General features: G+C 46.7%; 3 protein-coding genes across 4 annotated transcripts in view; 1 reads left to right on the top strand and 2 right to left on the bottom strand.

The window, feature by feature from the left end:
* The window catches only part of nvl (nuclear VCP like), a 30,932-nt gene extending 11,850 nt beyond the window's left edge, over positions 1-19,082 (bottom strand). The window contains 17 exon segments of the mRNA NM_001103039.1: positions 3,240-3,359; positions 4,408-4,470; positions 4,882-4,986; positions 5,078-5,296; positions 5,833-6,088; positions 7,218-7,362; positions 9,456-9,573; positions 10,128-10,229; positions 10,419-10,553; positions 11,157-11,227; positions 12,173-12,305; positions 13,894-14,169; positions 15,208-15,262; positions 15,410-15,494; positions 16,812-16,864; positions 17,193-17,266; positions 18,999-19,082. Coding sequence (NP_001096509.1) covers positions 3,240-3,359; positions 4,408-4,470; positions 4,882-4,986; positions 5,078-5,296; positions 5,833-6,088; positions 7,218-7,362; positions 9,456-9,573; positions 10,128-10,229; positions 10,419-10,553; positions 11,157-11,227; positions 12,173-12,305; positions 13,894-14,169; positions 15,208-15,262; positions 15,410-15,494; positions 16,812-16,864; positions 17,193-17,266; positions 18,999-19,058 — 2,070 coding nt within the window. The 5' untranslated portion in view covers positions 19,059-19,082.
* A 2,807-nt stretch (positions 19,083-21,889) lies between these two features.
* On the top strand, positions 21,890-31,474 carry cnih4 (cornichon family AMPA receptor auxiliary protein 4). Its single transcript, NM_203961.1, has 5 exons — positions 21,890-21,980; positions 24,981-25,049; positions 25,797-25,909; positions 27,938-28,078; positions 29,845-31,474. The coding sequence occupies exons 1-5, from the start codon at positions 21,912-21,914 to the stop codon at positions 29,870-29,872; spliced, it is 420 nt and encodes a 139-aa protein (NP_989292.1). The 5' UTR covers positions 21,890-21,911; the 3' UTR covers positions 29,873-31,474.
* Positions 31,475-35,814: 4,340 nt separating this feature from the next.
* Positions 35,815-70,362, bottom strand: wdr26 (WD repeat domain 26). Of its 2 annotated transcripts, none has more exons than XM_031901755.1 (15): positions 69,022-70,362; positions 66,331-66,430; positions 66,156-66,212; positions 58,755-58,829; positions 52,798-52,934; positions 51,271-51,368; positions 50,638-50,794; positions 50,411-50,549; positions 47,870-48,010; positions 46,579-46,698; positions 46,008-46,153; positions 45,489-45,567; positions 44,190-44,319; positions 43,531-43,716; positions 35,815-40,457 (listed from the first exon to the last, which is right to left on the bottom strand). In XM_031901755.1, the coding sequence occupies exons 1-15, from the start codon at positions 69,279-69,281 to the stop codon at positions 40,432-40,434; spliced, it is 1,851 nt and encodes a 616-aa protein (XP_031757615.1). In that variant the 5' UTR covers positions 69,282-70,362; the 3' UTR covers positions 35,815-40,431.
* Positions 70,363-71,868: the final 1,506 nt, after the last annotated feature.

The raw sequence follows: 71,868 nt of genomic DNA, 5'->3' as shown, positions 1-71,868 counted from the left end.
CCACTCCCCTTTTTGAAACCGCACCTACTTGAAACCACACCCATGTTATCACATGACCATACCCATATTAATGGTTGTAGTACAGCAAAAACCTGCCATACTCTGCCTGCCCTACCCTGCCTGTGTGTGCCATACTCTGCCTGCCCTACCCTGCCTGTGTGTGCCATACTCTGCCTGCCCTACCCTGCCTGTGTGTGCCATACTCTGCCTGCCCTACCCTGCCTGTGTGTGCCATACTCTGCCTGCCCTACCCTGCCTGTGTGTGCCATACTCGCCTTCCCTACCCTGCCTGTGTGTGCCATATTCTGCCTTCCCTACCCTGTCTGTGTGCCATACGTTCACTGTGTGTGCCATTCTTGGCTGGTTTGTGCCATACTTGGCCTGTGTGTGCCATACCCTGCCTGTGTGTGCCATACCCTGCCTGTGTGTGCCATACTCTGCCTTCATTACGCTGCCTGCATGTGCCATACTCTCACTGTGTTTGCCATTCTTGGCTGGTTTGTGCCATACTTGGCCTGTGTGTGCCATACTCTGCCTGACCTACCCTGCCTGTGTGTGCCATACTCTGCCTTTATTACCCTGCCTGCGTGTGCCATACTCTCACTGTGTTTGCCATTCTTGGCTGGTTTGTGCCATACTTGGCCTGTGTGTGCCATACTCTGCCTGTGTGTGCCATACTCTGCCTGTGTGTGCCATACTCTGCCTTCCCTACCCTGCCTGTGTGTGCCATACTCTGCTTGCCCGATGATGCCTGTGTGTATGGCACACACAGGCAGCCTACAGTGACACAATGCTGGCACTGCTCCTACAGTCTGCAAAATAACTATATATTAAAAAACTTTTTAATTGCAGTACCACCTCAGTATATGTTCTTTTTGCAGTATGCAGGGATTATTTGTGGGTTTCTACTGCTCCTGAGGTGTGAACAGGGGAACAATGGGAGTGATTACAGCCTGAGCCTGAGGTGTGAACACTGCAGGGGGTGAACAATACAGAAACTAAAAGGTGTGAACAACACAGGGGATTACATATTTAAACAATACTGCCTGATTACAGCCTGAATCTGAGGTGAGAACCCTGCAGGGGGGGCAGTTAATCTCAGTACTGATACCATTTAAAGCCTACACAAGAGTAAGCCATCAAAGCAGCCAGACAGGTGGGGGGCCACACAGAGGGGGGCCCGCGGGCCGCCAGTTGGACAGCACTGGCCTAGAGCATTCTACCTCTGTATAACTGTATTTATAAATATGGGTAAGAGCTGTCATAATGTTCCTTAGAAATCACAGAAGGTTACAGAGTGCCCAGAATAATCCTTTTCTGTGTATGTTGCTGGTTTTTAGAGTTTTTGGGCTATGCTTCTCCCCAAATCCCCCCCTAACTGGCCTTCAGGCTGGGCCCCCTTAGCCCATAACAAGGTTACAGATATATAGAAACATTGGGGTAACAGTCACCCCGCTATAGTTCCAGGGGTACCCAGGGCACAAATAAGCACTCACCCCAAATCCCCCCTAACTGGCCTTCAGGCTGGGCCCCCTTAGCCCATAACAAGGTTACAGATATATAGAAACATTGGGGTAACAGTCACCCTGCTATAGTTCCAGGGGTACCCAGGGCACAAATAAGCACTCACCCCAAATCCCCCCTAACTGGCCTTCAGGCTGGGCCCCCTTAGCCCATAACAAGGTTACAGATATATAGAAACATTGGGGTAACAGTCACCCCACTATAGTTCCAGGGGTACCCAGGGCACAAATAAGCACTCACCCCAAATCCCCCCCTAACTGGCCTTCAGGCTGGGCCCCCTTAGCCCATAACAAGGTTACAGATATATAGAAACATTGGGGTAACAGTCACCCCACTATAGTTCCAGGGGTACCCAGGGTACAAATAAGCACTCACCCCAAATCCCCCCCTAACTGGCCTTCAGGCTGGGCCCCCTTAGCCCATAACAAGGTTACAGATATATAGAAACATTGGGGTAACAGTCACCCCACTATAGTTCCAGGGGTACCCAGGGTACAAATAAGCACTCACCCCAAATCCCCCCTAACTGGCCTTCAGGCTGGGCCCCCTTAGCCCATAACAAGGTTACAGATATATAGAAACATTGGGGTAACAGTCACCCTGCTATAGTTCCAGGGGTACCCAGGGCACAAATAAGCACTCACCCCAAATCCCCCCCCTAACTGGCCTTCAGGCTGGGCCCCCTTAGCCCATAACAAGGTTACAGATATATAGAAACATTGGGGTAACAGTCACCCTGCTATAGTTCCAGGGGTACCCAGGGCACAAATAAGCACTCACCCCAAATCCCCCCTAACTGGCCTTCAGGCTGGGCCCCCTTAGCCCATAACAAGGTTACAGATATACAGAAACATTGGGGTAACAGTCACCCCGCTATAGTTCCAGGGGTACCCAGGGCACAAATAAGCACTCACCCCAAATCCCCCCCTAACTGGCCTTCAGGCTGGGCCCCCTTAGCCCATAACAAGGTTACAGATATATAGAAACATTGGGGTAACAGTCACCCCGCTATAGTTCCAGGGGTACCCAGGGCACAAATAAGCACTCCAAATCTCTCACCCTAGTTAATTCCCAGCCTATACCATTTGGAAATCACTGCTGTATATTTAGATTTAGGCGTAAGGGTGGGAGCTGCCATACTGTACAATGTAAGGTGCTTATATGACAGTCACAGACACACAGCAGAGACAGAGCTCAGGAGATTACTGGCCACTGTGAGGCTGTGCCTATACCTGTAATCTGAATAAATACCGCATATAACGATGCCAGCATGCAGTGGCAAGGGAGCCAGACTGGGCACACAAGCTGGGTTTACACTGGGATACAATAATAATAATTCCCACATGAAAGGCTTTGTGTGTATCCAGCAGCCTGAAAATAATGCCACACAGGAGGCAAATAAGAAAGGGAACCATTATTGTCATTATTAGGCTTTGTTTATACAGAGCTCACATGTTTGCACAGCGCTTACACAGAGGTAGTTTATTGGCATCGGCCCCTGTCCCATGGGTGTGTGGCAGGAAACCCATACGGAACACAAATACTCCCTGCAGACACAGCAGGGGCCAAACTTGGGACCCTAGAATTGCAAGGCAATGGGGTGCACCCATAAGCCGCTATGCTGCCCTCTACCTGCCAGCTACAGTAACTACATGGTGCCCTATAGTCCTAGTGTGAAACCCCCAACACCCCAAAAGCTGGAAGCTGTTACTTACCTCATAGCCAGATCTACGAGGGCAAAGAGCATCAATCTCATCAAAAAATATCACGCAAGGGGAGGAGTTGGACGCCCTCTGGAAAACCTGCCGGACGGCGCGTTCACTCTCCCCAACGTACTGCCGGGGGGGGGGGAAGGGGGCGGGGAAGAAATTTATATAAAGTCAATAACTGGCAGATACTTTCCAAATCTTTGAATTTAGGCTCCTGGCGCTAATGTTTGCCATTCTGACCAAAATGGAGAACCAATGTTGGGTTCAAATCTTTCTTTCCCTGCCTGGATTTTATTTTATGTAATGACCCCCAGATGGCCGAGGTGCACGTCCCATAGGGAACAACTCAGCACAAAGGCTAATGAATGGAGACAGGCAGCTCATTAGCAGTTACATTCTCAGAAGGGCACTCGGCCCCAGAGACAGAGCGCAGAACATTAGCAAGGAGCAGTCTATCATTAGATTAACACATTATTACATGGGATATCTCCATAAGGAGGTCACTTTAGTCCCAGTGGCTTGTCCTCTGTTTATAAACACTCTGTGTTCTGTACTGTATCCCTTTAATAATAAACAACTACACCTCACCCAATCAGTGTGCCTTGTGCCATACACTGTATCCTTTTAAAGAATAAGCCAACTTTTTTTTTTTTTGACAAACACAGGCAGCATAGGGCAGGCAGAGTATGGGCACAAACAGGCAGCATAGGGCAGGCAGAGTATGGCACACACAGGCAGCATAGGGCAGGCAGAGTATGGCACACACAGGCAGGGTAGAGCAGGCAGAGTATGGCACACACAGGCAGGGTAGGGCAGGCAGAGTACGGCACACACAAGCAGGGTAGGGCAGGCAGAGTATGGCACACACAGGCAGGGTAGGGCAGGCAGAGTATGGCACACAGGCAGGGTAGGGCAGGCAGAGTATGGCACACACAAGCAGGGTAAAGCAGGCAGAGTATGGCACATACAGGCAGCATAGGGCAGGCAGAGTATGGCACACACAGGCAGCATAGGGCAGGCAGAGTATGGCACACACAGGCAGGGTTGGGCAGGCAGAGTATGGCACACACAGGCAGGGTAGGACAGGCAGTACGGCCCACCAGTTGGACAGCACTGGCTTATCCTATCGTTCAGTCACAATACTGAACCGGTACCCCCGGCACAAACCACTCACCATGTTTAGCAGCTCTGGGCCTTTCACCGAAATAAAATTGAGTCCGGATTCGTTGGCAACAGCCTGAAATATACACAGCAGTTTATTATTTCCCACCTGGATAAAAACGAGGACCAGACCCAAGAGGCTCAAGGATAGATCTTAAGGGACAGCATTTGTTTAATAAGAAAATATAAAGTAAAAGTGATCATATTTGTACACATTCCTATTGCTGGAATGTTTATGTTGCCAATAGGGGCAGCACAGGGAGATGTTATGAGGAGAACATCCCCTTTAACATGTTAGTGTCCATTCTCCAGCTGTTGCACCCCTATAGCCTATAGTAACTGTCACCCAACCTATAAAGGAGTACTATTGGCTGTTTGGAGGTTCATCTAGAAAGTAACAAAACAGTTAACCAACCAAACAACTAACCAACCACTGTTAACGTCATGCTAAAGTCATAGAAAGATCCAGACTCAGAGCGCCCCCTACCTTTGCCAGTAATGTTTTGCCACACCCTGGGGGTCCTGCCAGTAAAACACCAGCTGGGGCCATCAGGCCAAGAGCTTTAAACTGTTCTGGATTCTTCACCGGCGCCTGGAAGGAAAGTGAATAAAGACACAACATTACAATTACGGATCACTAGCAGAATTAACATAGGAAGGAAATGGACTGTTCTGGGACTCACCAGAATGGCCATGGTAAGCTCTTCACGGATTTCCTCAAGGGCCCCAATATCAGCCCAGGTAACATCAGGGACGGTGGCAAAGCCTTCTCTCTTAGCAGATGGCTGTACGGAGGGCAAGGCGCCAAGGAAATCGTCCATCTCGATACACAGGCTCTGCAGCTCCTCCTCCGGTAATGGAGTGTGCTCTTGTAGCAAGGCCAGCAAGCGGTGCAGCTCACTCTGGGCACAGACAGATTGGGAAGGCATGAACTACCCGCTCTTGGCTCTAATGCATTCATCGGCCCAGTGGCACTTTGGGCACATAAACCAAAGGGATGAAGAGCACACTGGGGAATATTTTGTTCTGCTGTTGGGCATTGATATGAGTAAATCCATACACTGTCTGACTACGGTTTATATAAACTTCTTGGCATCCTCAGCAGGAAAAGTTTACCCTCTGCCCAGTACCATCTGCCACTAAGCCCTTGGCAGCCGCAGCCATATGCCCAATGGAAGTTGGTAATGGCTAAAGCCATAGCCACGGTCAGACTGGGTCAGCGGGACACCAGAAAAAAATCTGGTGGGCCCCACGAACCAGGGACCCTCCCTCCTGCGATTGTGGCAAAAGCAAGTTTAAGTTGCACAGGCATGGGATAAGAGGCCACACATGGGATGTGGGGGCCCCAGGGGTAGCAGCCTTTGTGGGCCACGCATACACCAGCCTGGCCATGGCATTCACTCTGTGAATTTTTGCAAAGTGGAGGTTGTCTGTTTACCTGGGCAGGTCCAGTTGTCTGTTTCTCTGCTTGCAAAGCTAAGGCTTCTGGCTGGGGGGCTGTCTCTTCCACAGCGGCCTCCGGGGTAGCTTGCTGTTCCTTCAGCTGGATAAGCACTCTGTTCACTGCGCACATTGCGGCTTCCCGGCACAGCGCCATCAGGTCAGCCCCCACGTATCCCGGGGTCAGATGAGCCAGACGGCAGTAGTCAAAGGGTTCTGGGAGTTTCAGCTTGCGGCACAACGTCTGCAGGATCCTGAGCAAGACAGATAACTATACAATGAAATATCAACATGAGAAACATCACATTTTACTAGAAATGGCAAATATTGTGTGCGTGTGTGTGTGTGTGGGGGGGGTGAAGTTCCCCTTTAACCCTGTGCTAACCCTGCAATACCCTTGGGACCTTTATATGAAACAGATTAGAATATACAGATGTAAGGTTCCATGTAGGAAAGTGACCCGGTGAAACAAGCGGCTGGCAGCACCAACCTAATGCTTCATTTTCTTTATCACAAACACTTTCCCAATCGGGCACACCAGCCGGTACCAGTACCAGTGACTTCTAGCTCCACAGAAGGGAAAGAGTCACCTGTATCTCCATAGTGATATCCTTTGGGCCCATTTAACCTTCTAATCAGAGGCCTGACTCCCCCTATCGGGCACACCAGCCGGTACCAGTACCAGTGACTTCTAGCTCTACAGGGAGGAAAGAGTAATCTGTATCTCCATAGTGATATCCTTTGGGCCCATTTAACCTTCTAATTAGAGGCCTGACTCCCCCTATCGGGCACACCAGCCGGTACCAGTACCAGTGACTTCTAGCTCTACAGGGAGGAAAGAATAATCTGTATCTCCATAGTGATATCCTTTGGGCCCATTTAACCTTCTAATTAGAGGCCTGACTCCCACTTCACATTCCAGCTCGGTGCCTGGTTATTACGTCAGCAGGTTATTGGCACAAAATGATGTTGCTCTTGATCAATATCTGGTTAGGGCTTGGCCACATATGCACCGACCGGGCTGGCTGGAAATTCCCATTGGGAGAGGAGAGGCCTCAGAAGTGCAGAGTGAGCCCTAGGTTGTTCCAGTTGTTGGGGGGACAGAGAGGGGGAAGGGTGGCTTTGGTTAGTATAAGGCTGCTATACATTGCATTATGAACAGCAGCCTTGATTTATATATTAATTATCTGCTTATGATCTTAAAAAAATCATTTCTGAATGGAGAGAGCTTTGGTCATTAGTCGAGCTGTCTATCCAAACCTTCTGGGGAAAATGTTAATAGCCATAATCTACTGTGCATTCCCTAACAGTCTCATTGCCAGTATCAATAGAGCAGTAGGGGTGCCCTTGAAGGAGGCGAAGGCCATGATATTCACATTGTACCTCTTTCTGGCTCCTTCATCAGGAATCCCCAGGCAGATTTCCCGGTCGAACCTCCCAGCGCGTCTCAGCGCGGGGTCTAGTGAATCGGGCCGGTTGGTGGCTCCAATGACGAGGACCTGAGCAGTTACAGCGAGGCTGTTCAAATCTAAGGGAAAAGTCACACAGGGCGATTAGTCGCAGCCACTATTTAAATGAAGACCAATTGCAAATGGTCTTAGAATATCACTGTCTAGATCAGGGGGTCCCCAACCTTTTATAACAATCAAATGGAAAAAGTACTGGTGAGCAACACAAGCATGAAAAAAAGTTCCAGGGGGTGCCAAAAAGCGAGCTATGATTGGCTATATGGTAGCCCCTATGTGGACTGGAAGCCTATAGGAGGTTCTGTTTGGCAGTACCCTGGGTTTTTATGCAACAAAAGCCAGGATTTCAAATATAAGCACCTACTCTGAGGCCACTGGGAGCAACATCCAAGGGTTTGGGGAGCAACGTGTTACTCTCACTGTAACAAACCCTTTCCGAATATTTAGATGGAACCCCCTTTCTTCGAATGGGAATGGGTGCCCTTGTGAACATGGATTTTTCAAGATTAAAACAAAAGGGGAAAAAGTATGCTTTTCTTTATTTGAGCTAAGCAGGGTAAACAGGGAAACTAAAGCTACTCCATGTTTGGACCTTCCCAGATAGGTAAATACCAACATGGCAAGGACCAAACATGGAGTAGCTTTATTTCCATTCATCATGGAAAATGGTGGATGAGGAGATTTGTCGCAATTTACACCACTTGCAGGCAACAAATCTCCTGTAAAGATGGAGGCGAAATTCCTGTAATGGATGATAGGTTGGCAGTGGATCCCGCAAGCCCAGCTGGAGGGTGTCCAAGATTTACATCACTGTCATATAGTTAGCAATGGCACGGAACTAGGGCACATCGGGCATTTGCCAAGTGCAACCTAAGCAGTTTGTGTAACACGGGTAAAACAGTTTGGTGCAGTAACCCTGCCCGTGGCAACCAGTTTCTTTCCATTACTCCGACTGCATTATGCTGGCCATACACTGAAAGATCTGGGGTGGTTGCCGAACGAGCTGATCTTTCCCCAATATTTGATTAATCTGATCGTTTGGCCCAACCAATGGGATACAGGATGTCAGGGTGAGGAGCCGATGCACACCTCACCGCGATGGCATTTTTATACCTGCCCAATCAACATCTGGCTGATTTTTGGCTACTTATCAGTCCAGTAAGGACTACTTGCTGATTATCCGCTAGCCCCAAAGCCATATTGTGCACCAGAGATATAATTATATTAACATGTGCTGGGTTAAAAGCTGAATATCCCCAAATTTTATGGTTTGTTTTCCCAGCCCCCAGCCTTCCTTCCCCATCCATACCTGCAGCTCTACATAAACAGTGCTTTTTTAGCAGATAGAAGCAATATCTCAGTAACTTATGCTGATTTTGTATTTCAGTAAGTCCTTCGTTTGACTAAGAGCACTTGAGCTCCACCAACTGGCCAGAGAGCAACTGATAGTTACACAAATTTCTGTTCTACTGATCATGCAAACAAGCACTGTGAGCAAATGGTACATTTCCTACTAGAGAGAGTTGAGACAACTAAGCAGAACGAGAGGGTATAGCATGGGGGCATCCTGATCACCGTTGTGCCAACTATTCCCATAGTAATACAGGGAAATGCCAAAGCAGCCCCTATGCTACCAGTGTCTGCCATAGGCACAGTGATTCCCCCTTAATAACAGAGACACAAGCCAGTACCGAAAAGAAGGACCCATTTGGGTTTCAGTACACATAGACAAGTACAGCTTCCACCTCTGCTCAGCTAATCAAAGCGTAGATGATCAGGAATTGGCCTGTAAACGTCTACTTTTACGTTTTTTTGGCCGAAGCCGTACTTATCAATAAAGTTTGAGGTGCGTTAAGGAGCAAATCCGCTTCTCTGCCTGGAAAAACAGGGCTGTGTGAGAGCAGGGGAACAAACACTCAGTGTGCCCTCAGTCTATATATATTTCCCTGTTCTAAGCACAATTCTATGGGCACATCTGTGTGTCAAATTGTTCTGTATTGTGGGAGAACAGATAGATTAAGAGTATTCTGGCAGCAGAATTTACAGTAGATAGAGGGAAGGGTTTGCGGATGGTTTCAGTTATTCAGGGACAAAAGAACAAGATTTGGGAGTCATTAAATATAACAGTGAGGGGCAGGTGAAATGATTTACCCACCGTCCATGCAGGTCAGTAACTGGGCCACAATCCTCCTCTCCATATCCTTAGAAGCCACTTCTCTTTTTGGGGTTATGGCGTCAATCTCATCTATGAACAGGATGCAGGGGGCGCTGGACTGGAAAGGAAGACACGTGAGGTGAGAAAATGTGTTGTTTTTCTTTAAGCATGGGGGGGTTACAGTAATTGGAGCTCTGGGCTACTAAATGAAAGTAAGGGGTAAGTAGGTTGTTAGGTAGATTGAGGGACCAGGTTGGTTGTGAGCAGTTTCTGAAGCAGAAAAGAGGGGGGCTGGAATGTTGGCTGTGGGAAATGAAGGGTTCTGGGATATTGCTGAGAAGCTGGATGCTGGCAAGGGCAGATCTAGAGAAGAGGGGCCCCCGGCAAGGTATTTTTATATAAAATGGAAGTCCCTGACCTGCAAATCCTAGAACTCACTGAAAGCCAGCGCTTAGTTATAGTTGGACAACAGCTGGAGGGCACCTGGCTTATTACAGGTATTACAAAAACTACTAACATGTAATTGTACAATTACCAAGTACACATGGGTCCCTTCCTGCCCAGGTTTAAAACCACCTGCTCGTGGGAGAAATTCCTAAATGAAAATATGTAAATACGCAAAGAGCCCGAGTGCAGTTGCTAAGAAACAGGTGGGGCAATGCCAGGACTCACCACCGCTTGCTCGAAGAGCTCCCGAAGCTTCTGTTCCGACTCTCCAGAAACGCCCGAAACCATTTCAGTGGCTGCCACCTTGAGCATTGGCAAGTCCAGCTCCTACAGGAGACACAAGCTGCTCAGTAACTCAACGCTTATTTAGCAATCTCTGATTCTCTAAGGCAGGGCCCCCTTCATTAAATACATTTGCCCCCCAATCTGAGGAGCCAACCGTTCCTAGGCATGCATGTAACCTTAGCAACTAAACAGACAAGATGCCTACAGATAATAGCAGGGGCAGATAATTACCCCAGCAATTGCCTGAGCCAGCAAGGTTTTGCCACATCCTGGCGGTCCGTGCAGAAGGAACCCCCGCGGGGGCACCACACCCAGGTGCTGGTAAACTTCAGGGTGACGCATGTGAATCATCATTTTGCAGACCTCCTGTAGGAACCAGGTTAAAAGCATGAAATTCTATCCCAGCATCCACCATCCTGTAACCCCAGTCCCCAGTAGGGATCATGCAATAACCGCCTGATTATGTATTATACAGAACAAAAGCAAGTGGCCTTTAGATATCCACTCTTAAACCAATGGGGTGCCTAATATAACTTACTTGGGGTAAAAACCATTGCTTTTAGAAGCCCCCTAACAGGGACAGCCAATCATAACAATAAGAATAATACCACAGTACAACTCCCAGAATCCTCCACAGCATTTGGCTGTTGGTGTATAATGGCAGCCCATGATGAGAAGCATTTGCAAATAACTGCCACTTTGGCAACACATTGTTAGGGAACATGTGTGCCATGATCTGGTTTAGACATGACAAATGAACTTGTCCCATGGTATAGCTGAATGAGTAAAGGCAACATATGCCTAGATATGCGGAATAGCTTGTTACTGGGTTCTCACCAATCAGAATGTGTCTTACAGTATAATCACAAAGGTGTATCTATATACGAGGAAGACAGACACACACCCTGTTACACTTGCACCTCATACAGACTATTTATTTCTTTTTCAAGCTTCTCACCAATCCCCCACCTTTAGGGTATCTTCATTTCCACCGATATCCTCGAACCTCACAGAAGAACGCTGCAGCTCTGGGAGTTTACCTTTAGTTGGAAACCAAACACAGGGATCAGGGTGGAAAATGTGGACCAATAAAATATTGAGAACAAAATAAGCTCTAGGTTTCCTTTAACATTTCCAGAAATATTTCCAGCTGACACTTTTATTTGAATTCATCCATATAAACAGTGGATACTTTTCTATAGCATAGCGACAAATCAGATATTTGTTTTCAGTATTCTATCTGCAGCAAACTGCTCTAAGGTAATTGCTGATTGGTTGCTGGACTGATGCAAGTAATGCAGTGTTATCAAATGAGCCTCCTTGGGTAAATCGGTTTGTCTACCTATTGATTGGTCCATACCTATTGCTGTGGGATCAGTAGTTCTTGTGCCAAAACATTTTGGTACATTATTTATGCTATATAGGAATGTAGATGAAAAGGACAGGACACCTTGGCCACAGTTTAAAGTAAAAAATGTTAATGGCACGCCCATGCCTGCAAGCATCAAATATTCGCCAGATTCATGGTAATCGGTACATTGTGCCTTTGAATAAAGGGGCTGCATGGGTGTACGGCCATTAATTGTGTGTAATACAAATGGCACAACACTGAGTGCCTACATGCATAATGCACAACAGGAACCCATGCCCTTAATGCCAAGCCAAGGTAGGTATTTAAGTCTAAGGTTCCTTCAGTGGTGTAACAAGGCCGTACTGGGCCCCTCTGCAAAAAAAATATCTTTGGAGAGGCTCAGTGGGCACCGCTGCATGCAAACTTTTTGGGATTAGAGTGGCTATAGTGGAAGCAGGCCCCGTGCCCCCCTGTCCCCCCCCCCCCACAGAGTCTGCCTCATCTATAGTTACTCCACTGGCTTCCTTTTCCCTGAGCAGAATATTGGAAAATACAAATATGCACAGTAGGTGTGTTTAAATGAAGTCCCATGATGCTGGGCAGCTGCGGAGCCATCGCTTGGCTAACCCCCCACCTTTATTGTTAAGGAGACGGTCCTCAATTTCCCCATCTACATCAGAAGATTTGCTTTTTGACTTTCGCCCATTCCTGGTCTTCGGTGTCTTCCTCTTCTTTTCACTCTCCAAGAGGGAAAGGTCTGGGGGGTTCTGTGCGAGAGAAAAGGATGTTTCAGTGGAGAGCAGAAACTGCAGCTTCACACCCCGGGTTGGATTATATTTAAAGGGGAGCGACCAGAGCAAGTCTGGACTGGGAATTAAAAGACACCCTGGCATAAATAGTTACTGTCTGTGGCACCTTACAGCCCCCCTGGCATTCCCAGTACCCAGAGGCACAAACAGCCCCCCCCCAGCCCAATAAATAGTGACTGTCTGTGGCACCTTACAGCCCCCTGGCATTCCCAGTACCCAGAGGCACAAACAGCCCCCCAGCCCAATAAATAGTGACTGTCTGTGGCACCTTACAGCCCCCCTGGCATTCCCAGTACCCAGAGGCACAAACAGCCCCCCAGCCCAATAAATAGTGACTGTCTGTGGCACCTTACAGCCCCCTGGCATTCCCAGTACCCAGAGGCACAAACAGCCCCCCCAGCGCAATAAATAGTGACTGTCTGTGGCACCTTACAGCCCCTCTGGCATTCCCAGTACCCAGAGGCACAAACAGCCCCCCAGCCCAATAAATAGTGACTGTCTGTGGCACCTTACAGCCCCCCCTGGCATTCCCAGTACCCAGAGGCACAAACAGCCCCCCCCCAGCCCAATAAATAGTGACTGTCTGTGGCACCTTACAGCCCCCCTGGCATTCCCAGTACCCAGAGGCACAAACAGCCCCCCCAGCCCAATAAATAGTGACTGTCTGTGGCACCTTACAGCCCCCCTGGCATTCCCAGTACCCAGAGGCACAAACAGCCCCCCCAGCCCAATAAATAGTGACTGTCTGTGGCACCTTACAGCCCCCCTGGCATTCCCAGTACCCAGAGGCACAAACAGCCCCCCCCCAGCCCAATAAATAGTGACTGTCTGTGGCACCTTACAGCCCCCCTGGCATTCCCAGTACCCAGAGGCACAAACAGCCCCCCCCCAGCCCAATAAATAGTGACTGTCTGTGGCACCTTACAGCCCCCCTGGCATTCCCAGTACCCAGAGGCACAAACAGCCCCCCAGCCCAATAAATAGTGACTGTCTGTGGCACCTTACAGCCCCCCTGGCATTCCCAGTACCCAGAGGCACAAACAGTCCCCCCAGCCCAATAAATAGTGACTGTCTGTGGCACCTTACAGCCCCCCTGGCATTCCCAGTACCCAGAGGCACAAACAGCCCCCCCCAGCCCAATAAATAGTGACTGTCTGTGGCACCTTACAGCCCCCCTGGCATTCCCAGTACCCAGAGGCACAAACAGCCCCCCCCCCCCCAGCCCAATAAACAGTGACTGTCTGTGGCACCTTACAGCCCCCCTGGCATTCCCAGTACCCAGAGGCACAAACAGCCCCCCCAGGCCAATAAATAGTGACTGTCTGTGGCACCTTACAGCCCCCCTGGCATTCCCAGTACCCAGAGGCACAAACAGCCCCCCCCCCCCCCCAGCCCAATAAATAGTGACTGTCTGTGGCACCTTACAGCCCCCCTGGCATTCCCAGTACCCACAGATTGCTAGTCTGGGCTACAACCAGGATGTTTCATAAAATACTTCTCCTCTGATAAGATGAAAAACTGGTAAATTTGGACCTTGCTACTGTACCTCCTTCTGCCCTGAGTGAGACACCTCTGCCGAATCCTCGCACAGATCTATGAGGATGTTTTGCTTCATTGCTCTACTGGGAGTTTTGTCGATAAACCAGCCAGCTTCTGGGGTCCTAGTGCCCTGGGGGACCCCGGTTGCTGCAACACTGGCGTTCTTAGACGGGTGCGCTGGGGTGCTGGTGTCTGGGTCATTTTTGGTAGGAGTCTCCAATAAGGAGTCAGGGTTCCCTTTGCGGTACAAGGACAGCAGAGAATTGTTCATGTGATTGGAGGACTAAATAAAAAAAAAATGAGTCAGTACCTTGGCATGTCTGGCCCTGAGCCTCTTAGCAATTAAGACGATGATGTATTCCCTAAAAGTCTCAAAATGATTGGGTCTGATATGGATTCCTGCCCCTATGAACCCAAGCGTGCTACCCAATAAGCTTGAAATGAGCAGAATTATTTTTAATTTACCTGCATTAGCCCAATACTGCAGGGCACACACAGACATCCCATGATGCACAGCATCCAAGGAGGTCTATTGGACTGTTCCTGTTAAAGGGGTGGGTTCACCTTTCAGCTAACTTTTAGTATGTTACAGAATGACCTATCCTAAGCAACTTTTCAAGTGCTCTTATTAATTTGTTATAGTTTTTTAATTATTTGCCTTCTTACAAGTCTTTGCAGTTTTCAAGTGGGGGGTCACTGACCCCGGCAGACCCTCTCCTATTCATATAACAGTGTCGCATCCAAACCACTCTCTGGTTACTAAGGTAATTTGGACCCTAGCAACCAAATAACTGCTGAAACTCCAAACTGGAGAGCTTCCGAACTGAAAATGAAAACTTAAAATCTACAAATAAAAAATACAGACCAATTGCAAATTGTCCCAGAATATTACTCTCTTCATCATACTAAATGTTATCTCAAAGGTGACCAACCCCTTTAATGCAGCAAGGTAAGGGAGGTCAATTAACAATTTATAGTTTACTGAAAATCAAATGCACAGTGCAGTAACCCATAGCAACCAGTTACCCATTAGCTCTGACCAGGGCAATTCAAGCAGCCCATACATGTATACAATGGCTCACTCGGCTAGGTGTATCTTTGCTTGGCCACACTGGACTGATCCAAACATTCAGGCCAATAATCAGATCATGAAGGGCCCCTTTGCAAAACAGGACTGGATATTGGATCAGGATGTATGGGGGCCTTTAGACAATTAAACATTAACTCCCAATTTGTGGATATGGCCTCCGTGAGCTTTACTAAATTAAGGACCTTCTTAGGGTTTAGTGAATGTGAATACAACGTAATGAATCCAACTTACAGGCTGATCTTCATAGTCGTCACTATCTGTACAGTCCGACAAAATTTCTAGATTCCTATGAAAAAAGGAAAAAAAATAGATTATCATATTTGATGGGATTGTTCACTAACCTAAGGGGGGTCATTCACTCATTAACTGCAGAGCTGCGGTATTTATCCCATGCATGGCAATGAATTTACACTGATACTGTTACAGCACTTACCCATCTTCTCCCCTTTTGGCCCTTTTCGCCAGGTGCGCCTCCTCCTGCGCTTCAATGACATTCTCACTGCTGATAACCTTAAACACTAAAAACACACAGAACAGGTAAGTGCAGAACCCTATCAGGCAATAACCACACATCTAAGAACTAAACCATAAAACAAATATGAGTAGAAATGCTGTACTCTATAAACTTCCCCAGCCATAAGTCTCAGAATTTCTATAACAGTAACGATCCAGGCCTTCGAAGCTGTGCACAGGGGGTCACCATCTTGGATTTGGTTAGGAGTGCCAGTGGCACTGCACATGCTCAGTGGGCTCTGGGCTGCTGCTGAGAAGCTTAGGGGGCGTTGGAAATCATCAAGCAGAAAGTGATGTTCCATCTGTCATAGAAGCTGATGTTAAAGGATGGATTATTCAGGAATTCTAATGCAGACTGCACTGGTTTCTATGCTGCCACATAATGTGACTCTGAATTAATTACTAATCAGCCTTGTATTGTGTGTATGTATATACAAACACACACACACTTGTCTTCAGCTGGATGCCAAATGTATATACCAGACGGGGGTGGTCACTTCTATACCATACACTATGGTACCCGGTGGGTGCTGCTCTGAAGGATAAGGCATGAGTTGCCCACTTTACCCCATCTAACTAAGCTTACTCTGGTGACAGACACTTTGCCACTAGCTCTCATAGGGCTGTGGACAGGCAGTGGGTCGGCGAGGACAAACCCTAGGATAATGAATATCTCACAGTCACTGGCTACAAACTCTGCTTCTGGGGTCTGCAAAGAATGCAATGCTTGTTGGAAAGCCGAGGCTTGTCTATCCCAGCAGCAGCATTTAAAGGAAACTATCCCCCCAAACAATGTCGGTCTCTATACAAATATACTGCATAAACAGCTCATATGTAAAACCCTGCTCCATCTAAATAAACCATTTTCATATAAATATACTTATTTAGCAGTATGTGCCATTGGGTAATCCTAAATAGGAAACTGCCATTTTATGTACTAAGCCCCGCCCCATGGGATCATAGGAGTCACAGTGCACACAAACAAGCCAAGGCACACATACATGCTAGGCCCCATCAGCCAATGAATGGGCAGAGTTCTGCCTTTTGCTCCCACACTACTTCCTGTTACAGTTAGAGCTGCATCACTTCCTGTCAGCTGATCTCTGAGGGAGCACCTAGCCCATCACTAAATGGCGGCTCAAGGGAAAGGATATAAAAGGGCAATATTTACTGATATATATATATTCCAGTTTGGGGAGATTCTTTAATAGGCCACTTATTATAATATAAACTGTCTGTTGGTTACGTATTCATTCTGGGGGTATAGTTTTCCTTTAACTTACCATAATTACTGTAGATGCAATTCTTGCTATAACACTCACCTTTTTCCACCTGTATTCGGAAGGCATTCCGTTTCCGCCTGCCATAGTCTGCGCTGCAATACAAAAGGCAGGGTTATCACACATCAACCAGTCTGCAGGCCTGCAATACAGTGCCACAGAGAGCAGCTTTTATCATTCACACAGTATGTAGGGTTCTCCCCCTTATGTTTCTCTTTTTTATCCCCTTCAAGAACCAGGACTTGTTTATAGTTTAAAAGCACAAATACCCTGAGAAAACGTTAGCCTAGCAGCAGTTTTGCCTAGTCGCTAGACACCACCTAGTGAATCCAGCTGCCATCTTGTTTCCCTGTACTGTGGCTTCTCCGACCTAGAGTACTCAGTATGTTCTTTGCTTTGATTTGCAGGTTCAGTTGCACCTACCTGTATATCCTCTGTAGATCAGCCGCTACTACTCCGATATCCACATAGCCGCCGCATTTGTTACTGCTCAGATACTGCAAGAGACGCACAGAACACAGTGAAACCCAGTGCCAGGCTTTGGACAGACAGCTTATTAAATACTTTATCAAATCTTTTAGACCCCTGATGTAGGCTCCTGGTGAAGAGCTGTGGGCTATCAAATCCTGTGGCCAATGGAGCCCTAGGCCAGCGGTACTCAACCTGTGGGTCAGGACCCCTTTGGGGGTAGAACAACCCTTTAACAGGGGTCGCCTAAGACCATCGGAAAACACACATTTCCGATGGTCTTAGGAATAATTTTATGGTTGGGGGTCACCACAACATGAGGAACTGTATTAAAGGGTCGCGGCATTAGGAAGGTTGAGAACCACTGACCTAGGCCAAGAGCATTTCTGTTACAGTTGAATGATTATTGCGTGCAGCAAAGAAGTACTCACTCCAAGTGAAACTCAGAGCTGATATTTATAATATATATGAAAGCAAAAAAGTGTCTGCACACTCAAAAAGTACAAAAGAAAAAATATTTTATTAAATACAAAACATAAAGAATAAAGCCCAACGCGTTTCAACCCAATAGTGGGTCTTCATCAGCACAAAAAGTTAAAAAGGTTCCCCTGATGAAGACCCACTATTGGGTTGAAACGCATTGGGCTTTATTCTTTATGTTTTGTATTTAATAAAATATTTTTTCTTTTGTACTTTTTGAGTGTGCAGACACTTTGCTTTTGTGATTATTTTTAGAGTTGCTGAATGGGTTTTCTCCAGTGTACCTCGATCATTATTGATGTTTTGGTAAGGGGTGCACTCTGATATTTTGTATTATTATTTATAATATATATATATATGGGAAAGGAGGCAGCAGGAAGTGGAACAGATGGGCGGGACTAGTGGGGTTTTTGAAAAATATTTCAATAAATCAACACTACATTTAAAAGCACATTGCTTCTACAGTTAGATGAATACAGTTTATTGGCACAATATTGTTTTTTTGAATCAATATGTCCCCTTTAAACCTATACCGTGCCTTTATAGTTGCTCTGCCCACCTAGCAGCTGATGGCTAAAGGTGGCCATACACGGGCCGACTATAGCTGCCGATATGGGTCCCTTGGACTGATTCGGCAGCTAATCGGCCCGTGTATGGGGAGAGCAGAGCGGCCTGGCCGACCGATATCTGGCCTGAAATTGGCCAGATCTCGATCGGCCAGGTTAGAAAATCTGGTCGGATCGGGGACCGCATCGTTGATGCGGTCCCCGATCCGACTGCCCCATTGCCGCCCACATAATCCGATCGTTTGGCCCCAGGGCCAAACGATCGGATTATTATTTTTTTTACCTAAATGGTCCCCGATATCGCCCACCCGTAGGTGGGGCTATCGGGGGAAGATCCGCTCGCTTGGCGACATCGCCAAGCGAGCGGATCTGCTCGTGTATGGCCACCTTAAGACAGACTCATTACATATAGGGCACTGCAATATCCAGGAGCAACCAATCAGATTAAACCAGTCTTCAGCAGGCACAACACTGAAAGCAATTATCTGATTGGTTGGCAGTTTGGCCCAGTGCTACATAATGAACCCAAATGACTCCACATGGGTGACTATGAAGTCAGTGGACAGAACAGGAATCTGTTGCTGCTGCTGGACTACAACTCCCAGAACTCTCCATAACTTTCTGGCAGTAGTTGAGATCAATAGAAGTGCAATGGGCTGCAGAGTGATCATGGGGATTCCAGAAGGCAAAACCGTGTCACCTAATAGATTATTACCTCGGTGAGGCGGTGCTTGAGCCTCCTGTCAATCCCGGGAGAGCCCGGCCAGTTCTTCATGCCTCTGTATCTCTCTTCAGCACCGTAAGACCCACATGGGAGCCGGGTCTTCAAACTTAGCCGTCCTGCTCAATGCCTGCTGAAAGAACTGACAGGATATCGTGTGGACGTTTGGGAGTGTTTTACTGATCTACAGCTGCTGCTGTTTATACCGATATACATAGAGATTCACTCTAAAGATTAAGAGGGAATTGCGCTTTGGATTCAGGCATCGAACTAAACAGCTAAATAAAGCAACCATGTTTCATATAACTTTATTGGCAATTATGCCTTGGCAACAACCTGCTGTTGTATATCTCGCCGGCCATCTTGCTACACCCAATGACAGCTGTGCTACAACAGGTTGGATTGAATAAAGTTTTACTGCACAGAGGCGAACAGCACTAACCCCGGTTGTTATATCTCGACGGCCATCTTGCTACACCCAATGACAGCTATGCTACTACAGGTTAGATAGAAAAGTGCTGCGAACAGCGCTAAATCTGAATGTAATTAGGACCACCCTTTACTGACTAATAAATATAGGAAACACAATAAAAATATGTGCTATATCACCAGGTTTATGCAATATATCCAGCACCCTGGTATAAGTTACATACAGTATTGTTACTGTCTATGGGTCAGTTCATTGTAGTAATTGTAAGTAAGCTAAAAGCAAGAAAATAGCTCAGTGGAGTAAACTGAAGTTAGAGAGACAAACTACAAAATTATTTTACCCTCCAAACTTTGGTAACCAGATTTATTAATAAAAACTTTATGAAACTACTTATTAGTCATTGTCCCTCTGTGCCCCTATAGTTAAAGGGACAACCAACACAACAAAGACAATGATGTTCTGAGACAATTTTCGGTCTTTTTTTATTAGTTATGTTTGTTTTTTATTATTTCACTTTTTGTTCAACAACTCTCCAGTTTGGAATTTCAGCAGTTATATGGCTGCTAGGGTTCAAATTACCTTAGCAACCAGGGAATGGTTTAAATAAGACACTGATATATTTATAGGAGAGGGCCTGAATAGAAAAATAAGTAATATAAACTAGCAATAACAGTTAGCCTAAAGGAGCAATATGTTTTGGCTGATGGTGTCAGTGACCCCCATCAGAAAGCTGGAAAGAGGCAGAAAAAGAAGGCAAATGACTACAAAATTATATATATAAAAAACAAAAAGTCCAATTGTATAGCTGCTTAGAACTGGCCATTCTATAACATACTTAAAGTTTAATGTAAAGGTGAACCACCCCTTTAACGCCCCTGTTAGGCTTGCCAGCTTGCCTGTAAAAATGATGCTTGATGCCATTAATAATAGATAAATCTGTTTGTATGTATCTCTTTATTAATAAAGTGCTACTTATGTACGCAGCGCTGTACAGTAGAATAGATTAATACAAACAGGGGGTTATTAAAATAATAATAAATACAAAGTGAAACAATAAATACAAATAAATACAAGGTACAGTTGCAATAAGTTAAAAAGCAAAGACACAAGAGGATGTAGGTCCCTGCCCTGTTGAGCTTACAATCTAAATGGGAGGGTAAATCTGTGATTCCCCACTCCTAGGTCTACCGAAGCTGATCAGAAAACTCTACACTACACTGATGAGCCCCAGGAAGGGCGAAACAAGTCTGTAGTTGGGAATCTGATCAGCTATTATCCTGGCTTCTGCTTTAAAAAACCCAGTCGGTGAGCTTTAGCCTGTAGGATAAACCCACGTAAATGGGATTTTCTCAAAGCTCTTTGGGACTAGTTCCCAGAATTCCTTGTTAATTAATATTAGGAGAATTATTTAAAAATATAGTAAGGCTGGTATTTATTTCCAGAAAATGTGGCAACCCTAGCCACTGCCAACTGGGCTTCTTTTACCTCCTAGACTGGATCCCAAGCACTTGTAGAGTCTGATTCCTTTGTAATGAAGACACTGCTCCCCAGGCTCCCTCTATCTCCTGGTCCTGGGACCCTAAGCAGTCTGTTTCATGTAGTCTGTAAGGGCAGTGACACATGGGGAGATTAGTCGCTGCGCGACAAATCTTCACTGTTGCGGGCGACTTATCTCCCCCATCTCCCCGCAATGCTATCCCGCCGGCTAGAATGTAAATCGCCAGTGGGATGGCATACGTGGCGCCGCAATTAGCCGAAGTTGCCCAAAGTTTCCTCTCAAGGCAACTTTGGCGATTTCTGCAAATCGCGGCTAATCTTCCCGTGTGTCACTGCTCTAAGGGTGAAGACACACAGAGCTACTAGTAGCAGCTACTAAAAAAGACAATGCTGATTATTTACTGATAATTGTCTCTACGTGTGTTTAGCAGAGGCAATTCTCAGTATTGTCTATGGCAGGGGAGTTTAGTAGCCATGAAAAAGTAGCTGCTACTAGTCGCCCAGTGTGTCTTCATCCTTATATCTTTCTTACAACTCATTATCACTGTTCCATTTGGCCCTGATAGCAGGGAATGTTGGAAGTATCAATAACAGACAAAAAGCCAACAATCTCTTTGCCTGCCAGACAGCTACTTCCTACTGACAAAATAAGCCACTGACAATAATTCATCTCCTTTTTGGTTGTACAAAGTAACCTTTATTACCCAATGCTGACAGGACAGGGATATTTATTGCGTTGGTTTGCATATTGTGCCTTATAATGTGCCAAGAGGTAGTTGACGTTTAATAGACAGTTGCCAGTGAGAGCGCCACCGCCCTAGTACTGACAGGAATGCCAACACTTGGATCGGATCACGTGTCCCGAATGAAATACTACATTTCCCAGAAGGCCTTGCGGCATTTTCCCCGTCACGTGATAAGAAAAGGGCGCGGCGGATTGGCGGAAGAGGGAGAGTGAGAGAGTTTGTACTGAATGCAGTATGGAGGCCGCGCTCTTCATCTTCTCGCTCATTGATTGCTGCGCCCTCATTTTCCTCTCCGTCTACTTCGTATCCTTTGTAACTGGGGCACCGGCAGGGTGAGGGGGCCGCGGGGTGGCGGAGGGTAACCGGGCTGGGTGCTGAAGTGTCGGTGAGCAGGCTACTAGGCTGCGGAGTGTTCATGGGCTCTGTTCCCCGTACTATTGCCACAGACCCTGCGACACGATCTGAGAATGGTCTAAAGCCTATTGCTTCACAGGGAATTGTGGGAGTTGTAGTTCGCAGGGGCTTAGTTTGGGGTGTATAATGCGTTCAGGATGCCAATCAGGTCTGTATTCATTATTTATTGTATTAGCACTTTCTGATCTGCGGAGCTTACACTCTAATTCAGCAGAGCTCTGGGCACGTCTGAGATTTGAACCAGCTACAGAGTTGTGCTACTGCTACAGGTTGGGAGACCCTTTCCTTTCTGTTTGTGATGGGATGCTGGGAATTGTAGTACCACTGTGTAAGGTACCCAGGAGGGACAAAAGGCCTAGATGGGGGCAAAGCTTATAGACCCCCATTACTATTTGTACCTCGCAAGGATCTGGCTGTTCCCATAATTCTCTCCTGGGTTTCAGAGCTCCTGGGCAACTTCTGAATGTTATCAATAGCCATTTAGCCTTCCTGTATGCCTTAATGTGGCTCAGACCTTACCTAGGGCCCCAGTGCTGTGGGGTAGTAGCGTTACCTGCCATTTAGCGCAAAGTTACATGGGGCTTTTTAATATATTGCTCCTGTCCCATTGCCCTCGCCGCTGGTAATTTCACATTGGCAATAAAGGGGATGTAAGGGGCAGAGCCTCCTGAACGTGGGGTTTTGTTAAACCCCCATTTGACATACTGAATGGTACTGTCAGTTGTTCTGGGACGTTCATTTAAAGTGCCACGTGCAGTGTCGGACTGGCCCAGGATACCAGGGAAACTCCCGCGGGGCCCAGGTGTCAGTGGGCCCTCCTGCTCCTCACCATTTGGCCTGTTTCATGGTCATTCCCTATTTGTGAATGGGAACAAAGGGGAGAAATAGATGGAGGAATAGATGCTAGCATGTAAATAAAAGAAACTAGGAGAATAAAGAGGTTGGGTGAGGAAAGGGGAAAAAATAGTTTGGAAAGCGAGCCGAGGGTCTAAGGCAGCAGTCCCCAAACTACGGCCCCCCAGAGGAATTAACCCGGCCCCCGCTGCGTCCTCCAACCTGGCAGTGGAGAGAGAGGACTCAGCGGGGAGCGGCACAGGGGAGTTGAGATGGAGGATGGACTGCAGACCGGGGGGGAACTGGCATAGGTAGGACTTAGCGTAAACGTAGCACGGGGGGGGGGAAGGAGTTGGGAGGTAATGTGAACAGTCTGTTTGTAGATTGTAAGCTCTTTTGGGCAGGGCCCTCTTCACCTCTTGTATCGGTTACTGATTGCTTTATATGTTACTCTGTATGTCCAATGTATGTAACCCACATATTGTACAGCGCTGGGGAATATGTTGGCGCTTTATAAATAAATGTTAATGTAATGTCTGGTTTGATGGCGGGATATGAAAGAGAATGTGGACTAATTCACCAGGGGGGCTGCTGGTGATGGCGGTCCGGCCCCCCAAACGTCTGAGGAGCCCTTGATCCGGCCCCTTGGGTCAAAAGTTTGAGGACCTCTGGTCTAAGGTTTTCTGGTGGGCCCTTGGTTCCCAGTTCGACACTGGCCACGTGTCCCCCCTGCCCAGTGCTTGGGCTGTAATGGGTCACCCATAGTGTTTCCCATTGATTGCAGCAGCAAATAAGCCTCAGGCAGCAGCCACGATGATCACATGACATTGCTTTAGATGCTTTGGAATGAAAGTTGTGGCTAAACCCTTTATAATTGCTGTTCTCGCTAAACAAGCCAACTTACAAGCCATCTGAATGTTCTGACTGGCCAAATTCTGTCTGTGTCCAACTGAAGCACAACTTTGCTTAGAGAAGAGCAATACATTGGTGCATGGGGGACGGGAGAGGGGTCTGTATCTTGTGCAGTGACAGAGAAGTTGCAGTTGGGACCATAATGAACCCGGCGAATTCTCTCTCCCTGTCTGCCCCAAACTGGAAATGCTGGTTTTGTCTCTATTGTAAACTTATTGTTTTTTTTTTTACCTGGGGCAAGTCACCTAAATTGTCCTGAAATGCTCACTCTTGCCCTTTTATGGCTATGCAAGAAAACATATTGACATATTTATATCTTTTTGATGGTTACTTAGAAATACAGTATAAGATGAACGCAGTATTAAGGTGGTTCTGACTTTGGAAACAATGTAGCAGAAGCCAGCTGATTCACAGACCTGTGCAAAAGCACAAAGGCATTGGGAGACAATTCTAAGTCAGAAGCAGGAGTTTAGAACAGGTGAGTTCACACACACACAGTACGGGCCGTGCCAGTAGGGTACATTACTGCACTAACATGACTTGACTTTTCACTCATTACCCATCCTCCAATGCTCTGAAGGTGCCAAAACACACACACAGTTTAGGCTTTGCAGCTGCAGGTGTTTAATCATGCGTTTGCTATTGTGCATTACAATGCACAGCAAGGAATAAAGATGAATAACTATTTTTTTTCTTCATAAAGTATTTGTATCGCCTCTTGTTGGCACAGACATACTTTTGTTCTGCTGCGTACTGGTATTACCCATCAGTCCCTTGCTTAACCCTTTGTATCATTGCACACACTCAGTCCAGCTCTCACTGCTTGTATCTGACTTATGGATAAATGGAGCAGGGGAATAGTCACAATAACCAGATGGATGGGGGCTGTTGTATGATGGAATTTACACAGCAGCTCTGTACTGAACCCATGATATATGTATTTCTACACATACCAAAAGTGCACTCTGTACTTGCCACAGCACCCTTATTGCCCCGGGACTGCCTGCTGCTGCAATTGTGAGTCTGCTGTGTCACAATCGATGTGTAATATTCCTTGTAATGAAACAGTGAGACCTTTGCACCATAAACTAACTGATTTGCCTTGTAATTAAAGAGCAATATTGTCCTTATCTTAAGTGCTAGATAATTACTCTGTCGGACTTAGAATGTGACTACATCAACGCTCGTTCCTGCTGCTCCAAACTGAACAAGGTATTTTGCTTCCCTACGTGAGAGTGTTATGTTGCCCATGGTGGTTTTGCTTTGCCTTAACAGCATCATAAAGAATAAGTTGATTCCTATGGCAACCCCTGGAATCCCCCTGCAGCAAAGCACATACGTACAATTAGAGCAGTCCCTCAGGCTTTTTGGCAGAGTTCAGGAAAAAGTGGTTGCAAAAAACAAACAAACAAAAAAACCTAAAAAGCAGACTAATTGGCACCTGTGACACTTTTACTACCCATTTAATTGTATTTTGCATTTATGTATGTATGTATTATATATAATTTCCCACAATCTGCACTCACAGGACTTACAGTACAACAAAAGTGGTTTTCATTGTGGAGCACACTAATGTTTCAGCTAATACAATAGCCTTTATCTGATATTTTTTTTAAACATGAGTGCTAGAATTTCAATTATACAGCCTTTGGATCTTATTGGGTAGACTACATATTTACTTGCTACCTGCCCCACAACCCAACTAGGTACCTATCACTAAACACTGAAGCGGCACAATGTAAGGACTGGCAGGGAAGCAGAAAAAGAGTCAATAAAAATGCTCTAATGCTTCATGTACTTGGCTGCTTCCTGGCAGATACCTGACTTGTTCCATAAGGAACCCGACACACTGCAAGTCTCCACTGTACGGTACCTTCTGCAAATAGGTTTTGGGGAATGAGCGCATAGGAAAACTGATGTTTGCACAAAATAATGTTTCTGTTCTTAAATTCTTGGCAGTGGGTGGTCCCGGAGCTGGTCGGCCATACCGTGGTATCGGTGTTGATGCTCGTGTCGTTACACTGGTTCATCTTCATTCTTAATCTGCCTGTAGCAGCATGGAATATATATAGGTGAGTGTCTGTTCTTGGCTCACCCTCTTGTCAGTCTGTGTATGAAACGATCCAGAAGAATCTCCCTATAGAATTAAATACAGGGCAAGTGTACTGTATGGGTCACAGTTATTACATTTAATTGAATGGGAAGAAATTACAGGCCATGTAAATAAATAAAATTGTGTCAAACAAAGTACAGGAATGTTTTGGGGTCATGCCTGACGAATGGGCACACCCCTAAAATGTTGTACTTTGTTTGACTCCTATAAACACAAGGGCCTTTTCCCCCACTTGCATTGCGTTGAGTGCCGGTACCTATTTTTGTTGGCCATGAACATGTTGGTGCTATCTGCATACGCTGTCATTTCAGAAATGCCATTAAGCGTAAAAAAATACTCTCTTCTGTTGTGTCTTTAACAAGACTGGCCAATGACTCTACTGCCAAAGCAACAGGGAGAGCGGTAGCCATGCTGGGCCCTCTACATATTCGTTTGTATAGTGTAAATAGTAGCTGCTCACACCAATAGTTGCTGTTGATTTGGTAATGGCTTAATGAAATGGTTAAGAACCTGCAACAACTATTTGTGTTTGAAGCTCCTATTTCCACTATTCATTGATACGGAGATGTTGCCAGGTGTCCAGAGTGTAGCACCACCCAGCATTCACACACAGGCTAGTGTGGCAAGTGTGGCCAGTTAAAGTATCCTATAGAAACTTTTAGTTTGTGCCATTCAGTTCTTGTAAAGACCTTTTACACACCTAAAGTAGTTCCCTCCTAGGCCAAGTAGGGCCACTCCAGTCAGTAGAAGGGCTTCTCATTATCAAGAGAGAACAAAGACATGCCCCATTATTGTCATGGGATATATTGTTTTTAGTGTATCGCCTGCAAATAATCTGTTCTACCAGGCAAGAACCCAGGTTGGTCAAGATCAGAGGTTATGACCTGTAAGGCCAGGACCTTTATATTTGTATGTATAATTTTACTTATAAAGTGCTATATTTGTATTTAAGTAATATTTGTCTAAAGCCGTGAACCCTTAACCAGTGGCTCGTGAGCAACATATTGCTTAGCAGCCCCATTGATGTTGCTCCCTGTGGCTTCATAGCAGGTTCTTACTTTTAAATACCTGACTTGAAGGCAAGTCACAGAGCCAAGCGGCTGCCTCTCCATACAGAGGCTACCGAATAGCCAATCATAGCCCTTGCTTGGTATCCCCAGGACTATATTCATGCTGATGTGGCTCCCCAACTTTTTGCGTTTTAATGTGTCTCAATGGTAAAAAGGTTTGGGGGGCCCCTGGTCTGTAGCGTGCACAGTGCAAGGTCCTTGCCAGGTTTACACAGCAGAGAATGTAGTGACTGGTGGAGGGAGCCCTCCAGCATTAGCTCTCAGCAGGGAACCTGGGCAAGGAGAGGGTTCTACACAATGAAAGTGACTGCATTGCGGAACTTCTCTCTCATTTAAAGGAAAATTCAATCATTTTCACTGAAGCATCTCTCAGGGTAATGGACTATTTCTCTATAGGAGTGAGCCATTCTTGCCCAAGTGTGTGTGGTCTCTCTTGCAATGAATAACACATGAGAGGAGAAAACTGCCCAGGGTTCCTACCGAATACTTCCCTGATAACCTGAAGGGCACTTATCGTTTGTCTGTGGCTAACGTTCCTTTGTCAAAGCAATCTGAAGCAGAAATGTCAGATAAACCTTTTTTGTACTGGAACACAGGACAGAATGTAATATCCTGCATTATGCTGCATCCTATGTCTTTGTTTTCACTGCTGGTTTTACTAAGCATATGTGATGGGGATAAAATGCTTTTACGCAACATGCCTTGGCTTTGGAAGGGGTCACTCTGACTTGTTCCAGTGACGCACCCTGAAAGATGCGACGTTGGTTCCTTAGAAACCTCTGTTCCTTTTCTGATCGGCAGTACGTCATTGTGACTGCATCTCAATGAACACCCAGCAGGGGGCATAACATTGGTCTGCTAATGTGCTGCCTGCTAAATCCACAGCACAAATTGTAACAAGTTTGCTTTATTTCCAGGTTTATTATGGTGCCAAGTGGAAACTTGGGGGTGTTTGACCCCACAGAGATTCACAATCGGGGGCAACTAAAGTCTCATATGAAAGAAGCCATGATTAAACTTGGATTCCATCTACTCTGTTTCTTCATTTACTTGTACAGGTCAGTGTCCCTCCAGGCCCCGGTCCTCAATATTTAAGATCACGTTGCAATAAAACACCTTGAAATTGTCCTAAATTGCTTCCCATCATATCTGCTTGTGATTGCTGGGCTAGTGGTAGTAGTAGCAGAAAATAAAAATGCCCTATATGTCTACTTGCACTTAAAGTGATACTGACACTAAAAAAACTATTCTTCAAAATCTGAATGTACATTAAATGGATACTGTCATGGGAAAACATGATTTTTTTTTCCCAAAATGCATCAGTTAAAGGAACAGTAACATAAAAAATGAAAGTGTATCAAAGTAATTCAAATATAAAGTACTTTTGCCCTGCATTGGTATTTATATAAACTATAGTAGGGTTTCTGTAGCAAACACCCCAGCTGTACCAGTGCAGGAATGGCTGCCCCCGGGGCTACACAGCGGGGTATTTATATAAACTATAGTAGGGTTTCTGTAGCAAACACCCCAGCTGTACCGGTGCAGGAATGGCTACCCCCGGGGCTACACAGCGGGGTATTTATATAAACTATAGTAGGGTTTCTGTAGCAAACACCCCAGCTGTACCAGTGCAGGAATGGCTGCCCCCGGGGCTACACAGCGGGGTATTTATATAAACTATAGTAGGGTTTCTGTAGCAAACACCCCAGCTGTACCAGTGCAGGAATGGCTGCCCCCGGGGCTACACAGCGGGGTATTTATATAAACTATAGTAGGGTTTCTGTAGCAAACACCCCAGCTGTACCAGTGCAGGAATGGCTGCCCCCGGGGCTACACAGCGGGGTATTTATATAAACTATAGTAGGGTTTCTGTAGCAAACACCCCAGCTGTACCAGTGCAGGAATGGCTGCCCCCGGGGCTACACAGCGGGGTATTTATATAAACTATAGTAGGGTTTCTGTAGCAAACACCCCAGCTGTACCAGTGCAGGAATGGCTGCCCCCGGGGCTACACAGCGGGTATTTATATAAACTATAGTAGGGTTTCTGTAGCAAACACCCCAGCTGTACCAGTGCAGGAATGGCTGCCCCCGGGGCTACACAGCGGGGTATTTATATAAACTATAGTAGGGTTTCTGTAACAAACACCCCAGCTGTACCAATGCAGGAATGGCTGCCCCCGGGGCTACACAGCGGGGTATTTATATAAACTATAGTAGGGTTTCTGTAGCAAACACCCCAGCTGTACCAGTGCAGGAATGGCTGCCCCCGGGGCTACACAGCAGCATGTTTATACAAACTATAGTAGGGTTAGTAGGGTTTCTAAAGCAAACAAATAACTTACCAGTGCAGGACAACAGTACTTTATATTTTAATAACTTGGTGTGTTATAATAAATACAATAAATATGTATAAATACACAGATTAAGTGCCATGTGGTATGAGACACAGTAGGAAGGAGGTCCCTGCATTGAAATCTGTTTTTCAAAAGCGCAAACAGATTTTTTTTTATATTTAATTTTGAGATTTACCATGGGGCTAGTTTTCCCAAGGTGCCACAGCCATATGACTTGTCATCTGATAAACTTCAGTCACACTTTACTGCTGTGCTGCAATTTGGAGTGATATCCCCCCCCCCCCCCCCTCCCAGCAGCCGATCAGCAGAACAATGGGAAGGGAGCCCGTGCCACCTGGAACTATTTAATTTCTTTATTTATATTTGCATGGGAAAGGTTCCTGTCTGTGATTTGTCTGTTAATATACAAATTAGTGACTGTGGAGAATCTGCATGTTTTGAAGGATACTTTTTTTTTGTATTTTACAGTATGATTTTGGCCTTAATAAACGACTGAGCCCAGGAGCGGAATTGGAAGAGAAGCCCTATGTCCCCAGTTAAAGGAGAGCCGCGAGAGAACAAGACCGTTCAGGAAGCAGACGTCCCAGCTAAACCCAGACTAGTATTTTCCATTTTTGCCTATTTAAAAGCAATATTTGTAGCTGTATTTTTTTAAACATGTATAAAAAAATTTTTTGAAAAGAAAGTCCATTTAGCCTATTGTGCGTCTTCTCTTTACCTGAGGGTGACTCTGCACTGACCGGCAGAAATCTGCTTTACTTGGGATCGCCTACAGAATATGTTGCCAATGCTTGTACAAGTATGGGATCCCTTCTGGATAACAGATCCTGTACCTGTACCAATATCCAGTTCTGCTGACAATCACAAACATAAACATTTTTGTATATCCATCCACCCCCACCCCATCCATATGTGTAACATGCTTAGCATTCTAAAGGCTGGTAAAGGTTTTTTCAATAACACACTACTTACTTTTTCACACGGATATTTGGGTTCAATATTAATCATTAAGTGGAAACCTTTTTAAAGGCCAAGCTGCATAAATAAGCGTGGCTTGCAGTAGCGGCAAAGGTGATTTAACAGATTTATTATCTTTTATGTCTTTTGCCAACATACCAACCATGGGGGTAATATAATCGCCCTTGCAGGGGAATGACTGTACTGTAAGCGTTATACTTGCTGAACGGTGAGCTTGCTTTGTCATTGTCCATATGTCTTATGTACATTAGGGAAGCATTATGGGCAATGTAAGCCTGCCAGAATCTTTATAAAAAATTCTGTTTTCTGCACAGAAACTGTTAAAAGGTATCTGCCCATCACTAGCTAAGTGACAGGGCAAACAGCCACAACTGGGCCCATTGGAGAATATTCCCACGGGTCACAAGGCTGAATTGCATTTAACCAATCCCAATGCATATTTCAACGTGTAAAATAATTATATGCATACGCAGATAGAGGAGAACTAAAGCTAAAGAATTTGGGTAGAAATGCAACACCTTATGTGCTTCTGTACCAGCCCCAAGCCGCCTGAAGATGCCTACAGTAGCCCCCCCATCTTCTTTTGTGCTGATTCCCTGCACATACTCTGGGCTGCTGCCCGTTACCTGAGCTTAGAGATCGACTCACCCTATACAGTATATCTAAATGTAAAATGAATCATACAATGCTCTTTAGTAATCGGTTCAGATTACATTGCATGGCATGAGTGTAACGTCTTAGCAGCAGTCTAGAGCCCACTGAGCATGTGCAGGTCAGTGACACACAAAAGATGACTTTACAGAAGTGGGAATTGAATTGAACAACTTTGAAGGCCTGGGTCATTATTGTAATAGAGCTACTGAGCCTCAACAGTAAGGTCACACAGCATTTCTAAACATATTTTTTTGGCTTTAGTTTTACATTTATTGTCTGCATTATTGAGCTCATTCATCTCTTGGTGAAATTAAACTGACTAAATGTTCATCTTTTGTTCTCGCAGCAGTACTTTCCATTCTAGATTTCATGTTTTAAGCCTGTCATCTAATTTTTCACAGAATAAGGCCTTTGCTTTACTCTCATATTTGAAAGTGTTTGCAAATAAATTTTTTTTAAACCTAAATTGTTTCATATTCCTACTTATATTGTTACAGTGTAGAATAGATTGAAAGGGAGTAATAGGTTGTCAATTATTGGAATGTTATAAACTGTTTGCCCACATCTAGTAGCCAATAGCAACTAATTATAGGTGTCTTAATGTTACGCACTTGTTGGTTGCTATGGGTTACTATGGGCAGTTTCCCAATCCTGTGTTTCGGCAATATGATGGAGTGGATTTTGGCACCAAAATGCATATCCATGCATTTGAAAAATCTGCTTTGTGTGTTTGTACCTAGGCCAAGAAACTCCCCCTGTGGCAGTAGCCTCAGCCATCTTATCAGCCTTTCAGTCAATGAGTCATGAGGAAAACAGTGCCACCATTTTGGCTCAGGGGCCCAGACCCGTTAGGGCTCTGGCACACGGGGAGATTAGTCGCCCGCGACAAAACTCCCTGTTCGCGGGCGACTAATCTCCCTGAGTTGCCTTCCCCTGCCATCCCACCGGCGAAAGTGTAAGTCGCGCCGCCGCATGTGCCATCCCACCGGCGACTTAAATTGTCGCCGGTGGGATGGCAGGGGAAGGCAACTCGGGGAGATTAGTCGCCCGTGAACAGGGAGTTTTGTCGCGGGCGACTAATCTCCCCATGTGCCAGAGCCCTTAGTGTTGACTGGGTATTGTAATAATGCTATGTAATCTCTACTATGTGTGCAGCCTGTATACTGTAAGGAAAGCAAGAGAATTCATAGAGGATGCCATAAGGTGTGTGTGGCCTGAGCTATTATGTGAATCATTGAGAAGGCAAGAGCAGTAGCAGGCTTAGGGAACCATAGTTATGGGCACTGCGCCAGTCACATTCTTAATCACTTACAACTTCTGCCTGGAGGGGTGGATTATGGGATATGACGTCTGGCTGCTGAGGAGAATATATCTCATAATCCACCTCTCCAGTCATGTGACTAAAGCCAGAGACATTCTCCTCAGCAGCCAGACTTCATACCCCAAAATCCACCCATGTAACAAATAGGAGACATTCTCCTCAGCTGCCAGACTTCATATCCCATAATCCACCTCTCCAGTCATGTGACTGAAGCCAGAGACTTCTGCTGCTGAGGAGAATGTCTCCTATTTGTTACATGGGTGGATTATGGGATATGAAGTCTGGCTGCTGAGGAGAATGTCTCTGCCTTTGGTCACATGACTGGAGAGGTGGATTATGGGATATGAAGTCTGGCAGCTGAGGAGAATGTCTCCTATTTGTTACATGGGTGGATTATGGGATATGAAGTCTGGCTGCTGAGGAGAATGTCTCTGCCTTTGGTCACATGACTGGAGAGGTGGATTATGGGATATGAAGTCTGGCAGCTGAGGAGAATGTCTCCTATTTGTTGCATGGGTGGATTATGGGATGTGAGGTCTGGCTGCTGAGGAGAATGTCTCTGCCTTTGGTCACATGACTGGAGAGGTGGATTATGGGGTATGAAGTCCAGCTTCTGTGGAGAAAATTTCTACCATTATTCAAGTTCACAAAAGTGGATTATCCATGAAGAAGCTGCTGAGGGGCTTACAGATGGCTGTGTGTCACTCTAATGATGCAGCTGGATAGTGAGCTGGGGAAGCAAGCTGCGAGAGAGGTAACGGTTATCACTTTTAAATATATACTTTTCTGTGGTGTAAATTACCTTGTAAACATTATTATGAAAAGTTTTGAATACTCTCAATAATGGTGCATTTTGTTTTTGGCACTGCCACAGTTCTCTAAACCCCCAACCTGTGTGGAATATCTCTTTGTATGTGGGGGTGCCGTGGGGCCGGGCAGACTACTGGCGCACAGTCCCTCTGCCCCTGGGTATATGTGAAATGTGACAGGAGTGTAGCTAACATGGCACTGAGCACATTTACCCCAGGCAGGCAGCCAAGATGTGAATTAGGTGCTATATACCATACAACCATATCTTACTAAGGCAGTATAAAGGGCAAGCTCAACTTTATAGTCATTAGCTTGTCCTTTTTCTTTCCTGAGGCATTTGAATTATTAGCCAGCCAATTTCCAGCCTGCTGTTTGCTGTGGCAGCCAAAAAAAGAGACTGTAGGGTTCCATTCCAAACTGTAGCCTTGTTGCTGTGGTATGTAAAGCAATACTGTCATGGGAAAACAGGTTTGTTTTCAAAACCCATCAGTTAATAGAGCTTCTCCAGCAGAATCCTGTATTGTAATCTGTTTTTCCCATGGGGCTAGCCATATTCTTCATTTCCCAGGGTGCCACAGCCATGTGACCTGTGCTCTGATAAACTTCAGTCTCACTTTACTGCTGCGCTGCAAGTTGGAGTGATATCCCCCCCTCACCCCCAGCAGCCGATCAGCAGAACAATGGGAAGGGAGCAAGATAGCAGCTCCCAGTAGGTATCAGAATAGCACTCAATAGTAAGAAATCCAAGTCCGGCTTGGGACTCCTCCAGTTACATGGGAGTAGGAGAAACAATAGGTTAGCTGAAAGCAGTTCTAATGTGTAGCGCTGGCTGAAAGCTCAGACTCAGGCACACTTTACTGCTGCGCTGCAAGTTGGAGTGATATCCCCCCCTCACCCCCAGCAGCCGATCAGCAGAACAATGGGAAGGGAGCAAGATAGCAGCTCCCAGTAGGTATCAGAATAGCACTCAATAGTAAGAAATCCAAGTCCGGCTTGGGACTCCCCCAGTTACATGGGAGTAGGAGAAACAATAGGTTAGCTGAAAGCAGTTCTAATGTGTAGCGCTGGCTGAAAGCTCAGACTCAGGCACACTTTACTGCTGCGCTGCAAGTTGGAGTGATATCCCCCCCCTCACCCCCAGCAGCCGATCAGCAGAACAATGGGAAGGGAGCAAGATCCCAGTAGGTATCAGAATAGCATGAAATCTAAGTCCAGTGAACGGCATTGTAACCCCTGCAGAGTTTAGCCAACCTGGCCCCTATAGCCCTAGCTCTTGCTTCATAGCAACCTGAGAGTTTGGCCTATTGTCTAAATGCGGCGTGAAATACGAAAACACCAGGGACAGAAGCAGTGTTTGTCCATAATGGGCAGGTGGTGTCTTGGGAGACTTCTATGGCAGATGAACCTCACTGCATGATGATTTCCCCACCCCCTAAGCTTCTCAGCAGCAGCCCAGAGCCCACTGAGCACGTGCAGTGCCACTGACACACAAAAGATGTCTAACAAGAGCCAAGATGGGGAGCTGCTGGTGGAAACTTCAGAGGCCTGGATTATGAACTGTTATAGGGCTGCTGAACCCCTACAGTAAGTTCACTATACATCACATAGGATTTCTAGCTTTTTTTTTTTCTTTAGTTTTGCATGTATTAACTGTAATATTGAGCTCACTGTGAAATGAAGCTGATTAAATGGTTTATCTTTTGTTCTCGCAGCAGCACTTTCGTGTTTTTAAGCCCAACTTTTCACAGAGGCATTTGGCTTTTGAAACTCGGGGCTGGTACAGTTCACTACATAAAGTAAAGAATAAAAATCTCTAGTCTTATTCTTCTTTAGGCTTCAGTTCTCCTTTAGGGCAATGACACATGTAATGCTTTGTCACCTGTGGGAAATCACCCATCAGGTGACAAAGTGCCCGAAATATCTTCCCCCCTCCGTATGCATCTAAATTGGCACTTTAGCGATGTGAGGGTCAACAACATCCCAACCCACCTCTGTTTATAGACCGGCTCACAACCTGCCCCATCTCTGGCGTCATGAAGAGGGTGGGACAGGCACGCGCCTATAACTAGAGGCTGTCGGAGGCAAAAGTGGGATACAGTCATGGGTTGGGAGGGTGGAAGAAAGAGCTCAGCCCCACAGGTGACAAAGCCCTACAAGTGTCATTGCCCTTAAAGGAACAGTTCAGTGTAAAAATGAAACTGGTTAAATTGGATAGACTGTACAATATAAAAAATATTCGTAATATAGTTAGGCAAAATGTAATCTATAAAGGCTGGAGTGGGCAGATGTCTAACATAATAGCCAGAACTCTACTTCCAGCTCTGTAAACTCTTAGTGACTTAAGGGGGGCCACATGGGTCATAACGGACAGTTTGTGAACCCGCAGGTCAGATTCAAATGCAAACTAACTGAACAGTTATGTCCCATATGACCTCCCCTCAGGTCACTGTTTGGTTACTGACTGCTAACAGCTTAGAGAGTAGTGTTCTGGTTATTATGTTAGACATCTGCCGACTCCAGCCTTTACAGATGATATTTTTGCCTAACTAACTATATTGAAAACATTTTTTATTTTGCGCAGTCTGTCTGTTTTGCCCATTTTCCCACGATGAGATGGGAGCATAATAGAAACACGCACAAGACATTCTTTATCACACACAAAGACGACCGGGATCTCGGGTATAAAATGGTTTCACTCCAGTTATTCATTCTGTTTATTGACTCGAAAGAAAGGGAATACAAAGTATTTTCTCTGAGTGCCGAGCACTGACATGGAAAAAAAAAATGTCGTTTTTATTTAAAAATCCTATTAAAAGAAATTAAAAAAAAAAATGTTCTTAAATGAAGAAGAAAAAAAAAAAGGATATGTTTAAAATACTACACATTTACTAAAGATAAAGGGGGGTGTTCCCTAAATAATTAGTAAAACAGTGAAAAATAAACACGGGGGAGTTACCTTTTTTAACGTGATAAGAATACAAAGAAACTGAAAAAAGTGCGAAATAAAGGAAAAATAAAAATAAAGCAAAAGTTTTGAAACATTTAATCAGTCCATAGCAAATAGTCATGACATACCGAATGCTCTACGGATTAACTAGTTCCACCACAACTCCAGACACATCTCGAGATCAACAAGTTCTATTCCTGACCCCTGCAGCTTGGTTCCTAACAAACGGACATGCTTTATGGATCTGCTCACCCTGTTACCCCCTCCCCACCCAAAAACAAATTTCTCCCTTACATTTGCCCATAACATTTTCAATACTAAACATACACATTTATGGAAGAAAAAAAAGAATAAAAGATGGAGTCACGTGTAAAGTTATAAAAATATACTGGAAACTACTATGGAGATTGGTAAGATGGCTCAGAAACACACACCATGCCTGTAAGCAATGTGGCAGCTCCCACAATAGTGTTATTGCACACAGAAGAGTAGCACGGACTGGGGGGACAGAATCCACGGTACCCCATTTATAAAAGCAAATATCATGTTTTGGCTTTGGCAAGTTAAGATGGTGGCGTCGTGCCAAGGCAAGTGGCAGGTAGGCTTGATTTTATACCAGTTAAAGGGGTGGTTCACTTTTTAGTTCAACCTTTAGTATGTTATAGAATGGCTACTTCTTAGCAACTTTTCAATTGGTCTTTTTTTCAAGTTTGCTTTCCTTTTGACTCTTTCCAGCTTTCAAATTGGTGTCAGTGACAATATTATTGTTACTTTCTATTACTTATCTTTTTATTCAGCTCCTTTTCTAGTCATACAGCAGTTTCTTTCAAACCACTGCCTGGTTGGTAGTCATTTGGACCATAGCAACCAGACAGCTGCTAAAATTCCAAAGTAGAGAGCTGCACAGGGTTGGACTGGGGGTGCAGGGCTCCCACCCCAGGGGCCCCCGCTGGCTGTCCCCCCACCCGACGTCCTCCCCTGAGCACACGTACGTTTAACGTGTCAGGGGGAGGAGCGGTCGGGCAGAGGGGGCGCCAGCAAGGGCCGGGTTGGGTCTGGGCCGCTGGGGCCCACCTGGATTTTTCCCGGTGTCCCGGCAGCCCAGTCCGACCCTGGAGCTGCAGAACACAAAGCGAAATAATTCAAGAACTACACCTAAGAAAAATGAAGACCAATTGCAAATTGTTTTAGAATAGCACTGCCTACAACATAGTAATCATTAAAGGTGAAGATTTCAATTTTGTAGATACTCAAAAGGGCCCAAACTAATTTCTGTGGATGCAAAAAGAAAAAAAAAAACAAAAACACCAAAAACCGCCCCCCCCACACATAAATATGTCTTTTAATTTCTCTTTAAAGGGGAAGTGTTCAATGAGGTTACAGGAACAGACACTACTAATACAGGTCATTGTAACTGCTGCATTGCTCTGCTATGGGCAGTTGTATTGGAAGGGTTTTAGAGTGCTAGCAGTTGTACAAAGGCCCATTGTGCCATGGTGCAGTAACATATATCAACCAGCAGTTGGTTTTTAATACTGAGCAGTTTGGATATAAGAAATCTGCTTATTGCCTGCTCTGGGTAGTCTTTACCTATGTTACTCAGTTTGTCTTTCCCAATAGCTTTCTGCTAATACAAGACGCAGATGGCCAAGCTTTGCCCACTTTTCTCCCTAACCCCAAAGCAGGGATCCTACATGCACCGTGCCTGCTCACTTTACACTGAGAAACTTTATTTCTAGTGTAGCAGCAGCATCCGGGGACCCTTGGAGCGGATTTTATCACTGGTCACTATGGTCAATGAGCCTAGCAACCAAACAGCAGTTGCTGAAGACCAACCGTTCCAAAGCTATAAAAAGGATGAATTACCCGTCTACCAAGTACTCTGGCTGTAACCCATATGGGGGATATTATACTTAAAAAGGTCCAATTGGCAGAGTAGATTTTATAGTAGCTCGGAGGCCTGTGCCTGCAGCATATTCTATACCTAATGTAATGAGAACAGATCTGTGTCTGGCAGTGACAATTTAATACAGATTTAGCGCCACTTAGCAGATACCTTCCCTAAAGGGTATTTCACCATGCTCATCCCGACTTCAACACTTTTCTCTGAAGGCGGAACATCAGGCCAGAGTGTTATTTATGCTGCCTGAGGGATTGCATAGACTACATATGAACCAAACCCTAAAACAGACTTATAAGTTAGGGGGCCAGCTGTAGTACTAAATATAACAAAAGTTATATTTCACAACACTTCCACCCACTGCCCATTAATCCAATGAGAATGGGGGGGAAAAAAAAATCTTAATTTAACGACTGAAGACTTATAAGAAGAGCCAAATACCCTATGGGCAGCTCTAAGTGAGATTCTTCCTTTCATTTATATTCCCTGTAATAGTTTATGGGCAGAATAGGCACATTTACATGAGTGGGTGCTGCCATACTGTTTTGTTCTCTACAGACAACCGTAACAGCAGATGTTTATCCCAGTAGGGCTCTGTATTATGCCTACAGCAGTTAGTGTTACTGAACCCTAAAACCTACCAGCCGCCATGCACACTGACACCCCTCTACCAAAGGGAATCCATAACATTAAAGAGTTTCCAAGCCATAACATTTAGACAGCACCCATCACCCCCTGCCAATACATACAGGATGACAGGAGTTACACTTCCCATTATTATACCAGAACACCATAAATTTTTTTTGTACAAATGAAAAAAAAAAAAAAATAATAAAAAGGAAAAACATTTCTTTATTAATTAAAAAAAAAAAAAAACCACTGGCCTGAAAATGTAACTTTTAAAAAATGAATTGTATGAAGTGCTCTACTGATAAAATAGTAGAATGGTAAAGTAAGAATCGCTTATAATCAGTGCTGGATTTACAGACTAAGGGCGCCCCGGCCTCCAGATGCATCATGGGATTGTGGTTGCGCCACAGCAGGGAGGGGGGGGGGGGGTAATAACTGCGACGGGGGCGAGTTGTGTACAACGAACATCTTTAATGCTGGCTCTGTATTGCTACAGATCTACCCATGAAGACCTGAATGATGGCAGTAATTAAAGGACAAGTAAACCTGCCCCTTGATGCCTCTTGTCGATGCTTGTGCAAACGGATACTGTATGGTACATGAGGTGAATGGAGAAACAGATGGGGGAAAAAAAAAGGGATATACGGTCATTCATAAAAAGAAAAATAAGCTGAGAGCATATTATCATATCTGGTTACGGTCAGCAAAGCCGTTCCCCTGCGGCAAGGGCAAGTCGGGCCGATTTGGAGATCCCAGGGAGGGAGAAACGCTTGCTGAGCTCAAAGCCACATACATCACCATACAATGAGTGTGCCTCAGAACTTATTTTTGTTACTTAATATCAGCAGCTAAACAAATCGGTTTCTACCATAGTGATACAATAAAACAAAAAAAACAACCCCTACTCCCCCCCCCCCTTGCATGTATTGTCTGTGCGACAAGGGCAAATCCCTCTCTCTCTCTTGGTGCATCTAACTAGTAAATAGCTGGTTAAACTTATACAAATGAATTCCATATAGTCCTATAAATACTTAATTTATTTTTAAAAAAATTGTGCCGTTAGCCCATGACTGGGGGGGGAGGGGAGGTTTAACACACTCACGCCCTTTAGTCTTTGGGAAAAAAAGTACAAAATTGCCTGTGTGTGTGTGCGTTTCAATTGACCTTAATTGGGGGAACCAGATCTGTTGTCCCGGGGGGGGGGGGGGGGGAATAAATGTTAAAATAAAAGTTAAGGCTACTATCCATGAACCAAGCTGAAAAGATCTCAAGGGTAAATAAGGCGGATAGAGCAGGATGTACTTTCCTATTAAATGGATACTCAGACTAAAGCACTCTATCAAGCCTTCTAAACTGTTAAATAATTATTTTTTTTTTTTTTGTTTTTTGTTTTCCAAACAAGCATTTAAACTTCATTACACAGAAGAGCAACATGTATGGTAGCCCGCCACACCAAACGGCAGGCAGGGGAAAAAGATACCGAGTTCGATGGATAGCCTGAATATAGCACAGTTCTTCACAACCGATGGGGGATTTACACGGTGTCCAACAACATTCTAAACGACGTGCTTCATCTGAGCTGGGTACTATGAAGCAGGGTGGTAAAATGTTAGGGCCCACAGTGGCCCCTGAGACTTCAACATTTTTTGTTTTTTTTTTTCTTTTTTAAATTTTTTTTTTCCTCTCTCTCTCATTTCTTCAGCGACAAACGTCTGTCCGTTTAAATCGATCGTGTTTGTTTGCACCAATCCCAAGCCATTTTTAAAAATACGACTAATTTTAAGTTAGAGAAGTCGTCTGGGCCGCAACTTGCCATCAACTATTCATGCTACTGCATTCCTCTAGAACAGAAGTGTAAGGGCATTTTGGGGGAGGGAGGAGAAAAAGAAAAAAAATATAATTAATATCAGCTGTTGGAATATAAATATGCTGAACAAAATGGCAAAGTTACATAGGGTTTGTACTGAATTGCATGCAGGGAACTTATATACAGTGGAGGAAATAATTATTTGACCCCTCACTGATTTTGTAAGTTTGTCCAATGACAAAGAAATGAAAAGTCTCAGAACAGTATCATTTCAATGGTAGGTTTATTTCAACAGTGGCAGATAGCACATCAAAAGGAAAATCGAAAAAATAACTTTAAATAAAAGATAGCAACTGATTTGCATTTCATTGAGTGAAATAAGTTTTTGAACCCCTACCAACCATTAAGAGTTCTGGCTCCCACAGAGTGGTTAGACACTTCTACTCAATTAGTCAACCTCATTAAGGACACCTGTCTTAACTAGTCACCTGTATAAAAGACACCTGTCCACAGAATCAATCAATCAAGCAGACTCCAAACTCTCCAACATGGGAAAGACCAAAGAGCTGTCCAAGGATGTCAGAGAAAAAAATTGTAGACCTGCACAAGGCTGGAATGGGCTACAAAACCATTAGCAAGAAGCTGGGAGAGAAGGTGACAACTGTTGGTGCGATTGTTCGAAAATGGAAGGAACACAAAATGACCATCAATCGACCTCGCTCTGGGGCTCCACGCAAGATCTCACCTCGTGGGGTGTCAATGATTCTGAGAAAGGTCAAAAAGCATCCTAGAACTACACGGGAGGAGTTAGTTAATGACCTCAAATTAGCAGGGACCACAGTCACCAAGAAAACCATTGGAAACACATTACACCGCAATGGATTAAAATCCTGCAGGGCTCGCAAGGTCCCCCTGCTCAAGAAGGCACATGTGCAGGCCCGTCTGAAGTTTGCCAATGAACACCTGAATGATTCTGTGAGTGACTGGGAGAAGGTGCTGTGGTCTGATGAGACCAAAATAGAGCTCTTTGGCATTAACTCAACTCGCTGTGTTTGGAGGAAGAAAAATGCTGCCTATGACCCCCAAAACACCGTCCCCACCGTCAAGCATGGGGGTGGAAACATTTTGCTTTGGGGGTGTTTTTCTGCTAAGGGCACAGGACAACTTATTCGCATTAACGGGAAAATGGACGGAGCCATGTATCGTGAAATCCTGAACGACAACCTCCTTCCCTCTGCCAGGAAACTGAAAATGGGTCGTGGATGGGTGTTCCAGCACGACAATGACCCAAAACATACAGCAAAGGCAACAAAGGAGTGGCTCAAGAAGAAGCACATTAAGGTCATGGAGTGGCCTAGTCAGTCTCCGGACCTTAATCCAATAGAAAACCTATGGAGTGAGCTCAAGCTCAGAGTTGCACAGAGACAGAAACCTTAGGGATTTAGAGATGATCTGCAAAGAGGAGTGGGACCAACATTCCTCCTAAAATGTGCGCAAACTTGCTCATCGATTACAAGAAACGTTTGGCCTCTGTGCTTGCAAACAAGGGTTTTTCCACTAAGTATTAAGTCTTTTTTTGTTAGAGGGTTCAAAAACTTATTTCACTCAATGAAATGCAGATCAGTTGCTATCTTTTATTTAAAGTTATTTTTTCGATTTTCCTTTTGATGTGCTATCTGCCACTGTTGAAATAAACCTACCATTGAAATGATACTGTTCTGAGACTTTTCATTTCTTTGTCATTGGACAAACTTACAAAATCAGTGAGGGGTCAAATAATTATTTCCTCCACTGTACATAGTCATTCGATCATTAATAGACTTCAAATCTCCCCCTTGTCATTCCTACGATACTTGTCTGCCCCAGAAGGTGCACTCACAGGTCAGGCAACTTATCACCCTTAAATGCCTTATACACAGGCCAATTGTAGCTGCCAATATGGGTTCCCCGTGTAGGGGCAGGAACGAGGGGCCTGCCCGACCGATATCTGGCCTGAAATTGGGCAGATATCGATCGGGCAGGTTAAAAGATTTAGTCGGATTTAGTGCGGTACCCAAACCGACTGCCCCATTGCCGCCAATATAATTCGATAGTTTGGCCCTGATATCGCCCACCCGTAGGTGGGGATTTCGGGAGAAGATCCGCTTGCTTGGCGACCTCGCCAAGCGAGCGGATCTTCACGTGTATGGGCACCTTTAGCTAGAGACAATCACCTGACCTGTGAGTGCAAGCTTGAAGGCAAGCAATTCCCATAGGAATGAATAGGGGATGATGGGAAGCATTTGGTCAATTGTACACTCTGGGCTGTATAACCCTTGGGGCATTGCCTGGTTTGTCATTTTGCTATTAAAAAAAATCCATATCTATTACCAGCAACTGGATTTGGACTTATGGTCAATCACACAGTTAGGTATAGCTGGCCTAGACTGCATAAACAGCATAGGGCAGGACTGGCCTAGACCATGTGAGCTAGGGGGGGGGGGGGGATAAAGGTGGGCACACATGGGCCGATAAAAGCTGCCAAAGGTCTGAGCTGGTTGTTTATCAGCCTGTGTATGGGGCCTGCCGACAGATATCTGGCTGAAAATCATCCAGATGTTGTTTAGGCAGGTTTAAGAAACTGATCGGAATGAAAAGCGCATTGGCGTGTTGATGCGGCCCTCATCCTGGTGTCAATCTTAACAACCAGCCTCAAGGTGGGCATATCGGGGAAAGATCCGCTCGTATGGCAAACTCCCCAAACAAGTGGATATTTCCATGTATGGCCATCTTTAGACAACAGCAGGGACAGCATGATATTAAACAGACTACATGCACTGTGGGGGTCAGGACTTGACTGTGTGAACAGTAGGGCAGGGTTACAGATTTAGATTGGGTCACCAGTGGGTTGGGATTGAAGTGGGGTAGTGGGGTAGTAGGACTAGCCTAGACAACGACTGCATGAAATACAGGAAGGCATAACTGCACTAGGGACTAATTCAACTGCAGTGTTGCTTTACTTTCCTGGCCTGGTTATGTTCCCTTGAATGGAGGGTTGTGAAGCTAAGAACATCTTGCTGTATTATACCTGAGCCAGACAGGGGGTCTTCCCCACCAGGTCCCCTTACCTTCAAACTCCTGGTTGTCTACATAAGGTGCTGGTCCCCATATCCTAACAGTACCGTCGTCAGAAGCACTGGCCATCAGCGAGGGAATCTGTGGGTTCCAACTCACGCAGTTAACTGTACGCGTGTGTCCTGTGAGCTCTGCGATGGGCAATTCGCTTCTTTTGTGCCAAACATACACTTTATGATCTGCAAAGTGAGCAAATATTGGAAAGGCATCAGCATAGCAAATGCATCTGTGGTACTGGTTTGTGCATATCATCCAGTGGGCAACCACCCCCATCCTGATGATATTACAGCAAAGTATGTGGCCAATATGTTACGTCTTATGGCATGAAATATAACAACAAGACTTGGTATTGCCCAACAGCAAAAAATACTGTTTATTAACTCTTCAGTTTCCCTGGTGTATGTGGCCAATATGTTACATCTTATGGCATGAAATATAACAACAAGACTTGGCATTGCCCAACAGCAAAAAATACTGTTTATTAACTCTTCAGTTTCCCTGGTGAGCCTTACCCCCCTCCTAGCAGAAAACTGCCCTTGTCTAACTGGGTAGACCTGCTTCCCACATGTGTACAGAATTTTATTATTGCGTTCTGACCCAGTGCAGGACTCGTCACAATCTTCACACAAGTTACATAAAAACAATACGGTACCTTCACTGCCACTAGCGATGAAGTCTTCGTTATGGCCTCCGAAGCACGAGTGGATAGTGTAAAAGCCCTGCGTCACACCTTGGTACTTTCTCACTAAAACTCTGTCTTGCAAGTCCCATAAGTGAACACCCTGTCACAAAGAGACAAGTGCAAGTCTGTTAGTGCAGACAAGAGATTAACCAGAATTCTGCCAGCACTCTCCCACTGGGGCCCAAGGCTAGCACTTAAACACCTCACGGGGGGGGGGATGTTTGCACATCTAAGTTGGATTTTGACTCTAAGTTCCCCTTACAAAGACACTCTTTATAGCCCCCGGCCTGCCCAAAAATGTCTCTGCCTAAAATCACTGAGTAAATCCCTATTAGGCCCCATAGTCCTATTTACTCACTAAATAGGGTTTCATATCCCACAGGGTTGCAGCATTAAAGCCAAGGCTGGTGTGTCCATCTTTTCCTCCAGTTCCCTACACAAACCACCTGTTGGGGGTTACCCTGTGGTTCTGTGTTTGGGTGCAGCCATAAGCTGCAAAAGCCCCCACTCCCAGAGACAAAGGCAAGCAGCTGTGCCTTAAAGGAATACTGTCATGGGAAAAAGTGATTTCTTTTTTTCAAAACCCATCAGTTAATAGAGCTTCTACAGCAGAATCCTGCATTGTAATCTGTTTTTCCCATGGGGCTAGCCATATTCTTCATTTCCCAGGGTGCCACAGCCATGTGACCTGTGCTCTGATAAACTTCACTCACACTTTACTGCTGCGCTGCAAGTTCGAGTGATATCCCCCCCCCTCACCCCCAGCAGCCGATCAGCAGAACAATGGGAAGGGAGCAAGATAGCAGCTCCCAGTAGGTATCAGAATAGCACTCAATAGTAAGAAATCCAAGTCCGGCTTGGGACTCCTCCAGTTACATGGGAGTAGGAGAAACAATAGGTTAGCTGAAAGCAGTTCTAATGTGTAGCACTGGCTGAAAGCTCAGACTAAGGCACAAGGCACTGAGATGGCGCCTACACACCAATATTACAGCTACAAATACATTTGTTGGGACAAGAATAAAAGGTTAAATGGCAGAGGGAATTATTTGTGTAACAGTGTCATTTAGAAATAAAAAGTACCCCATAAAAATCATGACAGAATCCATTTAAAGCCTTATATAAAGTACATTACCCATCTCTTATTAAAAACTGATGGATCTACAACATTTCATATTAAAACCAAACGAAGCACAACATTTGCTTAAGGCTTGGCTGTTGCTGCCCCTGAATAATGAGGTTGGGTAAATAGCAGATAAAGGCAAAGTTTACCTGAGTTGCTACATTTAACAAAGCTAATCTTCCATTTCTTGATATTGTGAAGGACATTATAGGATGATCTTCTTGCACTCTGAAAGGAAACGAGACGGAATCATGAGGTGAAACCTGACTTACCTATATTTTAACTATTAGTGTAGGAGGCAAAATGCCTACCGCAGGCTCCACCCACAGTATAACAATCAGAAAAGGCAAACCACACCTCATATACATCACTTGTGACATATGCTCTCAGAATGAGGGGTAAAGTGTGCTGGTAGTAAGATATAGCCATAAGGAAAATCATTCTAACAGGGGAATGGGTAGAGGGAACTGGTCCTTTGATGTGACCCTCTTAGTAAGATGGCTGACATAAGCTTCCTTACAAATCCCTAAAAATACCAGGAGTAAGAACTTCATACACTGAGGTGGCAGATCCTATCAGAACGCACCTGTTAAATTCTAATGTTTCTATTGGCTACTTACTCAAGACCTGAGAATGTTGTGGCAAAACACAAACAGGGTGCTACTCACATGTTTCTATCTGTGAGGTCCTCGAAGTTATAACCCCGGATTCGCTGGTGTGTGTCGGAGGCCAGGACAGTCTTGCCGTCGCTTAAACACCACAGACATTGCACTCTTACCCCTTCCCAGGAGTCAAGCAGGTTGCCGTCTAAATCCTGTATTACAAACACAAAACGGTACGTTAGTATTATCCTTTATATATCCTGCAGCGCTTTGCATTGTACACTATTTACATCATTCCCTGCCCCAGTGGAGCTTACAATCTAACTGAAAGAGCAACTGAAATGTTGCTTAGAACTGGGCATTCTATAACATACTAAAAGTGAACTTACCCTTTAATTTGGTTTGATAAAAAAATCCAAAGTCCATTAAGTTCACCCCTCCAACAGACCCAGTGTGCATAGTTACGTATACTTATACAGACCTATATATACACATTTATAACTATATATACCAAAACCTACACCACAACTGTAGATCTGAAGAGCACAATAGCCTTGGATATTATTCTTGTTCCAGAAGTTATCAGACGAGACACAAACGTCACATAACTGTATAAATAGCGGTAGGGAGAACTTACACATTGGTAGAACTGGCCTCTCTGCCCTCCTGTTACAAAGCGTTTCCCATCAGGATTCCATGCCACGCTGGTCAGACTGTCTTCATGGGACTGGCTCATTTTTGTCCTTAATTCACCTGTCTGTAATATTAAGGGCAAGTTTCAAGGTCATGCATCGTGCAGCCCCCCCTGGTTCCCCAAGCAGATGTTACGTTGTCCAAAACATTTAATAATTGAAGCCTTTAAAAGTGGCACGGGCCTATGTTTTCTTGTTCCAGATAACTTTGGTATTGGTATTAGACACATTGCCAGCAACTCTAATCAGTTTCTGTTGCTTGACCACATATTAAATGAGAAGAAAATCCTAAAAAGAACATGGCTAGAAATCCTGCATTTTATATCCTAGCCCAGAGGTTCAGCAGCCCTATAACACTAATGGTCCAGGCCTTCACAATTGCCCCCAGCAGCTCCCCATCTTGGATCTTGTTAGGCCATCTTTTGTGCGTCAGTGGCACTGCACATGCTCAGTGGGCTCTGGGCTGCTGCTGAGAAGCTAAGCTTAGGGACATGGGAAATCATCAAGCAGAAAGTACGTTTTATCTGTCATCATAGCTGATACAATGTTGATTAATACATTCTAATGCAGACTACACTGGTATATGTATATGTAATGTGAATATGAATTACTGATTAGACATAAGTCATGATTTTTATATTTATACTAAATATTGAGTTATATTGTATATATACTGAATATTGTAATGGTTATATTGTATATATACTGTATATAGTGAGCGGGTCCCTAAGCATAGAAAATGATGGGGGGCTACTGGGGGCATCTTTAGGGTCACAGATCTTCCCTGCAAAAGGCTGTGGTGGCCTTGGGCTGGTACAAATGTCCAACACATCATTAATCCACAGGGTTATAAGGAACTTTTTACCAAAGTGGTTATCTGTTGGTGCTATACCTTAGGGGCCACACAACGCCAACTCACTGAAGCCTGCTTCGGACTGCGATTACATTTACAAATACATTTAAAACCAGTGAAAATGTGTAGTCAGGAAGCTGCTTAAAATTACATCTTCTTTCATTAAATAAAATATAAAAATAATTGTTTTTGGGGAGAGGACCTCTTTCAAATCCATCATTCTTTGCTAGCAATTTTTGAGGCTTCACACTTATCTAGGTCAAAAAATGAATATCCGTCCAGAATCCTCTACTGTGCTTAGAAAGGCAAATTCATTTTTTTCTAATTAAAAGCAGCTAAGCCCAATAACAGGACGTATTCCCTCCCAGGGCGGCCATGCTTACTTGCACATTCCACAGCCACAGTTCGGAGCAATCGTCTGGGCCGCACGCAATTAGATAGTTGTCATCTGGGCTCCATGCTAGGTAGGATACCCCATACGCATGGCCCTCTAATGTCTTTAGCAATTTCAGCTGGTGTGTGTCCTGCACAGAGAACATTAGGGTTAGGGTACATTCATTATTACTGATCTCAAAGCCCTGAGAGTAAAGATATATCAGTCACCCTGCTATAGTTCCAGGGGTACCCAGGGCACAAATAAGCACTCACCCTAAATCCCCCCCTAACTGGCCTTCAGGCTGGGCCCCCTTAGCCCATAACAAGGTTACAGATATATAGAAACATTGGGGTAACAGTCACCCTGCATTAGTTCCAGGGGTACCCAGGGCACAAATAAGCACTCGCCCCAAATCCCCCCTAACTGGCCTTCAGGCTGGGCCCCCTTAGCCCATAACAAGGTTACAGATATATAGAAACATTGGGGTAACAGTCACCCCGCTATAGTTCCAGGGGTACCCAGGGCACAAATAAGCACTCACCCCAAATCCCCCCTAACTGGCCTTCAGGCTGGGCCCCCTTAGCCCATAACAAGGTTACAGATATATAGAAACATTGGGGTAACAGTCACCCTGCTATAGTTCCAGGGGTACCCAGGGCACACTCACGCCAAATGTTGAGGCCTAAAGGGTCATAGGCTGAAGAGAGTTTCTGTAAGACCCAAAATATATCTGAATGAGGTCCAATACTGATCGAGAAAAGACTCCTTTTATATCCGAGAGTCTGCATTCAATTAGCTTGGTCTGAACCGGCACCTATATCTGCGCATCAGCAATGCACAAATCTAACTGCCGGATGAGTTGATTTCAACAGATCCCCAGCTTTTCCATCCTTATGGCTACTGAAGTTGCTGCTATGAAGCCACCGCCACACAAGAGTAAATAGTGCTCAAACATGGCTGCAATTAGCCAGAAGTTGTGTAAAATTCACAGCGCCAAACCCAAGAAGATAATCATATCCAGTACCTTTAGGAATACCTTGTCAGGGAATAACAAAAGGCGGCTTCAAACCTGCTGCTAAGGATGATGGGAAGTGTAGTTCTCCAGCAGGTGTTTTTGATGAAGCAAAAACAGGCCTCCTCTGTAAATCATTGTCTGCTCTTGTGTAATGGGTTCTACTGGGTTTGGTCCAAAAGACTGCTAGCCCTTATTTGGACATGTCCCAGACGGCGGCTTTTGTTGAGGGCATCTGTTATATTTATGGGATTATTACAGGAATGCCGGGCAGCTCTGCAGCTTGGCTAATGCCAACTTCTGCCTTCTGTCAGGAACGGCATCGAGGGTGACGGAAAATATGGTTCTGTTTTAAACGAGGGCTGCACTGGGATATCAGGGGGGTCGGACAACAATTCCCAGCTAGGATTCTCTGTATAAACAACCCCCCGAAGTGCTGACGGCCCTGTATTTCTGTTATGGACAAATGAGCTGATGGCACCATTATAGGCCGGGCTGGCAGAGAGCAGCATTGAGCCCGGAGCCTGAGGAAGATTTTTCCCATCAGCCCTTGTTTCCCTTGCCGCTCTCTGAATCACAGCAAACCATGGGGATATTTTTAGAGGCGCTCAGGCATGACCGTATTTGTTTATTACCGGCCTTGCCAGGCAAGTCTTAGGATGCACGCACTGTTAACTGGGTGAACTAGTTCTCCGGGTACGGAAGCGGGCAGCCACGGGCGATCTTTTACTGGTGTGCCTCCTTCTGTGCCACAGCAGGGGAGGATGGGGTGTTTAGTCTTCTGCACGGATAGCAGCGCTGTGCAATTACCATTCCAATCAGCTTACAGCTCCAATTATTGCTGGAACATTCTGGCATCTTTCAAATTGCAGCCATTAAGTTGGGAACAAGTGTGCCCATAAACCTCACAGACTGGTTTCCCATTATCCACTAACAAACAGGAGGGCTAAGAGTCAAACGGGCGAGCCCTATTACTGCACCTTGATCTGAACAGCTCTAGTGGCACATTTATACTGCCCGTATGTATCGGCCAACTGAACAAATAGAGACCTTTACCAAAATAGAGCAGGAAAGGTTCATAGACCAATGGATTCCAATAGGATCCCTGTGGCGGCCTGGGAAATCCCATTAGACCAGGGGTTCTCAAACTATGGCCCGCGGGCCGGATGCAGCCCCCCAAGGTAATTAACCTGTACGTGTCTGCCTTAGCGTCGTCCTTGGCCAAAGCACGTTACCGTGTCCCAACAGGCGATGCTCAGCGTCATTAGTCCGGCCCCCCAACAGTCTGAGGGACTGAACTAGCCCCCTGTTTACAAAGTTTGAAGACCCCTGCATTAGACACTACAAAAAGCAGTGCTAGCATCCCCAGACTTAGTGGTCATATAAGAATAAGCACAGGGGTACTATGGGTAGATAAGGTACCCACCTGGGGCCACTCTCAGAGCCCACAGGGGTATTTGTCTGGGTACATGCCACACGTAAACTCCATACAACAGACCGCCAATGAAATCCGTACAGATTTGCGGTGCTACTTACTGGATCGACCTGCCATATTATAACGGTGGTGTCTTTTGATCCGGTCGCTAGTTTAGTGCCATCGTTGGAGAACTTACAGAACCAAACCTCGTTGCAATGCTCCGTGAGCACCTGCTGTGTGAAGCACGGAAACTGTTTCCTGAAACAAAAAAACCCTGTGTAAATGGCGCCGTGCCGACCAATCACAGAAGCCCAAAGTCACGGGTCAGACGGGGTCGGGCGCTTACCTGCTGCAGACGTGATCTATTAGCAGGGACACAGAGTCCAAGTTATTGTCAAGTTTTGTGTTATGGTAGAGGCAGCGGTCTCGCTGTAATTCCACAGCTTGGCGCAGCAGAGTCTGCAGGCGCCGCGGGGGCAGCATCACTGACGGAGGCAAATAGGCTGCCAAGAGAGAATTGGATAAAATGAGCTGAATATAAATATACCTATAGATTTGTGGTACTCAAACCGGATCAGAAATAAGCTCAGAACAAACAAGACCGTAGTAAGCTAAATGCCACACTGCCAATAAAACCGCCAAAAATATATGGAGGTTGCCAGTCTGAAGTACAAGCCTCAATGATAGGCGGGGGCTTCAGATTGTTGGATAAGGCACATAAATAGTAACAGTCATCGAAATAGACTAAAAAAAAATGGCAGTTTTAGACAGAGATACTCCCAGGTATGACATTAGCCTTAGACTACAAACTGGTTGCTAGGGTCCAACATAACCTAGCAACAGCTAGGCTGAAAAAATAAACATGCAATGGCTTGAATAAAAAGATAAGGAAAAAATATTAGCAGAACCAGGATCCCTTCTGGTTTGTGTGTGTGTGTGTATTTTCACCGTTAAAGATGTGAGTGAGTAAACCACTTACTCTGGAGTTTATCCAGGAGTTTGGAGCGAGACGCAGTGCCTTTCCCTTCCCACTCCGCCTTTGCACGTAGGTCATCTGCATGGCTACACATTAAATACCTAGGGGGAGAGCAGAGACATTTATTGGCCGGAGCACAATATGAGAACTGAGAAGCCACATGGGGAAGCAGTGATAACTCCTTTCAGACCAGCCAAACAATTCCATGGGTTCCAAATAGATAATTCATCTGCCCAACCGCTTTTCTGGCCATGTATAATGCATGGGCAGATCTGCAAATCAGAGGCAATTAACAAATTATTTATAAATAAACAGAATCTTTGCCCATCCAGGTGGCCCCAGGGCAGTTTAATAGATAACCCTATATTATTGCCTGGCACAAATTAAGGTGGCCATACACGGGCAGATTTAACCTGCCAATTCAAGACCTGCCAATTAGACCTTATCTGCCTGTGTATGGGGACCCCCAACAGCCCTACCCAAAACTGGTCTCTGGGTGAAAATCGGGCAGATATCGCCGGGCAGGTTTAATGTTTTTAGTCAGATTGGGGACTACATCGGCTCATTAATGCAGTCTTCGCTCTAATTGCCCCTATCTCAGTCATTGCAATTAACCCAATATCAGCCACCTTAGGTGCTCATTTGGTGATCAGGTCAAACAAGCAAACCACTTTAACTGAGAGCTAATAAAACCTGTCCTAACTAATTGTGCCATTGGAACAACATAGCAGTAGCTATTTCTTCTGCTGGACTAGCAGCCCCAGACCCTGCTGTGTAGCCCCAGGGGGGGGCAGCCATTCCTGCACTGGTACAGCTGGGGTGTTTGCTACAGAAACCCTACTATAGTTTATATAAATACCCCGCTGTGTAGCCCCGGGGGCAGCCATTCCTGCACCGGTACAGCTGGTGTGTTTGTACAGAAACCCTACTATAGTTTATATAAATACCCCGCTGTGTAGCCCCGGGGGCAGCCATTCCTGCACTGGTACAGCTGGGGTGTTTGCAACAGAAACCCTACTATAGTTTATATAAATACCCCGCTGTGTAGCCCCGGGGGCAGCCATTCCTGCACCGGTACAGCTGGTGTGTTTGTACAGAAACCCTACTATAGTTTATATAAATACCCCGCTGTGTAGCCCCGGGGGCAGCCATTCCTGCACTGGTACAGCTGGGGTGTTTGCTGCTGCATATAACAACCCCGCTGCAGGGCTGATGTGCCCGAGCCAGCTGTAGGCAAGTGGGCACAATACAAAGGAAGTGAGTGGTGCCCAGTAAGAAGCCAATATCCTGTGGCAGCTCAGTAACAGGATCTAGGAGTGTGTGGGGCAAGCGAATGCCCAGTGCCAGATCCCACAGCTTTGTACTGAGGTTTCCTGTAATGGGGGGAGGAGATGATGCGGCTTCCCTCTCCATCCCATGTTTTCCCAGTTGCACAGCTGGTAGTAATGTGGCGACACACAAAGGAGGGAAACATTAGGAAAGTCACGGCTGGATCTAAAGGAACCCCCCCCCCCCGCCTCCCCTTCTTACCCACTGAGCACGTGAATCCGTTCTGTATTGTATTTCAGTGGGGTGAGCTCACAGCGCAGCACTTGCAGCGCTTCCAGGACCTTCCCATCCTCCAGGTATTCCAGGTACTTCTGCTGCAGCAGCAAAAACTTCATCCTCTGTCGCACAAGAAAGGAGAAGGGGTAAATATTAGGAACAGTAATAGAACCCACCATTTTGCCTTATGCGGTTTGTACATAGTCTCCCCTGCAAGGGAATGTTTGTGCCACACACTGCGCCGCGCAGGAATTATTTCATGCTGGGAGCTTCTGATAACCAGGGGGGCCAATAAATACGTACCATATGTACGGTACCTAACCCTGCCGCCATAGCCAAATCCAGCCCAGCTGGGGAACAGCTGGCATAACAAGCAATCCATTCCAGTGTGATCAGCACCGAGCCTGGGATTCTGGGTCAGGTCCAAAAAGAGAAACCCTACAAGTTGCACTTAGAATGCAGGGATCCCCTAACAGGCAAGATAACCCCTAAGAGCAGTTAAAGGGGATGCAAACCCAAACCCAGGCATGCTATGCTTGAATATGAGCAGTCATAACACTCATTTTGCAGATATCTACTGAAATATCCATAGAACAAATGGAACAGAAGTATCCTGCCTGCTATAGGGTAACTTCACTTAATGGATATTTAATTTCCCTTCTGTAGCGTAAGCTGTATAACAGCTCCCACACCCCATGTGAAAACGCAGATAAAAAGGTTCTTCTCTGCGTACCCTATAATTACAGTTTTCCTAATACTTCTATGCAGGGTACAGTACCATGAGGCTTTACAGAGATTTTAATCCGACGGGTTCTACACTGGCACAAAAACAAAAGGTTCCAGAATATTCTCTCACGTCTGGAGCCAGCTTGGGGGGCCACTAAGAAATAAAGTGAAGGCCCCCAAAACAACAATTTATCATGCCTGAAGTTTCACCTTAAAGCCATTACAAGCTACAGTTTAAAGTAGCTTTAAACTGGAGTCTGGTTGGATGCCGGCACAGTGCACAGCCCTTCGGCAGGGTTTAGTTACCCTTTAATGGGAGAGTGAGAAAGGTCAACCGAATGTTGGGAAACCGAATGGGAAAGATGGGCTCGCTGTACTCGGATGATAATATATATCGGACTTGTCCGATTTCATTCTAAGTTACTGCTTGGTGAGGCCAAATATTCCATCAGGTTTATGGTCATTCAGCCACTAGAGGCACTATTTCATTGGGGGTACAGACACCCCCCCGCCATTACTCCTGCTGCTCCTCTGGGAAATGACTATGGGCTCCATGTCCTGCTAAAATAGCTGTGTGCCAGTGCAGCAGGAATGTGCTCCCCCGATGTGCCGCGTATATATACCCCAAGGTCAAACCACTCCACTCATATTGCTGCACCGCCAGCCTCACACCAGCCCCCCGCTAAGGGCCAGCTAAAGCCTGAATGCCAGCTAAAGCCTGAATGCCATCTGCTTTTATAAAAAGAACACCAGAACCCACTGGAGCAAGGGATACTTTCAGGGCAATGGCACACTTGGAATGTTTTGTTGCCCGAGCAGTTTCCTACTCTGCATCCCGAATTGCTTTGCCATTGACTTCAAAGCATACACAGGGGAACTGGTTGCCCAGCGCGGCCCTAGCTAATGTAGCCAAATGTGGCTAGGAGCTAAAGGTGAACGGAGGTCAACAGTTGTTGGCTCCAATGGCAAATAATGTAATGCTATTAGGGATGCAGGGAATCCGGGATTTGGCCATTTTCAGCAGGATTAGGATTCGGCCAAATCCATGCCTCTGGCCAAACCGAATCTGAATCTGGGGGATTCAGCCCAACCTTTTTTTTTTTTTTTTTTTTTTTACAAAGGATTCGGGATTGGCCGGCTCCTAAACTAGTGGATTCAGTCCCTGGGCGGCCAACGCAGGAAACATTCGTTATTTGGCCTCCCGTGCCAAGTCAGTGGGGCACATTTATAAACAGTGGGCAATTCTGCCTACAGGCAGTAACCCATAGAAACCAATCAGTGACAGGCTTTTTCCAGACAGCTGCAGGATGGACAATGAATGCAACAATTTAATAGGTTGCCATAGGGTTACTGCCCATGGGCAGAATTGCCCAGTGTTGATAAATCACCTCCCAGTGGGTCTGCCCGCACAGCTTTACAGACTGGCCCAAGTGAGATAAAAAAAAGGAAACCCATATTTCCAAAAAGAACGAACGACAACAACAGTACATTATGCGTACTGTATATGGCTGCCTCTGCAGAACTACAACTCCCAACCTGCCCATAAGCCGGGGGCTATCGGTTTACATTCACCAGCAACAATGGAAGAGCCAATGGATTTAGGAAGTTCTAACATAACAACGGTTGCTATATTCTACCCCTGATGGGCTCTTCCCCCTGATCTTGTTTGTGTCTTGGACCAATACATGGAATATGTGAGTCGGAAGAAATATTTGAAATATTTGGGAGAGCGCTGCCGCCCCTACAGCCAAAACCTGTCCTGCTCTCCGGTAACAGCCAGCTCTCCAGCATGCAAATACCTTCACTAACCTCCCTGAACTACAACTCTTCCACTCAATCCAATGCAAATCCTCATAGGCCAGTCAGTCACTATACCTGGAATAGGAAACCTATGTGTATCAGAACATAAAGCTGCTCCTGGCCTCCTAGTGTTTGGCTAACCCATCGCTACACAGAGATCAATAGGTTCCCTGCATTCTAACCGTGTCCCACTATAAACAGTAGATAACACAGAACCTTCCGAGCTTTCCAGAATCTTAACCTCCGTCAATAGATAAAAAAAACTAAATTTTCTTTTTTTTTCTTTTTACAAACAAACAATCATTTTCCATTGGGCTGTGAAACTGTGGGGAAGCAATGAGATACAGAAGGAGCACAGCTCATTGCCTGCAGCCATAAAGGGTTGGGGAATAAACCAGCAGCGGCCTAATACTAATGTGTATGGCCAACATTCCATAAAGGAGAACTAAAAAAAGAAATGGGCTAGAAATATTATACTGTATGGCCTTCTGTTACACAGCCGTGTGTAGCACTCACCCTTAGCGGGGAAGGTCTGTGCCCCCCAAACATGCCCCCAGTAGCCCCCCATCTTCTTCTCTGCCGATTTCCAGCACATGCTCTGGGCTGCTGTCACTTATCTGCGCTTAGGGGCCCACTCATTATATACAGTATATATACACACTATAATGGGCCCGCTATACAGTATATATACACACTATAACGGGCCCGCTATACAGTCTATATACACACTATAACGGGCCCGCTATACAGTCTATATACACACTATAACGGGCCCGCTATACAGTCTATATACACACTATAACGGGCCCGCTATACAGTCTATATACACACACTATAACGGGCCCGCTATACAGTCTATATACACACACTATAACGGGCCCGCTATACAGTATATATACACACACTATAACGGGCCCGCTATACAGTATATATACACACACTATAACGGGCCCGCTATACAGTATATATACACACACTATAACGGGCCCGCTATACAGTATATATACACACACTATAACGGGCCCGCTATACAGTATATATACACACACTATAACGGGCCCGCTATACAGTATATATACACACACACTATAACGGGCCCGCTATACAGTATATACACACACTATAACGGGCCCGCTATACAGTATATATACACTATAACGGGCCCCCTATACAGTATATATACACTATAACGGGCCCCCTATACAGTATATATACACTATAACGGGCCCCCTATACAGTATATATACACTATAACGGGCCCCCTATACAGTATATATACACTATAACGGGCCCCCTATACAGTATATATACACTATAACGGGCCCCCTATACAGTATATATACACTATAACGGGCCCCCTATACAGTATATATACACTATAACGGGCCCCCTATACAGTATATATACACTATAACGGGCCCGCTATACAGTATATATACACACTATAACGGGCCCGCTATACAGTCTATATACACACTATAACGGGCCCGCTATACAGTCTATATACACACTATAACGGGCCCGCTATACAGTATATATACACTATAACGGGCCCGCTATACAGTATATATACACTATAACGGGCCCGCTATACAGTATATATACACACACTATAACGGGCCCGCTATACAGTATATATACACACACACTATAACGGGCCCGCTATACAGTATATATACACACACTATAACGGGCCCCCTATACAGTATATATACACACACTATAACGGGCCCCCTATACAGTATATATACACACACTATAACGGGCCCCCTATACAGTATATATACACACACTATAACGGGCCCCCTATACAGTATATATACACACACTATAACGGGCCCCCTATACAGTATATATACACTATAACGGGCCCCCTATACAGTATATATACACTATAACGGGCCCCTATACAGTATATATACACTATAACGGGCCAACTATACAGTATATACACTCTATAACGGGCCCACTATACAGTATATATACACTATAACGGGCCCACTATACAGTATATACACACTATAACGGGCCCCCTATACAGTATATATACACTATAACGGGCCCGCTATACAGTATATATACACTATAACGGGCCCACTATACAGTATATATACACTATAACGGGCCCACTATACAGTATATACACACTATAACGGGCCAACTATACAGTATATACACACTATAACGGGCCCACTATACAGTATATATACACTATAACGGGCCCACTATACAGTATATACACACTATAACGGGCCCACTATACAGTATATACACACTATAACGGGCCCACTATACAGTATATATACACTATAACGGGCCCACTATACAGTATATACACACTATAACGGGCCCACTATACAGTATATACACACTATAACGGGCCAACTATACAGTATATACACACTATAACGGGCCCACTATACAGTATATATACACTATAACGGGCCCACTATACAGTATATACACACTATAACGGGCCAACTATACAGTATATACACACTATAACGGGCCCACTATACAGTATATATACACTATAACGGGCCCACTATACAGTATATACACACTATAACGGGCACACTATACAGTATATACACTATAACAGGCCCACTATAAAGTATATACACACTATAACGGGCCCACTATACAGTATATATACACTATAACGGGCCCACTATACAGTATATACACACTATAACGGGCACACTATACAGTATATACACTATAACAGGCCCACTATACAGTATATACACACTATAACGGGCCCACTATACAGTATATACACACTATAACGGGTCCACTATACAGTATATACACACTATAACGGGTCCACTATACAGTATATACACACTATAACGGGCCCACTATACAGTATATATACACTATAACGGGCACACTATACAGTATATATATTGATTGGTAATCAGCCTGTAGCATCAGCTTCTATGGCAGATGAACCTCACTTCCTGCTTGATGATTTCCCCGCCCCTGAGCATCTCAGCAGCAGCCTAGAGCTCACTGAGCATGTGCAATTCCACTGACACACAAAAGATGGCCTAACAAGATCCAAGATGGGGAGCTGCTGGGGGCAACTGTATAGGCCTGGGTCATTATGGTTATAGGGCTGCTGGACCTCTGGACTGGTACAGTAAGTACAGGATATAAAATACAGCATTTCTAGCATTACATTCTCCATTAATATCAACCAGAAACTTATCATTAATGCCCTTCACACTGACCAAAGCCCACACAGTAGTTTAACGGACCCCAAGATGCTGTAAGCAGTATAGACTAAATAAACACTAACAGAAGGCTGATGAGGGAACAGGCAGTACAGAGCGGGTTTGTGCTGCACGAGCGGGTACACTGGCCCTTTAAGGGGGATATTATTGGAGCAACAAGTAAGAACTTCTACTCACCCGAATGACGTCTGCGGTGGGGCAGGACGTGGGGGAATGTTCACTCCCTGATCCTCCGGAGGAAGGGCGGCACGCCTGCCAACAAACATTTCAAACAGCCAGGTCAGAGGAGATACTGGATCCCATACAATAATATCTCAGCGGCAGCAAACAATGCAAGTAATTAGTTCATTACTAATCAAGGGACGGCTCATCTTCAAGCAGCTTATGGAATGTCCCATTAGAAACTTTTCAATTGGTCTTACTGAATTATTTGCCTTTCTCTTCTACCTCTTTCCAGACTCCAAAGGGGGGTCTCTGACTTCTGTAGCCAAAAACTACTGCTCTGTGAGGCTACAATTTTATTGTTATTTTTTATTCATGACCCCTGCCTATTCATCTTCCAGTTTCTCATTCAAACAACTACCTGGTTGCTAGAGCAAACTGGATCATTGCAACCAGGTAGCTACTGACATTTCAAAATGGAGAGCTGGTAAACAGAGCAAAATATTTCCAAACTAGAAAGAAAAAAAAAACACCAACTGAAAATTGTCCTTGTCCTTGCCAATGTAACAGGCATTCTATGTTAGCCAGAGCATATGGGCATTGAATCAGCCCAAGGCCCAAACACTGTAATTAACTAACGTGCTCCACATCTACCAACCAATCAGCTTTTGGCTAGGAAGCCAGCCATGACCATTTCTGATAATACATACACAGACAGGGAGACAAAGTTGGCCAATTTCAGCAACTGAATCTGGCCATACACAGGCTGATAAGCTGCTGACTCGGTCTGGAGGATCCAACAGTAGGCAGCATATATTGGGCAGTGTATGGTGCCCTTGGGCGGGCCTGCCCTAGCAACACCTGGCCAAAAATCTGGGCACACTGATGAAGTCCTCATCTAAAGTAGATTGTAAGCTCTTTTGGGCAGGTCTCTCTTCCCCTCCTGTATCGGTTATTGGTTGCTTTATATGTTACTCTGTATGTCCATTGTATGAAACCCACTTATTGTACAGCGCTGCGGGATATGTTGGCACTTTATAAATAAATGTTAATAATAATAATAATAATAATAATAATAATAATAATAAAGGGCCACTGTAGGCCTGCTGGCCACCGTAGCCCACCCCCCCTACGTTGTCAGTATGACCCACCCCATCCATGTATGTCAAATCAGCCAATGAAACAGCCTGTTAGTGCCAGACACTTCTTTACAGAAAAGAGCAAGTTGCATGAAAACAGAATAATAATTCTACGAGCTGCATTTGTTTATCTCTTTGGTTCTGACTCATGAGGTCTGTTTTTGTATTGACTGGTAAGTGCTACATTGTTTCAGGACTCAGGACTAGCAGTGCAGAAAATTAAAACAGCCGGGCAGATAACAGTTTCCTACAGCAATTACACTTACACATAAAAATGAAAGCCGTTAATTAATGTTGATGCGTTCTTTACCAAAAATACCCCATAACATAACATATGCGTAATTCATGTGCATAGAGCAGTCACACCGGGCTAATTCAGTGCTAATTCGGAGCAACACATCCTACTGTAAAGAGATCAGATCCAGAGGGCCAAGGAATATGCCAGGACTATATAAGGGTTTATAATAGTAAAAAACCAGCAGATTTCAAGACTTTACTGTTACTTTCAGTGACTTGGGTAATCATGCCCTTACTGACACAGCACTAAGAGTCCCAAAGCCCTCATTTGCCCATAACAAACATGGACACACTGTCCCTTTAAGCCCTAGAGCAGATAAACAAACACTCCTGCCCTGCTGACATCACTTCCTCTGCCTCCCTCCCCTCCCCCATTGGCCAGGAAGCACCCATTGATCAACAAATGAATCAGCTGGAAGGCAGAGTCAGCGATCAGCTGATTCCCTTGTTTGCAATTTGAGACTCTGCTTACCCCCCCCCCCAGCCCCCCCTGGGCCTGAAACTGGCCAAGCAAAGGGGGTACTGGAATTTTTTCCGCTTACAACTGCACACAGGCAGAAAACAAAGGCACCACTCACAGCAACGTATTCCTTTAACTACTGGGCTGGGGCAAAACTACACTAATATTAATATAAGGCAAAACTTATTAACTTTGCAGTTACATCCTTTAAGGGGACGTAAACCCAAAAATGTCAATATATTCAATAAAAAATGTCAATGGTTTTTCACTTTGTGAATTTAATTGCTACCCACTGTAACAAATAGGTGTAACCAACAGACAGTCCTTTCTATGTGCAATACAGGCAAGGGCAGAAGCTGGGAGCTCTAGTTCAGTATCAGTGGGAGGCCTGCAAGTTGCCCAGACCCGGATTTAATGGGCTGGTCCAACCAAAGATTAGCAGGCAGCAGTACTGTAATCCATTAGCAATTAGTATTGTGCAACTCTCAGGTCTGGAATGTAAGGTGCAATCTAGGTGTTATGCTAGGGCCAGTGACCCAAAGACACACTAACAATGCAGAGCTGCTTAGAATAGACTGGCCCATATTATATATACAGGGGTGGGATATTGTAGAACAAATGTCAGAGGGGCTGCTGTAAGGTGCCACAGACAGTCACTATTTATTGGGCTGGGGGGGGGCTGTTTGTGCCTCTGGGTACTGGGAATGCCAGGGGGGCTGTAAGGTGCCACAGACAGTCACTATATATTGGGCTGGGGGGGCTGTTTGTGCCTCTGGGTACTGGGAATGCCAGGGGGGCTGTAAGGTGCCACAGACAGTCACTATTTATTGGGCTGGGGGGGGGGGCTGTTTGTGACTCTGGGTACTGGGAATGCCAGGGGGGCTGTAAGGTGCAACAGACAGTCACTATTTATTGGGCTGGGGGGGCTGTTTGTGCCTCTGGGTACTGGGAATGCCAGGGGGGCTGTAAGGTGCCACAGACAGTCACTATTTATTGGGCTGGGGGGCTGTTTGTGCCTCTGGGTACTGGGAATGCCAGGGGGGCTGTAAGATGCCACAGACAGTCACTATATATTGGGCTGGGGGGGCTGTTTGTGCCTCTGGGTACTGGGAATGCCAGGGGGGCTGTAAGGTGCCACAGACAGTCACTATTTATTGGGCTGGGGGGGGGGCTGTTTGTGCCTCTGGGTACTGGGAATGCCAGGGGGGCTGTAAGGTGCCACAGACAGTCACTATTTATTGGGCTGGGGGGGCTGTTTGTGCCTCTGGGTACTGGGAATGCCAGGGGGGCTGTAAGGTGCCACAGACAGTCACTATTTATTGGGCTGGGGGGGCTGTTTGTGCCTCTGGGTACTGGGAATGCCAGGGGGCTGTAAGGTGCCACAGACAGTTACTATTTATTGGGCTGGGGGGGCTGTTTGTGCCTCTGGGTACTGGGAATGCCAGGGGGGCTGTAAGGTGCCACAGACAGTCACTATTTATTGGGCTGGGGGGGGGCTGTTTGTGCCTCTGGGTACTGGGAATGCCAGGGGGGCTGTAAGGTGCCACAGACAGTCACTATTTATTGGGCTGGGGGGGGCTGTTTGTGCCTCTGGGTACTGGGAATGCCAGGGGGGCTGTAAGGTGCCACAGACACTCACTATTTATTGGGCTGGGGGGCTGTTTGTGCCTCTGGGTACTGGGAATGCCAGGGGGGCTGTAAGGTGCCACAGACAGTCACTATTTATTGGGCTGGGGGGGCTGTTTGGGCCTCTGTGTCCTTGCAACACCAGGGCCAATTTTGAGTTCCAGTCTAGGCCGGGTCCCTGGGGCCACGCGTCCCACTAAAGGGATGGGCCCCAGCCTGCGAAATGGTCCATAGGATGTAGTGCTTTGCATAACTCCTCCCCCATGCTGAGAGTTACAGAACCAGAAAGCCCAACAAATGAAAGAAGCAAGAACCTGACTGGACAGACTGGGTTCCTATACTTTGTGTGTAGGTTTTATTTCCTTTGGAGGCAAAGTCCTGTATTTATTGCAGGGTGCTCACCCTCACCTCTACTGGCTTCAGCCATCTTTATCTCTTTTCTAAACAAAGCCCCACCCACTCTGTTGTGCTCGGAGGAGCCTTAATAATTAACTGCCCCCCATAAGCCTGGGAGCACAATGTGGTTGCCACTACTGGCAGAAAAAACTGTGGATCTGTAGGTTATCAATCAGAAGGTGGGGGGGCATCACTGGCACCTCTCCCATAGAGCCCACAGTAGGGTACGGTAACAGAGCCCCCCCCAGAGGCTGGATTCCGCCCGTGGGAGGATCTGCGCTGAATACAAGCAGCCGACTCAGTACATCCCTGCAATGTTCTCTCCCCCCAGAAGATAGATATCTCCCCAATCATCCTGACGCTGCGGCTCACAGCTCCTGTTTCCAGATGACTGCTATGGGGCCAAATTAAATTCCTCTTTTGTCATTTATAAAGCTTTCCTGCTGCATTGGAGACACAGATGGGCCCCAGACTGCTGCCCCCTGTGTAACGATTACACACTCAATACATTCACTTCCCTATCATGGATACAAACACGTAAACATGGGGGGAGCCTGGGCCTTCATAATGCCTCCAACAGCCCAGCTACACAGGGGATGATGGGAGCTGTAGTTTTATACCACCTTTAGACATGAATGGGTGCCTAGCTATGGTGTATATACAATAGGCAGGTATCCAACTACTAACAGCAAAATATATTTTATGGCACTTCCGTAGGCATTATATACCTCAGAGCCCCCCATATCATACACAACTTGGCCAGGGGCCTATAGCTCACAACAAGGTTACAGATATATAGAAACATTGGGGTAACAGTCACCCTGCTATAGTTCCAGGGGTACCCAGGGCACAAATAAGCACTCACCCCAAATCCCCCCCTAACTGGCCTTCAGGCTGGGCCCCCTTAGCCCATAACAAGGTTACAGATATATAGAAACATTGGGGTAACAGTCACCCTGCTATAGTTCCAGGGGTACCCAGGGCACAAATAAGCACTCACCCCAAATCCCCCCCTAACTGGCCTTCAGGCTGGGCCCCCTTAGCCCATAACAAGGTTACAGATATATAGAAACATTGGGGTAACAGTCACCCCGCTATAGTTCCAGGGGTACCCAGGGCACAAATAAGCACTCACCCCAAATCCCCCCCTAACTGGCCTTCAGGCTGGGCCCCCTTAGCCCATAACAAGGTTACAGATATATAGAAACATTGGGGTAACAGTCACCCCGCTATAGTTCCAGGGGTACCCAGGGCACAAATAAGCACTCACCCCAAATCCCCCCCTAACTGGCCTTCAGGCTGGGCCCCCTTAGCCCATAACAAGGTTACAGATATATAGAAACATTGGGGTAACAGTCACCCCGCTATAGTTCCAGGGGTACCCAGGGCACAAATAAGCACAGTATTGCAGAGCGCCAGCCTGAAGTGACTGTATTTACAGGGGGGGGGGGGGGGTCTAACAGAATGCACCCCCCTCATAAATATGAATTTCCTTCTCCTTTATGTAAAGCCATTTAAGAACTCAGAGCAGTAAAATAAATGGCTACAATCAGGCCCAACTGGCAATCTGTGGGTTGTGGTTTCTTGAAGATGCCATAGACAGTCACTATTTATTGGGCTGGGGGGGGGGGCTGTTTGTGCCTCTGGGTACTGGGAATGCCAGGGGGGTGTAAGGTGCCACAGACAGTCACTATTTATTGGGCTGGGGGGGGGGGGGGCTGTTTGTGCCTCTGGGTACTGGGAATGCCAGGGGGGTGTAAGGTGCCACAGACAGTCACTATTTATTGGGCGGGGGGCCTGTTTGTGCCTCTGGGTACTGGGAATGCCAGGGGGGCTGTAAGGTGCCACAGACAGTCACTATTTATTGGGCGGGGGGCCTGTTTGTGCCTCTGGGTACTGGGAATGCCAGGGGGGCTGTAAGGTGCCACAGACAGTCACTATTTATTGGGCTGGGGGGGCTGTTTGTGCCTCTGGGTACTGGGAATGCCAGGGGGGCTGTAAGGTGCCACAGACAGTCACTATTTATTGGGCTGGGGGGGGGGCTGTTTGTGCCTCTGGGTACTGGGAATGCCAGGGGGGCTGTAAGGTGCCACAGACAGACACTATTTATTGGGCTGGGGGGGGCTGTTTGTGCCTCTGGGTACTGGGAATGCCAGGGGGGCTGTAAGGTGCCACAGACAGTCACTATTTATTGGGCTGGGGGGGCTGTTTGTGCCTCTGGGTACTGGGAATGCCAGGGGGGCTGTAAGGTGCCACAGACAGTCACTATTTATTGGGCTGGGGGGGGGGCTGTTTGTGCCTCTGGGTACTGGGAATGCCAGGGGGGCTGTAAGGTGCCACAGACAGTCACTATTTATTGGGCTGGGGGGGCTGTTTGTGCCTCTGGGTACTGGGAATGCCAGGGGGGCTGTAAGGTGAAACAGACAGTCACTATTTATTGGGCTGGGGGGGGGGCTGTTTGTGCCTCTGGGTACTGGGAATGCCAGGGGGGCTGTAAGGTGCCACAGACAGTCACTATTTATTGGGCTGGGGGGGCTGTTTGTGCCTCTGGGTACTGGGAATGCCAGGGGGGCTGTAAGGTGAAACAGACAGTCACTATTTATTGGGCTGGGGGGGCTGTTTGTGCCTCTGGGTACTGGGAATGCCAGGGGGGTTGCTGTAAGGTGCCACAGACAGTCACTGGGGGGGGGGCTGTTTGGACCTCTGGGTACTTGCCATGCCAGGGCAACTAGTGCACAGTATATAATTTAATTATTACTCCCACTTTAGTGGTGACATCCCCTGCCGCTTAGTATACAGATTTATGTATTTTGGTCCTTGTCGCGACCAGTAGAAAGCTCCCTGGGCTTCCCATTGCTGTTGTCATGGCTGAGTAACACATTGGGGAGCTGGGGTCACAGGTAATTGGGAGCAGAGGCCTGGTTCAGCGTGGCCCGGTGGGCTAGGAGAGTGGCAGTGCATAGTGGCTAGGAGACACGGCTAAAGATGGCTCCCGGGGAGCTGCCACAGTTACAGGCTCCTTACTCGGTGACAATAAGCGGGCGGGATGGTGCCGCAGCCTGTACAGCAGGGTGGCAACCGGACCTTATTTATGATTCTATTTCTCAACTGCCATAATGCCAGTCTGGGCCACGCCCTCTCACTAAACGGCATGAAATCATTGGAAGCAAGTGCTGGCGCTTCTGGAAGCAGTGACTGGCAACAAACATGAATGCAGTTGGCTATACAGTCCAGCAGCCAATCATGAGTGACTCCTTATGTGTTTACTTGACCTTTAATACTCTCCGTGCCCTCTTCTAAACCACTAATCCCATAGGGCCATCGGTCAGAGAAGGGGGTTGGGCCTCATATGGCCACCATAAAGGGTGGGGCTCAAATCTGTGGCTAAACTACGGGCAAACTAACACTTCCTGGATTCTCCGACAGCTTTAAGTGGATGCTGGGAGTTGTAGTCACACCATGGGGCAGTGAGTGGCACAAAGGGAAGGTTCTCCTTACCGCGACAGCGTGCGGGGAGTGCACCAGAGACTTCAGCTCATTCAAGTCGTTCTCTGCCTGCAAATAAGAAATGGGCATTGAGTAAGGACAGGGCTCAGGTAGCCCATGGCACAGACACCGCAGGAAAAAGATGTGCACCAGAGAATGTGCCCCCCATGCCAGATAGTAGATTTACCTTGTCCCACTCCCCTTCCATAACGTGGTTGCGGAACTTGGTGGCAGAGGGGTGCTCCAATCGGCATCCTGACTCCTGCATCAGGAGGTCCACTGTCTGGCTGTAAGAGAGACACAGGGTCAGTAGCCACGCCAGCTGCCCCCCCCAGATTGCCTATCCCCATCCCCAGGTCCGATCTGTATGGTTCTAAATCAGTAATGGGAGTTTTAGGCCCAGATATGCACCCAACTGGTTATCTGATCCCATGGGCCAAATCAGAAGGGTTCTTGCATCTCTATGTAATAAATGGACCCCCCTCCCTGTTTGGGCTAAAGGCCACAACAGCCACTAAGGGCAATCTGGGGGTACATTATTCCCTATTTATCATTGCACACCAGGGATTGGCACCTTTCTCCCACAATTCCCAGCAAGCAACAGGTGCAGAACCTTCATAAAAATGTCCCCCAACTGACAGTAGAGGCGCCCGTGGCCCCTGCGATCCCCCATCCCTGACAACAAGCTATACCCAGGCATATGGATGTTTCACTGAGTAACAATACACCAACTGCAATTTCACTGAGCTACACACTCTCCGGATACGACTTGACTACAACTCCCAGCATCCTGTCTGTGAGCGAGGCCCTGACTTTATGGATCATTTAAAGCAGCTGCTTTGCACACATAGAGCATTAGAAGGGGCCCAAGTCTAATTGCAGGCTGGTCCCCCCCTCCCTCAGGTTTCAGGGATTCCTCCAATCCTGTACCACCTCCCCCCCCCCCCAACCCCCGGGGCCTCAGGAGCAACAATCAGTGTCTCCTCCTCTGGTGTTATCACTACAGCGGCAGCAGCAGGCCGCCTCCCCTTGCTCCGCCCACTTGTGGATGTAAACATCACGCTCCCTTAGCCACCCTTAGGGGGCAGGCAAAATATTAACCTTTTTACTTCTTGGGGGGGGGGGGGGGGGAAGCGCACACAGCAGCACTGCCAATAGGGCAATGCCAACCACTTACTGCCACGCAGCCCCTCCATACACTATACAAACCCTGTATACCCCTGGCACAGAGGGCAATAGCACTGGCAGGGGAGGGACACTAGATAAATCAGTGTGGGCACATGTCAGCTGACATTCAGCGACTAAACAAAACCCTCTTTCAGAGTAATACCAATCAATCACAAGTGCCCCCCTCTCTGCACCATCATGGGCACCGCAGGGGCATCCAGTGCTGTGGATTTGGGCACAGTATTAGCCACAGTTGCCCATGACATTAGGCCTGTGCTGCCCTGGGCACATCAGTTGGCAGAGCCCAGTGCCAGTACTGCCACTTTAGCTGCTATTTTGCCAGCCTCTCTCTACTCCATTGTATGGAAAATGCCACCTAAAGTAGGCACAGCATAAGTCAGAACCCGGATCCCTACTGACAGGCGTGTAACCGGATCAGTATCAGTGGGCACAAGTCTGTAGGCAGTGATGGGCAACAGGTGGCACCACGGCCCCTTACAGAACCCACACTGACTGGCACTGGGCTCAGGCTGCATAATGGGCCCCGCTGGCACATTTACACACACCAGGTCAGAACCATCAGCCTTAATCCAGATCAGAACCGACCCATATCAGCACCCAAACCCCCATGTACAGTCACTGGCCCATCCAGTAGCCGGAGAGGATTTCTATTTGCTGACACTGGGCCAAACCCAGTCCCCTGGAACCTATTTACAGACTCTGAGCCCGAGCATATCCATAGTTCTATTTACAGACAGCTGGGTCAGTACCCTGAGCTCTAAGTACTGAGCCCCCCGGCCATTGGGCCTCAGAACTATATTAATGTTTATTTACCAACACTGAGCCGGATCAGCACTGTATCTGCTCACTGGGCCACAATCTGGGCCTAATGCCTTTTCTACTAATCAGGCAGGGTGAGCCCCCCAGACTGAACCCCCTACCCCCCAAGGGGCACAGTCTGATCCAGAACCCCCTACCCCCCAAGGGGCACAGTCTGATCCAGAACCCCCTACCCCCCAAGGGGCACAGTCTGATCCAGAACCCCCTACCCCCCAAGGGGCACAGTCTGATCCAGAACCCCCTACCCCCCAAGGGGCACAGTCTGATCCAGAACCCCCTACCCCCCAAGGGGCACAGTCTGATCCAGAACCCCCTACCCCCCAAGGGGCACAGTCTGATCCAGAACCCCTACCCCCCAAGGGGCACAGTCTGATCCAGAACCCCCTACCCCCCAAGGGGCACAGTCTGATCCAGAACCCCCTACCCCCCAAGGGGCACAGTCTGATCCAGAACCCCCTACCGCCCAAGGGGCACAGTCTGATCCAGAACCCCCTACCCCCAAGGGGCACAGTCTGATCCAGAACCCCCTACCCCCCAAGGGGCACAGTCTGATCCAGAACCCCCTACCTCCCAAGGGGCACAGTCTGATCCAGAACCCCCTACCGCCCAAGGGGCACAGTCTGATCCAGAACCCCCTACCGCCCAAGGGGCACAGTCTGATCCAGAACCCCCTACCGCCCAAGGGGCACAGTCTGATCCAGAACCCCCTACCGCCCAAGGGGCACAGTCTGATCCAGAACCCCCTACCGCCCAAGGGGCACAGTCTGATCCAGAAGCTGAGGCCAGACAGAATCCGAACCCCCCCAGGTGTCGGTGCCAGACTGGGGCCTAGGACCCCCCCCCCGGTACCCGGGTCGGCAGGCAGACTCACTTGAGGCCCAGGCCGTGTAGGTGCTGCCCTATGAGGCGGATGACATCCTCGTCGGCCTGACTGAGGCGCTTCTTCTTCCTGCCCCCGGGTTGCTCGGTGGGGCCGGTACTGCCGGTACTGCCGGTGCCGCTCAGGCCGTTGTTGCTGCTCAGGACCCCGTTGGAGTGAGCCGGTTCCGAGGATTCCCCGTTGTGGGCGCTCAGACAGCCGCTCCCCGCCGGTTCCTCCCCCGCCGCCGCCGCCGCCCCGTTAGCCTGCATGGTGCTCCCACCGTCCGGTGCCCCGGGCCCGACCGACTGCTCCGCGCTTGCCCCGGGCTCTCCTGCCGCCTCCTCCGAGCCTCGGGCTCTCTTCCGCGGGGGAGGGGATGCTCCGCCGGTGTCCGAGTCGGAGGAAGCGGAGGCCAGAGTTTCCTCGCCGGGAGCGGCCGTGGTTGGTGGCCGAGAGGGCGGTGTGTGAGTGCGTCCCCCTCCGGGGGGAGAGCGGCCCAGGCTCCTCGGCTCCGGGGCTGTCACCGGCTGCTTCCCCCCCTCTCTCCGCCGCCGCCGCACTAATGGAGTCCGGGCTGGGGAACTGACAGGAAATGCCTCTGCACTGGGGCCCGCTCACTTCCGGTACGGGGGGGCCGCCATCACTGACACCGGGAGGCCCCACAGCCAACTGACACACACACAGAGAGAGAGAGAGACAGCCCGGACTGGGGAGGCACCGACTGTGAGTGACGGGTGGGAGGAGAGTGCGGGGCTGTCTGAGAGACACTCACTTTCACAGAGACAGCCCAGGGAGAGAGGGAGACAGCCCAGGGAGAGTGTCAGAGAGAGACAGCCCAGGGAGAGTGTCAGAGAGAGAGAGAGACAGTCCAGAGAGAGTGTCAAAGAGGGAGAAAAAGTTCAGGGGGATAGTGTGTGTGTCAGAGAGAGACAGTCACTTACAGAGAGACAGTCCAGGGAGAGTGTCAGAGAGCGAAAACAGTCCAGGGAGAGAGTCAGAGAGAGAAAGAGACAGTCCAGGGAGAGTGTCAGAGAGAGAAAAAGTTCAGGGGGATAGTGTGTATATCAGAGAGAGACAGTCACTTACAGAGAGACAGCCCAGGGAGAAAAGGAGACAGTCCAGGGAGAGTGTCAGAGAGAGAGAGAGAGAGAGAAAGACAGTCCAGGGAGAGTGTCAGAGACAGAAAAAGATCAGGGGGGATAGTGTGTGTATCAGAGAGAGACAGTCAAGGCAGTGTGTGTCAGTGAGACAGTCCAGGTATTGTGGGTCAAAGAGAGACAGCCCAGCCAAAGTGTCAGTCTAAGGACAGTGTGTCAGTAGGAAATACAGCCCAAGGAGAGAGCCAGTTAGAGAGACAGTTGGGGTTGGGCAGCTGAGGGACAGTTGGGGTCAGTTCTCCTGACTGGGTAAATGTGAGACTGTGTGAGTGTGAGTAGGAGAGAGAGGGCGCAGCCCCCGGCACAGAAAACCGTTATTTGTTTTTTTCTTCTTAGAACGACTGGGAATATCGGCGGCGGATCCGGCATTCAGACTGCGGGAAATAAAACACATTCGCCATTTATTTTGCACAACTTGTTACACCATTTTATCAGCAAATCTAGTTTTATACAGCATCATACATAGGCCCCAAAGTGTGTATCTGAGAGAGACAGCTAAGGGACTGCCCGGGAGTGTCCCAGTCAGAGAGAGACAGCCCAGTTAGTGCCATAGAATGTGAGTAAGGTGTATGTCAGTGAGAGAGACTCCCAGGGACTGATTGTGAGAGTGTCATTTAGAGACAGTCCAGGGGCTTCCAGGTAGAGTTAGAGGGCCCAGGGCATGTTAGAGAGACAGCGCTGCAGCTACTAGAGTGTGTGAGACCGCTGGCAAGTGCCCTACTGTCAGGGAACTAGTAGCCTATCGACTGTCAGGGAACTAGTAGCCTATCGACTGTCAGGGAACTAGTAGCCTACCGACTGTCAGGGAACTAGTAGCCTATCGACTGTCAGGGAACTAGTAGCCTATCGACTGTCAGGGAACTAGTAGCCTATCGACTGTCAGGGAACTAGTAGCCTATCGACTGTCAGGGAACTAGTAGCCTATCGACTGTCAGGGAACTAGTAGCCTACCGACTGTCAGGGAACTAGTAGCCTATCGACTGTCAGGGAACTAGTAGCCTACCGACTGTCAGGGAACTAGTAGCCTATCGACTGTCAGGGAACTAGTAGCCTATCGACTGTCAGGGAACTAGTAGCCTATCGACTGTCAGGGAACTAGTAGCCTATCGACTGTCAGGGAACTAGTAGCCTACCGACTGTCAGGGAACTAGTAGCCTACCGACTGTCAGGGAACTAGTAGCCTACCGACTGTCAGGGAACTAGTAGCCTATCGACTGTCAGGGAACTAGTAGCCTACCGACTGTCAGGGAACTAGTAGCCTATCGACTGTCAGGGAACTAGTAGCCTACCGACTGTCAGGGAACTAGTAGCCTATCGACTGTCAGGGAACTAGTAGCCTATCGACTGTCAGGGAACTAGTAGCCTATCGACTGTCAGGGAACTAGTAGCCTACCGACTGTCAGGGAACTAGTAGCCTACCGACTGTCAGGGAACTAGTAGCCTATCGACTGTCAGGGAACTAGTAGCCTATCGACTGTCAGGGAACTAGTAGCCTACCGACTGTCAGGGAACTAGTAGCCTACCGACTGTCAGGGAACTAGTAGCCTATCGACTGTCAGGGAACTAGTAGCCTATCGACTGTCAGGGAACTAGTAGCCTATCGACTGTCAGGGAACTAGTAGCCTATCGACTGTCAGGGAACTAGTAGCCTATCGACTGTCAGGGAACTAGTAGCCTATCGACTGTCAGGGAACTAGTA

This window comes from Xenopus tropicalis, chromosome 5 (genome assembly GCF_000004195.4).
Source record: "Xenopus tropicalis strain Nigerian chromosome 5, UCB_Xtro_10.0, whole genome shotgun sequence".
NCBI lineage: Eukaryota > Metazoa > Chordata > Amphibia > Anura > Pipidae > Xenopus > Xenopus tropicalis.
This window is presented reverse-complemented; position numbering and strand designations above follow the sequence as displayed.

What these genes read in the sequence shown, in the direction of transcription:
- cnih4 (NM_203961.1), top strand. Translation starts at nt 21,912, where the DNA reads ATGGAGGCCGCGCTCTTCATCTTCTCGCTCATTGATTGCTGCGCCCTC. An exon ending in GCTGCTCCAAACTGAACAAG is followed by an intron (nt 25,050 to 25,796) that starts GTATTTTGCTTC and finishes AATTCTTGGCAG; the next exon opens with TGGGTGGTCCCGGAGCTGGT. An exon ending in TTCTTCATTTACTTGTACAG is followed by an intron (nt 28,079 to 29,844) that starts GTCAGTGTCCCT and finishes TGTATTTTACAG; the next exon opens with TATGATTTTGGCCTTAATAA.
- wdr26 (XM_031901755.1), bottom strand. Translation starts at nt 69,281, where the DNA reads ATGCAGGCTAACGGGGCGGCGGCGGCGGCGGGGGAGGAACCGGCGGGG. An exon ending in CTACACGGCCTGGGCCTCAA is followed by an intron (nt 66,431 to 69,021) that starts GTGAGTCTGCCT and finishes TCTCTCTTACAG; the next exon opens with CCAGACAGTGGACCTCCTGA. An exon ending in CGGATTCACGTGCTCAGTGG is followed by an intron (nt 51,369 to 52,797) that starts GTAAGAAGGGGA and finishes CTCTCCCCCTAG; the next exon opens with GTATTTAATGTGTAGCCATG.